The sequence below is a fragment of the Calliphora vicina genome, chromosome 2 (genome assembly GCF_958450345.1).
Source record: "Calliphora vicina chromosome 2, idCalVici1.1, whole genome shotgun sequence".
Taxonomy (NCBI): domain Eukaryota; kingdom Metazoa; phylum Arthropoda; class Insecta; order Diptera; family Calliphoridae; genus Calliphora; species Calliphora vicina.
Genome location: NC_088781.1, coordinates 93140285 through 93212373, shown reverse-complemented (window position 1 = coordinate 93212373; position 72089 = coordinate 93140285). Strand labels below are relative to the sequence as shown.

The following is a 72089-nucleotide window of genomic DNA, read 5'->3' as shown; positions in this document are numbered from 1 at the left end:
AATTGATTTTTTTCATATTTGTGTGTAAGTGTTTCTAAAACCTTAAAAATAAAAACCACAACAACTGACCGATAATAGCCACTGGAGGGGTGCAATATGAGGCCGACCGCTATTAATTTTCCACCCCCAAAATTCTGAGTTTTGTATCTTGCGGCTTTTTTAGTCAATCGTAGGTAGTTTTCAGCGCAAGTGATTTTCATTGTTAAAATATCAGGTGCCCCAGAAACAAATTTTTGGAATCAAGTGGAAATATTTTATGGCCCTTCTCCGAAGTACCAGTTTATTTATTATTTTATGACATTTGACTTTAAGAAGTGGGTGGAGAGGTAGAAGTTGACAGGTAGGTTATTTATATGGTGGTTTATTTTTATTATTATTTGTAACATTTGGTTAAACTAGGTACTTTAGTATGTAAGCCCTTCTTGACCCTAATAAAAGATTTTAGACTCATTCATTAAAACGTACTACCTATATGATCTTAAAAAACTATTTATTGTCATTCTGAAGACATACGGAAATCAGTTTTTTAGAAACAGCGTTAAAGTTAAGACGTGTGTTATTTACATAAATACTTACAAAATTCAAAATGTCTACGACTTCTAAAAAGGCTAAGGTTGAAAATGAAATTTATTCGTCTTTTTGTTTTAATCCCTTTAACAAAATGAAGCACAGATCATCAGATATGCGAAATATTTCCGACGGCTTATTAAAAAATTCCCTACGCTGTCAAAACGATTGAAAATTTGTGGATCATGCAGGAAAGAGCTCGGAAAGTTGAACGAATTACCGAATTTGAATAGCCTTGCGTTGAAGTTATTCCAGATGAAGACAAAAGTAATTCCGAGAATGAAGACAGAACTGTTGATGATGATGGTTATTCTAACTTTTCAAATTCAACGAATGAGTGTCGAAACCAATACCACAAGGATACAGTAGAAGTTCTTGAACAAATAAAAGAGAAATACAAAACGTCACAGAGTGAAGCTGAAAGAATTCAACTTCTCACGCTTGCTCCAAGAACATGGAGTTCTGCAAAAACAATGACTGAGTTTGGAACGTCTCAACGAAAAGCCAGAATTGCTAAACAATTGGTTGCTGAGCATGGGATTCTCACACTCCCAAACAAAAAGAAGGGAAAAACTTTGGAGTGCGATACTAAATCTCTAATAACTCAGTTTTATCAGCGAGATGATATGAGTCGCCTGATGCCAGGGATGAAAGACTGGATGTCTGTACGAATCGATGGCAAGAAAGTTCAAATGCAGAAGAGAATGGTTCTCTGTAACCTGAATGAATTATTCGCAACATTTCAATCTGAATACGAGGATGTCAAAATTGGATTCACAAAATTTACACAACTGAGGCCAAAACATTGCGTTTTGGCAGGAAGCAGCGGAACTCACACAGTATGTGTTTGTATTTACCATGAAAATGTTAAATTGATGTTGAAGGAAATCAACTTAAATTACTTAAAAGATGATTCATCAGAAGATTTAACCATTACCGCGATTGCCTTAAATTGACTATGTGCCCTAATGCTACAACTTCTTGCCACTTAGGTGAATGTTCGAATTGCCCGGAAACCACATCCATCAAAGAAAATTTAATCAACTCTTTTGATCGAGAATGTATTGAGGAGTTAAAATTTGAATCTTGGCTTCAGACTGAAAGATGCACACTGAAAACCATAATTTTAAATGTGGATGATTTTGTGGAAGAACTGTGTAGAGGATTGCTAAATTTGAGAACCCATGACTTTTTAGTCAAAGAGCAGTGGTCATTCTTCAAGGACTTGAAAACACATTTGAAGTCTGGTGAATTTATTATTTCATTTGATTTCGCAGAGAACTATAAATATGTTCTTCAGGATTCCATACAAGCATTCCACTTCAATAACGACCAAGCAACTATATTCACAGTAGTTATTTACTACATGAAAGAAGAAACCCTGGAACACAAAAGTATGGCAATCATATCCGACGATTTAAAACATGACACCGTTGCAGTTTATGAGTACCAGAAGATAATACTAAATTATCTAAAATCAAAATTTACAGTAGAAAAGGTATACTACGTTTCGGACGGAGCTCGTCAACATTTTAAAAACAAAAGTAGCTTCGCAAATCTTACAGCTCATGAAAAAGATTTTGGAATGCCAGCTGAGTGGCATTTTCATCCTACTGCTCATGGTAAAGGAGCATGTGATGGTATTGGAGCAAACCTCAAAAGAAATGCAGCGAAGTATAGCCTCCAGTGCTCTCATCAAGATCGCATCTTAGATGCGACTGCTTTATTCCATTGGGCAAAGAATTATTGTAAAGAAACTAAAATAGTTTTTAGTAGCAAAGAGGATCATGAGGAAACATTGAAAACACTAAAGAGCAGATTCGATGCTGCGGTAACAATCGATGGCACTGCTCAATACCATGCTTTCATACCGCTTGTCGATGGAAGACTCAAATTAAAAAAGTTTTCTGAATCTACTCAATGCGATTTCTTTCCAAAGCCAAAAAAGAAGCCAGCAGCGAAATCAGTAGCTGAATCTAATAACGCCAAGAAAGGATTGACAAAAAAAAAGCAGCTAATAAAGGTGACAAATAAGGAGGATAAAAGTATGGATATTTGAAAATTTAAAAACTTCATAAATTAAGTGTAAAAATAGTTATTATATAAATTGATCTATTGTGATTAAGATTAAATTTTACTAAATTATTCATCATTTTATTATTATTATTATTATTATTATATATTAAATTAATTATTATTACAAATAAACATCAAAATTAAATTATTCAACATTTCCATAGAAAAAAAGTGATTTTTATTCCTGAGGTTAACATATTATGGGTATTACAGTATCGAGGCTATGAAATTTTAGTTGGGTATGTTACATACCATCGGAAAGGCTAATGTGTCTAGTTTCTCTGCGTAAGTTTAATTTTTAAGGTTTACACACAAATATGAAAAAAATTAAAATAGTGCAAATTTAAAAACCTTTGTCTTGAGTTACAAAACATTTATTTTGATAGATATCCCACTCGCATCCCACTAAGCGACCAAAAAGGTTTTAAAGGAAAAGACCTAAGCTTTCTTTTGAGAAAAAAAAATTAATAAAAAAAGAGTCCATTTTGGAAAAAAAAGTCAAAAAGGTTTTTGATTTTTCAAAAAAAAGTAAAAAATTGTATGTCTTGAGTTACAAAACATTTTTTTTATAGATATCCCACTCGCATCCCACTAAGCGACAAAAAGGGTGTTAAAGGAAAACACATAAGCTTTCTTCTGAGCAAAAAAAAAATTAAAAAATGGGTCCATTTTTTTAAAAAAAGTCAACAAAGTTTTTGATTTTGCAAAAAAATTCAAAAAATTTAAATCTTGAGTTACAAAATATTTTTTTTGATAGATATCCCACTCGCATCCCACTAAGCGACCATATAGGTCGCTTAGGAAAAGACCTAAGCTTTCTTAAAAAAAATAAAAAAAAAAATAAAAAGGGCCCATTTTGAAAAAAAAAGTCAAAAATATTTTTGATTTAAAAAAAAAAATCAAAAATATTTTATTAAATTTTTTTAATTTTTTTTTTCGAAAGATTGCATAAATAGCTATCTAAACTATTTGGGACACATTTTGCTAAGAACAATAGGTAATAAGTTATATGGATAAAAAAAAACACCTGTTTGGCCAAAATGTCAAATTTTGACCTCCTATAACTCAGAGAGTTCTTGACCGATCTTGTTGAAAAATGGTGTCCGAATTACTATCCAATAGAACTAACATTGGTGCAAATTTCATCGCGATCGGAAGACATCGATTTCAACAGTTGGTTCACTTGATGTGAAATGCCCCATATATATTTAATAAATAGCGGTATTCACTGTTAAGTGCGAATGGTCTAGCATCATTGCAAATGCAAAATTTTACCATAATCCAATAACAAAATACACACAAAAACATTTACAATTTTGCATTTGCAATGATGCAATACCATTCGCACTTAATACTGAACTCCGCTAATATGAAAACTTTAAAATAATACAAAAAAAATGCATAATAAAATTAATATTCATGCCACTTTCATTGGTTTAAAGCAATGATGTTCATTTCATTGTGCTTTCGCGCTGAGTAACAACACACATATTCTTATTCTCTTTAAAAGAGCATAACAAATGTCTCATTTTTTTCAGAAATTCATTAAGCATTGTTGTTGGTTGGTTTTTGGGCGAAGCATAGCAAACAAACGCGTTTCAATTACAATTGAACACCAAACAAAAACAAATAAAAATTTCATAGAATTTCGGCCGTATAATGTATATTCCTTCATTTCCTTAAAATTTAAATTACATTCATTTAATAAATTGGATATATATGGCAAAAATTCTAAATCTAAACATTCTTTATTTTGTTCTTATTTTATATGTTTTACATTATGTTTGCTGGGTAGCTCTCTCGCCAATACATCTTCATTTTTATTTTTGAACATCACTGGTTTAAAGCACTCATTTGAGGTAATGTTGCAGATCAATGAAAAATCTATGAAAGTTCAGTGAATAAACTACTATATTTTAATGTTAGCCAGTTTCGCTAAATGCGAACCCATGCATGTTTCACCTAAAAAAGAACCAATTCACTATCAGTGGCACCCATGCATTTACTACATCTTTTTCATGTTTTTTTGCTGGGTAGCTCTGCTATTTTCAACTGTTTTGTGTTTTAAAATAAAAAAAATTAGTGCAAGTAAGTCAAAAAATTAATTGAAATAAAAATATGTATGTATAATTTAATTTTATGTATGTTTTTAGTTTCTAATGAAAATCGAAAGCGTAAAAGAGAAAACGAAGTGAAGAAATGGACAGAGGAAGATGTAAAGAGGTAAAGAGAGAAAGACAAGTAGAGGTAAGTTGTTTTTTTTTTTTTGGAATTATACATATCGATGATACCAAGTACTATACGATTCCATGGACATTATATAGCATATTCGAAGTGATATAATTTTTTTGTAAATATTAAATTCTAGAAACCAACAGTCCAGCTTTAGTATAAAAAATTATTGGATGAAACGAAAATTGAAGCAACTTGGAACACATTAAAGTGCAAAGTTCGCCATATTAAGGGCACTTTGCAAAAAGCCGAAGCTTGGAGCAAATCCACAGGCGCCGGAGTAGAAGATGGTGATGATGCAACTACTGTCAAAGGTAAACCCAATATCTGTCTAACTATGCGGTATTTAATTAATTGAATTTTTTTGTTAATTTGCAGATAAGGTACTTAAAATACATATGTCCACACTACGAACAGTTATCGGACATTTTTTCAGAAAGTAAGGACAATGAAGTTATTGTATTGGACACATCGACTGTTGCTGACCATTTTGTGATGAGACTGAATAAAACAAGAAGGTTTTCTATGTTGAACGTTTATTCGCCATCATCATTCAAAATTATTTTAATTTCTGGGTTATCTCTATTGTACAGCTTGAATTTTTTAATTTGTTTTGGCTTTCAACATCTTGGGGCACATGAAAGTTAGCTTAGCTGCTACAGGCGTAAGGTGTTCATTTAAATAAATCCTTATCACACTCAGGCTGTTTGTAATGATTTGATTATTTGTTGAATTTTGTACATTTTCATTTCCTTCTGAAACTATCGGCTGATCCTCACGTTAAGTTCATTAAGATAAAGATATCGTTTCTCATCGTCTCTCTTGTAGATACTATTGAACTTAACCAGAACTTGGTTTCTCCCTTGAATATAGGTGCACACATTAAAAATGTTTGCATATAACTTAATATAAAGTCTTGGATAAACCATTAACTACAATATCATCTCGGTTTAATTGCCTTCTCAGTGAGCTGTATCTTTTTCCTCTGTTAACCACTAAAACATACAATCACAGATCACAAGCTAATTATAATTAGCTTGTCCTTGTGTCTCCTAAATAAGGCCTGCCAGAAGGCCTGCTTACTACTTCTTTTCGCCGCTGGGTATTATTGTTTAACACATATGGATTAAACACATTCAAGACAGCAGGCTACCAACTTCAATCTGTCAAAAATAAAATGCACACGTTTATATGAAGACGATTATTTTGACGACAGCACAGCTACACGGCCACACGACTGCTCATGCCGATGTAGCCGAATTAGGCTAATTTCTATTTTTGTCAACTACAAAATAGAAATAGTGTTGCTAATATAATAAGAAAAATGTAAATCAAATTAGTGCTTAAAAAAATATATTTTTTTTTACTTAAGAGAAGTTTCTGATAACCATATTGAAATAAATTAATAACACTAGTTTACAAATCAAACATTTTTGTTTGCTCATGGAATGAAACTTATATTTTTGAGAAGAGCTAGGGATGCTAGTTAATTGACCATTTTTTGTTTCCCACCTATACATCAAAATTTTGAGATATATAGGTTTTTATTTTTCACCTGCCCTGAGTACTACTAATACATACTGTAGTGTACCGAATTGTAGTAAATAAGTATTTACATCGTTTTTGGGTACTCAACACTCTGGCGAAGCTACTAGATACTTTCAGAGTTGTATTCTTTTGACAAATTCCAAAAAAAATGAACGGGAAAAAAATAAATACTGTTTAAAAGTACATCTTTCCTGTAGATAAAGGTTAATAAATCGCTATTAAATACAAAAATCTAAAGTAAAAACTATTTTAAAATGTCTTCTAGGAATTGTAAAATAAACCCAGACCATTTTTGTGTTATTTGCGGAAAAATTATTCAGTCAAATCGAGGTTTTCCTATAACACAAACACTGCAAAACGCTTATTTACATTAAAAAATTTCGTAAAAGCTTTAAATAAGACAAAACCAGTATTTCAATATTTATGCAGCGTGTTCCCGAGTCTTTCTGAGGCTAAACTAAAAGAAGGGATATTTGCGGGCCCTCAAAGAAGAAAAAATTTGGTTGATACCAAATTTGAGTGCCTATTAACCGATGTTGAAAATGCAGCATGGAATTCTTTTAAACTTGTTGTTCAAGAATTTTTGGGGAATAAGAAAAGTCAAAATTACAAAGATATTGTTGCGAATTTATTACATAATTTCGAACTGATGGGTGTAAATATATCCCTCAAAAATCACTTTTTATATTCTCATGTGGATTTTTTCCCGGAAAACCTCGGAACATGAGTGACGAACATGGAGAGCGTTTCCATCAAGATTTGAAGTTTTTCGAGAGGAATTATCAAGGTTTTTGGGATCAGAATATGCTAGGAGACTACTGTTGAAGTGTTGAAGAGGGAGTCAAATGAAAATAATTATAAAAAGAGGACTAAACACTTCACTTTTAATTTTGTTGTCCTAATTTAATATACATTTTTATATGTTTCGTTTTTAATAAATATCTCAAAAGTTTGACGTCCTGGAATTTTTTTAATATTTTTTCCGAAGTTAGAAGACCTAAATACACAAATCCCCATATGTTTTAATTCATGAGCAAAAACCTTGTAAACTAGTGTAACAGTTACATAAGTAATTTTACTCAAAATAATTGTTTCAATCTTAATTACATTGGAATTTTGTACGGTTTTTTTATTAAAGTGACACCACTGAATTATAAATCAGCTGTTTACTATGTAGCTGTCGTCTTTAAAATAATTCAGTAGCTGCCACACGACTACAACTGTAACCAGCAGATTTTTGTTCGTGTAGTCGTGTAGCCTGTTGTCTTGAATATGTTTAATGCAATACATTTTAATTAAAATGAAAAAGCAAATCTTATTAAAAAATATATAGAGTAACTTCGGGTATTGTGGACTATGCGTCTAATGTGGACCAGTGTCTTTTTTCAGAAACTATTGAAGGTATGATAAAACTGATTTGTCGTACATTTTACAATTTGTTTGAAACGACAATTGCACATTTGCTTTCATGAGTTATTGATATGTTGACTTTTTATTCTTGTATTGAAATTAATGCGACAGCTCAACATTTTTTTCGGCTCAAGTAAGAAACAAAATTTGGTACAGTTACTTGGTAGAATTTAATGTTTGGTTGTTTTATATAGTTAAAGTGGACACGTAGTTTTGCATATATTTGGTAAGAATTTAAGCACATTTAGATTATTAGGTAAAAATAACTTTTTACCACTGTAACCCAAGTTCGTCTAATGTGGACCACTTAAATTACTTGATTATGTACTACTGGTCCATATTACCCGACAATAACTATGTACTTTGTAAGCAATCTATCTAAGCCAAGAACGCGACTTTTTAGTTTGTATTAATAAAAATATATTGAAATTAAATTTTTTAATCATTCATGATTAGCTGGTTCATGAATTTTATGTATTAAATACTAGTCCACATTACCCTCATATAGTGGTCCATATTACACTCCAATTTTTTTAATGCTGATTTTTGGGTTCCTTAAAATATTTTCACATAAATTTTTTATCCTTTAACGGAACAAATTTTCAACTGCAAAAACCATTAGAGAATACATTAGCTAATTTATTGCTTCACAACTCTTTTAATATCCATATATATTGTGGCCAAAATTTAGAAAAAACAAAACGGTAGTCCACATTACCCGAAGTTACTCTATTTAATTTGTTGGTGGCATGTCAGATGTGACATAATGTCCATGGACATTAAGACACACCATTAAGTGTAATTATGTCCATGGACATTATGTCATTTCGGTAGTGTCATAATGTCCAAGGACACTATTACTACGTTTATACGCACGGCTTATTCGCAAATAAAAATATTGCAATTAGAAAAAAATGCCGCATAAACAGTGAATTAATTTTTTATTTGTGAATAGCTAACTCACGAAAACAATTCCTGATTAACGACACTATTTGCAAATAAGATTTTAAGCATTGCCATATGTTTTAACGCTTTTAGTTTATTGAGACGTTTTATAAATATTTCATTGCGTTTTTGAATTAATTGGATTGCAAGACAGACAAGAATTTTTGATTCTATAATTTTTACATTTAAAAAAATAAAAAATGTATCAACAAAAGAGCAACCAAATAATTAAATTTTACCATCCGGCATCTCATAAAAACAAGAATTTTCTCTAACCAATGTGTCATATAAACAGTGAGTTAGTTAATTGCAAATAATTTTTATTTGCGAATAGGCTACGTATAAACGTTGTATATGTCACTTTGCTTATGGATATTATGACACTTTTAAAAGTGTCATAATGTCCAAATATTTTTTATATAAACTAATTTTTATAAAATTTTTGGAACAAATAAAGATTCCAGTAACAGTTTATATTTTCATATACAGTAGCGAGCATAAAAAATGCAACGCAATTTTTTATAATTATTTTATTTAAAATTTTAAAAATCAAGTTATTTTTCTTAGAGTTGCATTTTTTTGCTCGCACAATTTTACCACTGTTTTTACTAAAAATTTTATAATTATCCTTATAGTGCATTTACACTTGTAATTTTTAAACTAGTTTATGATCATAAGCTACTTTCATAAACTATACCGTTTACATCAGCATTTTAGGCAGTGGTTTATTTTTGACAAGTCATAAAACAGCTGACTTCAATATAAAAGAATTTAATAAAAATATGGACATATAAACATACCTTTCATTTTCGTTGTCCATATTATATAAAAAAAACACTTTTTAATAAATTTTTTAAATTTTTTCTTACAGTTTGGCTATTTTTTAAAAGAAAAGTGTTTTTATATTTTTGAGCAAATGTTAAATGTTAACACCGTTGCCGAATAATGTTGAAAAATAGAGTTGCATTAGCAAAAACTCGTCGTTTGTAACTAGTTTATCTCAAAAGCTAGTTACAAACCAGTTTTTGTTTTGTATGGATAAACAAGTTTCTCAAACTAGTTTATCACCATAAACAATGCACTATTACGTACAAAAATATTGGACAAAATGTCATACAATAATTGCCTATGATCAATATGAATATAAAACAAGTAAGAAAGTATAGTCGGTCAAGGCCGACCATATAATACCCTACACTAAGTAAAAGAGCAAACACATTTTTCTTTTAAAATTTAAATAATTTATATTTTTCAGTGATTTTCGGAAGTGGGGTTATATGGGAGCTATGACCAATTATGGACCGATCACCATGAAATTAGGTCGTGTGATTTGTGTCTATATAAAAGTTAACTATGTTGAATTTTGTGTGTATACCAACATTTTAAGCGATTTATGCACATTAAAATGATTTTTTGAAGAGGATCTATATGGGAGCTATGACTAATTATAGACCGATCGTAACAAAATTTAGTGACATGAATTTTATATATATAACCTTATTTGGAGCGAAATTTGTGTAGATACATATATAAGTTAAACATTTATGACCGATAAAGTCCATTTTCGAGAGGACATTTGTATGGGGGCTAGGTGAAAAAATGGACCGATTTCAGCCAGTTTCAATAGGCATGGTCCTTGGGCCGAAAAAATTATATGTACCAAATTTTATCGAAATATCTTCAAAATTGCGACCTGTACTCTGCGCACAAGGTTTTCATGGACAGCCAGCCAACCAGCCAGACGGACGGACGGACGGACATCGTTTAATCGACTCAGAAAGTGATTCTAAGTCGATCGGTATACTTTAAGGTGGGTGTTAGACCAATATTTTTGGGCATTACAAACATCTGCACAAACGCATTATACCCTCCCAACTATTGTGGTGTAGGGTATAAACAGCAGATGTGGACAATTGGATACCTTTTTGAGCAAAATCAGTGCTGTTGAAAAACACATTGCATAGCGTTGCATTTTTTATGCTCGCTACTGTATTAGAAAGCTTTATGTAGCGAAGCCGCCTGCCGCGTTCCATGGAGGATAAAGCCCCTAAGTGCGGCCACAGGCCGCCAATAAGAAAAACTTTTTTCTGCGAAATCAAATAGTTTCCCACCATGCTACTGAGTACAAAAAAAACTTGTCTGTGCAAATGAAGTTTTTCTGCGTGGCGGCCGCTCTTAGTTACTTTCTCCTCCATAGAACTCGGCAGGCGGCTTCGCTAAATAAAGCATTTCTTGTAAATAAATGATTAAAAAATATTTTTTTTGAGTGGAAGTTCTTAAATTTTTGATTGAACTTTCTTTTTTTTTGCCAAATTCATTCTTAATTTCATATTTATATTTTATATTATCCATTTTAACATCTTTAACACTTTCACTATTTTAAACTTTAAATTGTTGACGTCTGAACTCCACAAAATTCAGATAATAACTAAAGATCGTAGCTATCGTCTTATTACTACTTTAAATTTACAACGGTAAATTCGATAGAAGTTAAATTAAAACATACATAAATACTTAAATTATTTTTTAAATATCATGGACATTATGTCACTCAAAAAGTGTCATTATATTCAAAAATATGCCACTTTAAAACTCCGTCCTTCAAAAATATTGCACTTTTTCATACTAAAGAATTTGTATGAATTTTCTTAATGTGACTGAGTCAGAACCAATGATTTGTGTTGAATAAAATATTAAGAAAATTTATAAAAAATGTTTAGTATGAAAAAGTGCAATATTTTTGAAGGACGGAGTCATAGAGAATTATACATAGAGACGAGACACTCCGATTTGTCAAACAAAAATACAACAAATCATATGTCTGATACAACAACAAAATACATTGACTACCATGTATTTTGTTGTTGCCAGAGATAGGTTTTTGACAACAGACTTAGGTTTTTGACAATTACGTCTCGTCTCTATGTTACCCTATGGACGGAGTTTTAACACTAACCATACTAACAACATTTATACACGTAGACTCCTGACAAGGGTACCGGGGTACCCGTTGTATTTATTAGTCCGTTATTATTTAAATTACTGATTTCAATGGAAGAACTTGATGCTTTTATTGGAATTTTTCTGGTCATATGTATAAACAGTGTCAACGATGACCCTCCTTCAGTTCTTTACAGAAATTACAGTCAGAAATTTACAGCCACGCGTAATACGTTTCGTCTATATTTACTTGTCCGATAACAGGAATATTTTGATGCAGAATCTACGTTTAAATAATTGTACAGATTGAAATGTGACAGCAGACGAACAGTTATTTCCATTTAGAGGCAGAACCAGATTCAAACAATATATAATAATAAATAATACGAAATTAAAATATTTTGGTTGTGTAATACAGCCAACAGCTATCCTTTTACACAGGCAAGCCACCTGGTGGTTAGCGACAGGTAAATGTAGGAAAAAACATCGTTCTAGATCTGGTCGATTTCTACAAACAATCTGGAATACTATAACAACAGACAATATTTTACCTCGACTAAAAGTTAGAGGAATAAGTCTCGTCGGTACCTTCTACAAAACAAAGCCTATATTCCAAAAGAGCTACGGCCAAACCCAACGTACGATATTGGTAAACCCCAAGTATATGAAGTATGTTTTCTTTCTGTCAACAATGCATTATACTCGAGGGGAGCCAATTATTATTGGAAAAAAAGGCAGAGTGGATGTTATGGTCCAGATGGTGTCTAAATATACCACCAAATGCAAAACAAATAGATTTTTCCACCATGATTGACGTAGCTGCATTGGGTGCATTTTGTGTATATTCTAGCCGCAATACATGCACCAAAAAAACGAAGTTCTCGTCGAGGATTTTTGATATCATTAGGCATGGAGTTGGCAACTAAAAATATGAACAAAGCAGCCAATAATGATCAAATACGCTAACGTCCGGGAAGCTCTAAAGCTTTTGGCAAATGAAACCATTCCTAAAGATGTTTGATAGGATGCTGCTGTACCATTGGATACAAACAATTGATATAAAACTGTACGGTTGCCAATAAAGGCTCGCTGCTTCGTACTGATCCAAAATCTGATCGAAAAACACGCAAAATATGCGATGGCTGTAAACGACCAATGTGCAATACGCATAGTAAAACTATGGGTGAATTCCAAAATGTATGTATGCAATGTACCCGTGTTAGTACGGTTAGGGTTAAAGTGGCATATTATTGAATCTAATTGAGATATTGACTTGTATTTTTTTTTGTAAGACCAAAAATTAACTGATCTAAATAAAAAAATATAGCTCGGATAAATGTGGATCAAATTGTTCCTAATATTTGCAATCCTAATAAAATTTTGATATACATTATACATATGTAATAAAATCTTTATTTATTAGCGAAACTCAATGAAATTTTCAGCGTTTTTTAAGTTTCTTATTCTTAATAACAAGGTTAAAAAACTTGTCAAAATGTCAAAGGGAATCCCGCAATTCCTAAAAATTGGAGCGAAAATCCCAATAATGGTATTTTTTACAATTTTGCCTATAGGGTCCACATTTCCTTCGGGGCTGGGAAAATACTTTTGGGATAAATGGGAACACATCAGGGTTTCCAAAGCTGCTTTCCGTTTTCTGATCCCAGCTTTGGGATTTTAGAACATGTACTAGGAACATAACATAACTAGGAATTTATAAGAGATAAATAGCAAGTATGTTTTTTCAAGATCTAGCCGAGCGCTTTCCAAAAATATAAAATTCTTTGAAATCGGATGGGAAACAAAAAAATGGCACGTGTTTAAAAATTTTACATGTCAAAGGTATCCTACTTTGAGCCCCCATAGCGCCGCCCCTGGAGCATTTGTAGGGCCCATTTTAATAACTTAAACTTGGCTACGCCCAATTCAAATTTTATCCCGATCGGACCAGCCCACAGTGGTAGAAAACCCTAATTTAGTGGAACTAAATTCGTATCTTCTAAACGCTTGGCCAAATTAATTTCATTTATATGGAAATATTGCAGGCAAGGAGGTAAGCTAATAAAATAATGCAAAATGGGTACTGCTACTTCAGTAGAATGAGCGGGAGAGGCTGCTAAACTACACTACCTCGGATGAAATTCTATACTATTTTCAATTGTAAGAAATTATTTTAATATACATATCTTTCAAAAAATTTAAATTATATAAGTAATTTTATTTATAGCAAGTAACTATTTAAATCTATAGATTTTGGACATAGGTCGAAATATTCATATAAAATTAAACTTTTTTTAGTTTTATTAATAAGTTTATTTTTAAAAACGAATAACAATTATTAGTTATGAAATGATTTTATTTCATTATTATAAATAATTTAGTTATAATTAAACAATGAAATAAAGAGTAATTAAACTAACTAACACTTGTTAGAATTTTGTGAATTTTTATTATGAGATTTTTAAAATTTATTGCCTAACATCTTTCGATAACGGTTCCACTTTTTTATAGCTTGCAGATGAAACTAGAGATGCTAATGGGGACTGATTTTTGAAAATCCCGGGGTGCGGGATTGGGTAAAGAATCCCGAAATCCCGACCCGGGGTTTCGGGATTTTCGGTAAATCTAAAATCCCGAAAATTATAAGAAAGAAACGTACATAATTATGTCTTTACAATTGAAAGAAATTTTTTATTTAGCAATTAATTTTTATTAGACACCAAAAAACAATAATGATAGGTCTAAAATCAAATCCTATTTTGCGCATTTCGTCTTTTAACCAATGATATTTCAGTATTTTTTTATTGGATAAAAGGCGAAATACGCAAATGTTATATTTTTAATCTAAATAAATCACTACCATATTTAAAAGGACTCATAATTTTAAGGCAAATTTGGTATATGGGCATTTGTTTTTAGCAACTTGTAAGTAGTTAGAATTACAAAAATTTAATTTTTATATAATGTAATTACCAATAACACTTCTTATATACAATCTTAAAAAAATAAGGAACAAACGAAAAAAAAATATATAAATTCACCTCGCACTTTTTCGCAGCTAAATTTTTTACCATATGTGGTCTGTAATATGGCCTTGATATTGGTAAAAAAATTAGGACTGCATCTCACAGCATTTGTAACTGGCAACCTTCCGAAAATTCAAAAAGTAAAAAAATAAAATTCTATAAGAATATGGCCATTGGTTATCACAAATAGCGGAAAATATATTTTTATTTTTCTGATTTACCAAGCCTCATATTCCATCTACATAAAAAAAAGTAAAAATACAACTTAAAAAAAACCTTGTACTATCCAGCTTAATAAAAACTTTGAAACCAATTATTCATAAAAAAAATTTCTGAAATATTTTTTACATTTAAATAGTTGTCAATACCAAACCACTGAAGTTATTAATAAATGTTAAATATTTTTAAGTACAGCAACAACTATAGATTGAAACTAAATAACAATAAATCAAATATGCGAAAGTTTTTTTTTTTTTTTATTTTGCGCCACTAAATTGTTGATTTCTCCCACAGTGCAGCCGTTTAGAAATGCCAAATTTATTTCCAAAAAAATTTCGATTCTGCCCCACTGTGCAATGTCAAATTCTTTCATACGAAGAGCGGTTTCCGAAAATTCTTCCTTATTCTGGTCGATTCATACGTTTGTACCTAAAACTTCTGCTTTTTTCTCTCTTTTGCTCTCTTAGAGTTTAGGGTGCCAAAACTCAGAAACCTGGCAAAAACCAATATTTTTTATTGTAAATAATGTGTTTTGAAAGAAAGAACGTTTCTCTCGCACCCCATTACAAACACTGGCCTGAAAGTGGAATTATTTTAGTATTTAGCTTATTCACAAAAAGTAAAATGAATATTTTTGGAATAAAACAACCCTCCGTGGAACTGAATTTTGTTTAACATTAGTTGTGTTCGCGTACTTGATAATTTGTACAAATTACCACTGGAAGTTACGGGAATCCGTTCGTTTACTTCTAAAAACTTGTAACGAGAGAGCAAGAGAGTGTTAAAAGTGACAGTTCGTAGATAGAGAACATGATATTTTTTACTGGACATTTTTTGTCCAATAAAAAATATCAACATAAAAATATGTTTAAAACATATGGTTGCAAATGTAAACAAAACAAAAATTAACACATTTTAAAAGTCTTGCAAAGAAAAGAAGTAAAATAACGCAAAACAAACGTTTTAAATTGATTTATAATAAAATACAACTTATTTTTACAAATTCCTGTTCGCGTACTTTTTTGGATATTTTTTAGATTGAGAGTAAATGTATTTTTACGCTCTAAATTAAAGTTACTGGATAATTTTATTTGGTTTTCTTTAAGTTTTAATTAACATCTTTACTTAAATAAAAACTTGTAACGAGAGAGCAAGAGAGTGTTAAAAGTGACAGTTCGTAGATAGAGAACATGATGTTTCTGTCCAGTAAAAACATCAACATAAAAAATATGTTTAAAACATATTGCTGCAAATGTAAACAAAACAAAAAAGTTGAAAATAACACAAAACAAACGTTTTAAATTGATTTATAACAAAATACAACTTATTTTTACAAATTGTTGTTCGCGTACTTTTTGGATATTTTTTTAGATTGAGAGTAAATGTATTTTTACGCTCTAAATCCGCGATCGGCAGACATATACTACTACATTTTGCACTTGTATAAGTGTAAGAGCGAAAAAACAAGAAATGGGAAATTGTTGTACTCTCATCTTCACTACAAGACAGGCATGGAAAACTGAACATGTTAACTAACCTATTTGTCTAGCAATTATTGTGTATTAAAAAATAATAATTTACTAGAAACTTCTAAAAACCCATTTAAGCATCTAAAGATGAGAGAAAAAACATTTAAAATAGTTTATAATTCTAAAAACTACTTAATATGTAGTGTAGATGCTAAAAAAGGTACAACAATAATATGAATTATCCATCTCTGCTTTAACATTTATTCATAAACATTCATGTGCTAAACCAAGAAACGAGCGACAACACAACCTTCTTCAATGACAACTCATAAGAGACTGAATTGTGTTTTCTATGCGTGTGAGTAGTCTGTGTAAATTTGGAAACGCCCACAATGCACTGTGCATAGGAGTTGCCGATCCCGGCTCTAAATTAAAGTTACTGGATAATTTTTACTAGAAAGTACGCGAACACACTTAATATCAGGAAATATAAAATGTGGCTCCGTTAGGACTATCTTCATAAAAATCTAGAAAATATAATAATTCCATACAAAAAATAAGTAAGGGAGGTTTATAACCAGAAAGTTGTGAAAAAGTAAAATCCCCTTACTACAAAATAGTGAGTTATATGGAGATATATTAAAAACGGAAAGTGCCACATCACTCCACTCACAGGCCGAAAATCCGTTACGATCTTTCTCAAAGAGAGTACTTTAAGTATGAAAAATTTCAACTTCCTATGTCATCAGATGGCTTCAGAAAGAGAATAGGACATATATACATAGTAACATCCGGACATACTAAGTAATTATTTATGTATATAGATGTATTTTCGATTATTTTCGTAATTATAGTTATATTGGTTACGGTATTTTATAGGTAAAGGTAGTTGAGCTAAAAGGGTGTGTTAGGGTAACGATAGCCAATCTTGCCCAAAAAGAATTGTCCCGCTTTTAGAAACATCAGAACTGGTTACCCTATTGTAACGCATCTTCAAAGCTTTGCTGGAAAATTAAAACGTGATAAATACACATGTACATATGTATGTATATTTAAATACGAAAACCTGTAAATATAATTAGTTTCTTATTAATTATTTTAATTGCTTAATGTAAGCCCAATTAACTCAATGACTTCGACCTACTAAGTTTGTATGTACTTACTATCTAACTAAATAACTTAATTATAGGTACTAAATACATACTACGAACTGTCTGTTTATTATCTACTGCACTGGTAGATAATCCATCAATTCATCCATTCACGTACATATAAATAAAGGTAAAATAATATAATTTGTCGATCATAAAAATCACAACTTGTGTTCGTTCGTACATATTCAATGGAATGGAAGAGATTGTTTGTTGTTAATTTGTTCTTTACATTTTAAAATTAGTTGGAATTGCAGGTGTTATTCATTCCCACAATTATGTATGTATGTATACATTAATGAAATTTAAAATAAAAAAATAATACAAAATTGTTTTGTTAATTTTGTATTATTTAAACAAACAGAAAAAAACTACCGATACGTCACAAACAGCTTCGTATTTATTATTATGATGACGATTACAAGAGAATGGCAATGTGCCTCCACGGCACAACGATTGCTACCGGTTTGGCGACGGACAGCAGAACAGATATTTATAAAAGCAATGGTTGTTGTTTTGTTGGATACAGTGCAATCATCAAACGATAACTGGTAACACCATCATCAACAATAACTATAACATCATCGTATTTATCGTCGGAAGGAAGCTCGAAATATAAGTACATACTCGTAGTGTTTGTCACTCATTAATTTGAGCAATTCATCAATCAAGTTATAACATTAAAATAACGAACTTATTTATTTATCATTATTGCTGCATTTAGTTGAAACAAATTTGCAATTGCTAAATTTAATTAAAATGCTCGCCAGCGAGAGTATTCTTCGTAGCCATCATCATCGTCATCATCTAAATCAACAACAGCAGCCACATACGAAACATTACAATGATTCTATATATAAGCAACAAGCAGTGCACGATGCTGTCGATTCTAATGAATTGGCACGAAATACCGCCGTAAATGCATTTAATTTACCACATCCTATAGTACCTTCACCCACTAATGTAACCGCTCTTGACAATGACACTTTGAATGCAAAGTGCAAAAATAGTGGCGCGTTGTCAACAGAAGAGAACAGAGGCACATCTGTAAAGCAACTTGATAAGTTACAAGATAAATCTGATAAAATGAACTCAAACTCGACAAACAGTCTAATCGTCAGTCATCCAAATGCCGAATGTGAAAATTTTATACGCACGTGTGTTGCCGAAATAATAAAATCGGCCGTCTTCGAGGGCACTAATCGTTGCAACAAAGTTGTGCAGTGGCATTCTCCCGAAGAACTCAGAGATCTATTTGATTTCAAGTTGAAAAATGAGGCCGAATCAAAAGAAAACTTGTTCGATTTACTGAAGAAAACAATTGATTTCTCAGTAAAAACTGGTCATCCATATTTTATAAATCAATTATATTCTGGACTCGATCCTTATGCTCTTGTTGGGCAGTGGTTGACCGATGCCTTAAATCCCAGTGTCTATACGTACGAGGTGGCTCCAGTATTTACGCTCATGGAGGAAGAGGTTTTGTCTGAAATGCGACGTATAGTTGGCTTTCCCAATACCGGGTACGGAGATGGCATATTCTGTCCTGGAGGTTCAATTGCAAACGGTTATGCAATTAGTTGTGCTCGTTATTACAAATCACCCAATTCAAAGGTAAATAAAAAATAAATACATTTTACATATGTATGTATGTAGATTAGAGTTCGTTTGTGAACAGGTCACTTCATTTGTTTTTCGGGTATCATAATTTTTCTGAAGGTTTTTGCGTAAATAAAAATAATGGCGTCCTTTTTCTGGTGGTTCAACGCACCTAAAGACGCGGATTTTGAGAACATTTTTCTGTAGAGCATAAACGGTTGAATATATTGCATATCTGGTTTCACCAATGGATTCTGCATCAAAAATTAATACAATTGATGTTTTTTGAATCCTTATAAATAGTTCCACAAACATACAAATGCAAATCTCATAAAAAAAATAAAAAAGTGAAAAAGTGGAGTGAAAATTTTCCAAAAAAAAGGACGACATTATTTTTATTTACGTAAACACCATCAGAAAAATGATGATACCCACAAATCAATTTTTTTAAATTAACTCTAATGTAGATACATACATACTATTTACATGCATAAATATGTATGTACATTAGGGATATAAATATTGACATATTAAAAAATATGAAAAACCACGGTATTATTTTTTCGCGGTTGTTAAAACAGTTTACGCGCCAAACGCAATAACGTTCTTCATTAAATAGTTTTAATTATTTTTAAATAGAATATATTTTTTTAATAATAACTGCTGACATACTTCAAAAGATAAATTTTAATTAAGGGAAGTATCCATCAGATTTGCATAAAAAAATATGAAATTATTTTAGAAATTGGTGTTGGTGCGTGATGTTTTTGATTCCAAATGACCTAAAAAAATATTTCGCCAAAATTAGTATATCCCTAATGTACTTACATTAGAGTGTCCCATAGAATTAAATTTTTTGAAATGTTGAAACGGTACCCGCTGAAAACTTTCGTAATGACCTAAAATACCACCAAACTAAATTTTAGCTTGTTCTAAGAAGGGCAACCCGAGCCGACTTTCGATTTAGTTTTGAGGTGCATTTACAATGCATTTTTTTTGAGTTTTTTTTTAAATTTTGCTATTAAGTAATTACTTTTGCAATTTAATTTAAAATAATCGAAATGTGTACGTAATTGTCGTTCTAATGAGATATAAAAGAAAAACATTGGTTTAAAAATGTTAAAGTTATTAAAAAATCGCCAGGCCATTAACGTGTCTCAGGCCACTAGAACAAGAAATGTAGGAACAAAATTAAAGTTTTTTGAGAAATATTAAAACAAAAGTTTATTCTTACTTAAAACATATACATTAGGGTGGCCCTTAATAAACGAAAGTTGGATTTTGGCCATTCTCACCCTCCAGTTTGGTGAACATTAGCAAAAAAATCATCCTGAAAAAATTTTAGGTAAATCGGTTGGGGTTAAGACGTGCCGCAAGCCCTCTGAAGTTTTGAGATGCATTTACAAGGGGAAAAAATGCATTTTTTTCAGTTTTTGTAAAAATTTTGCCATTAAAAAATTACTTTTGTAATTTAATTTAAAAGAATCGAAATGTGTACGTAATTGTCGTTCTAATGAGACATAAAAAACAGAAATCGGTCAAAAAATGTTAATGTTATTAAAAATTCGCCAGGCCATTAACGTGTCTCAGGCCACTAGAACATGAAATGTAGGAGCAAAATTAACATATTTTGAGAAATATTAAAATAAAAGCTCATTTTTACTTAAAATATGTCCATATTTACTTATATATGAGTTTTTGTCTTCGTAGGATACCGTTAACCTATTCTTAGGTATGAACAAAAAAATTTAATTTTTTTAACGGCAGTTTCAAAACTCCATTTTCAAATTTTTAAAAATTTTGTTAAACAAATTTCAGAATTTTTTGATCATCTCATTGGGATTTATTAAGAGTATAATAGGGAATAAAAATGTGAAAAAATTATGAAAATATCTCTTATAGTTTTTCCGTACCTGCGATTTAAATTTTGAAATTTTCGAGAAAAACCAATTATTTGGCAATTTTTAGGCCAATGAGCTCTATTTCCTTACTCTTATGAATTTTAAGTAAAACCTATTCAGAATATTATAGTCCAGATAATTCAAAATATACTCTGAAACTTCTACTAAAATCGGAAGACGTTAACCCTTAAATCGTGAAGGTCAAAGGTAAAATTTTTCAATATTTGGAATTTCTCTTGGAAAGATTTCGAAATGATCGAAATGTTGTATATTTTTGGGCCGATTTTGATGAAATTTAACAAAAATATAACATAAACTCTAGGGTTTATAATAACAGCACAAGAATGGAAATTAACGCTTAATGGCACTTGGGGTTAAAATGACACCAAACTTTTAAAATCATAATTTTTTATGGTTTTAGAAGTTTGGGGTCATTTTAACACCAAGTGCTATATAGGGTTAATTTTAATTTTTCTGCTGCTTTTGTAAATACTAGGCTTTGTGTTATATTTTTGTTAAATTTCATCAAAATCGGCCCAAAAATATACAACATTTCGAACATTTCAAAATCTTTCCAAGAGAAATTCCAAATATTGAAAAATTTGACCTTTGACCTAAAAATTGCCAAATAATTGGTTTTTCTCGAAAATTTCAAAATTTAATAAATCCCAATGAGATGATCAAAAAATTCTGAAATTTGTTTAACAAAATTTTTAAAAATTTGAAAATGGAGTTTTGAAACTGCCGTTAAAAAAATTAATTTTTTTTGTTCATACCTAAGAATAGGTTAAAGGTATCCTACGAAGACAAAAACTCATATACAAGTAAATATGGACATATTTTAAGTAAAAATGAGCTTTTATTTTAATATTTCTCAAAATATGTTAATTTTGTTCCAACATTTCTTGTTCTAGTGGCCTGAGACACGTTAATGGCCTGGCGAATTTTTAATAACTTTAAAATTTTTTAACCGATTTCTGTTTTTTATGTCTCATTAGAACGACGATTACGTACACATTTCGATTCTTTTAAATTGAATTACAAAAGTAATTTTTTAATGGCAAAATTTTTACAAAAACTGAAAAAAATGAATTTTTTCCCCTTGTAAATGCATCTCAAAACTTCAGAGGGCTTGCGGCACGTCTTAACCCCAACCGATTTACCTAAAATTTTTTCAGGATGATTTTTTTACTAATGTTCACCAAACTGGGGGGTGAGAATGGCCAAAATCCAACTTTCGTTTATTAAGGGCCACCCTAATATACATATTTACTTGTATATGAGTTTTTATCTTCATAGGATACAGTTAACCTTTCGAAGGTATCTGCCATATAAATTTTGCGATTTTCGAGAAAAACAAATTTTTTAATTAATTTTAAGTAAAATCTGTTCAGAATATTATAGTCCAGGTAATTTTAAATATAGTCTGAAAGTTTTTCTAAAATCGGAAAACGTTAACCCTTAAATCGTGATTTTTTCAATATTTGGAATTTCTAATGGAAAGGTAGCGAAATATTATATATTTTTGGGCCGATTTTGATGAAACTTAAGAAAAATATAAAATGAAGTCTAGTATTTACAATAACAGTACAAAACTGGAAATTAACCTTAAGATTGTTATTACTAGAAAACATCAGTGGTAAATCTGACATTGCTAGAATCGGAACAAATTTGTTCATACATTTTGTTCCAAAACTCTTTATCGGTTGATCATATTGAGTTTATTTTTGAACACATAAGTAATTATAACCAATAACTATTTGTGCCAAATTTTATTTTTATTTTCAAACGTCTAACAGATGACATGTTGTTCAAAATTTGATGAATATTACTGATCAAAAGAGAATATTAAGGGACATATCCTTCCCCCTAGACCCTATCCTGTCTGTAATAAACATAAGGACGTAAATTCTATATCGTCTTCGAATTTTATAAGCACCCAGAATTTCGATGTACCTGCAAACGGAATTAAAAAAATTACGTATTGAAAGAAATATTATTGAAAAATAGTTTACATTCCGTTTTAAATCGTATATGTATATATGAAGGCACGTTAAGTAAGAACATGATAAACGATTTTTTCAATCTACTAATAATGGTAGATTGAACAATTTTCATTAAATACTGAAAAATAACGATAATAAACAATCCTTTAAAGGATTCTACAAATTATCTACACTTTTTTAAATTTGGTATCCATGAATGATTTTTTTTTTAATTTTAACAAGCCAAATTTTTGGCCAAAAAAGAGGGTAAAATTTCTTATAACTTTAAATAATATTGATAAATAAAAATTAAATTTACTATGATTTTGTATTGGAACTTTGAATTCTCTGGGATTAAAAAGGATGATAATATTTTGTGGATCCAGCTGTTATATTTCGATAGATTATCACCTAACCAGGTTGTTTTTGATTCACATCGACCTTTTAGTTAAATCTTATTTCTACTTAAAAATTATGTCTACATACATCATATTATGTATATATAAGAGTAACGTCATCATCGCACAGCCCAAACTGCTAATGATGAAATTCGGGAACATCATATAGATCCACTAAGGGATTTTTGGAAATTTGATCGAATGCTATGGGCATAAAACGGGTATAACCTGTACATCTATATCTCCAAAATAAATAAACCTAGAAATAAAATTGTAAATGCGTCCGCCATAAAAAAAGAGCCGACAGGCATCTGGTACTTTTTGGAAATTCGATATTTTAGGAGGCCAAAATGGGTAAAAATAGTATCTCTAGAATAATCTGTTAACAATATATCTCCTTTTTTTGAAATTCGAATTTTAAAGGGGGTAAAATTTTATAATTGTTTGGTACTTTTTTATTAATATTTATTTTTTCAATAAATTTTAATTTTTGCTGATAACACTGTGCTAGTTGAAAAAACTTCCAAGCGGGGCGAACGGCGGGTTAACCTAATTCGGGTACGGTGAATCCAGTGGTGCTAACCGTTTTTTAGGTTAGCTCTTGTTTTCGAAATTCCGCAATAAAATTACCTTTAAGAAAAACTAAAACTTTTTTATATGCGCAGTCGCTTTTGAAATATAATTTTTTTTGGCAAAAAAAAATATTTTTTAGGAAAATTTTTAAAAAACTAAAATTTCGAAATTTATATATTTTTTTCCCAAAAAAAAAATTATATTTCTAAAACGCTGCGCAGATTAAAAAAGTTTCAGTCTTACTTAAAGGTAATTTTATTGCGGAATTTCGTTTTTTTGGTTTAAGTTTAATCAATAAGCTAAACAGTTTTTGAGTTACGCGAATATGTATATGCTATGCAACCTCATCCATTCTCGAAAACAAGACCTAACATAAAAAAAACAGTTAACACCACTGGATTCAGCGTACCCGAATTAGGTTAACCCGCCGGGTGCCCTGCTTGACAGATAAAAAAGTGTCAAATTCGTTTATTATTTCTACACGATGGAAAAAATGGATCAAAAAACACATATTTTGGTATTTTTTTAAATTAATGTTTGCTATTCTATTTCAAGTACTTTTATTTTAATTTTTCAATAAACTTGCTTTGCCTCCACTGAGATTACTTGAGAATACATACTTAAAATTTAGGACGTCAGATTATCTGAGACTTAAAAACCAGCCACTTAATAGTATATAAATATATACAGTTGTATACATCTCTGCGTAAAGTAAGAATATACAACGAAGGTTTATTTGTAATTCGTGGACACTTCACCAAAAAATGAGTTAGATATAAGTTTTCCATTCCATGTGAAAATATTGGAATATCAATCCAAATCCTAAAAAGTCAAAATATTCTTAATTCTTATGCATACAAAAAATATTTGTCCATCTGAGTGTATGTACGACTGTTAGTTAAAATTAATTTTCCTAAGCCTATGAAGCATAAGGTAAGGTTTCCAGGCAGCCGTGAAGTGAAGAAAAGAAGAGCAGCTCACGTGGTTCCAAAGCTATAGGTCCCTTTGTGTTACCTGAAAGTAGAAAGACAGAAAAAGAGGGACAGATAGAAGTGAAAAGAAAGAAGGGGAAGATTGAAAAAGTTAATAGGAAGATGTTCGAAGAAAGAGGGAGAGGAGATATATTGCGTACCGAAGAAATGGCGGTTATTAGGTCACTCTAAAGAGGTCCCTATGCCAAAAGTGCAGTGTCCGGTTATGATCGCCACTACACCACTCAATTGTCAGCGTGTCAAGCCAAGAAGATATGTTGTTCGTCCACGATTCAGTCGGGGCCATATCATTCTGGTAATAGTACATGTGGGTTCACAACCCCATCTTGTCTGAGTGAGCTCATAGTAGAAGTTACTAATTTGTAGCTCACATTTGGATAACGGAATCCCACATAGGAAATCTATGTCTCCGTCAGGTAGCATGGCGCCTTTTTTCGCCAAATCATCAGCAACGCAGTTTCCCGTGGTATCTCCGTGTCCCCGTACCCTCTTGAGTACGACTGTTGAATGTCTCGCCATCCTGTTTAAGGATGCCCGGCATTCTTGGACTAAGTTAGATGTCTTGCATACACCTGTTAGAGACTTTATTGCGGCCTGACTGTCAGAATATCCCTGCCTTATATCTTGTTATAACTGAGCCAGTTAGCCGCTCTTTGGCTGATATTTCAGCTGATATTTCAGCCTGAATAATGCTACATTCATTTGAAAATCTAAAAGACAACCTAATGTCGAATTCCTGAATGTACATACCTGCGCCAACCCGATCTCCCTTCATAGAACCATCTATATAGACTGAGAGACCCGTTGTGTCATATAAAGGTCCGTCCATTGCTTCCATATTATGCGGAATTGAGAAACCGAAATTCCTCGACATGAAGGGCCTAGAAATGCAGTAATCTATATTATCCGGAAGAGTCGGAATACTGCCTATTATACTGGCGTGACCGTAGGGAGCATGTTTCCACGCCCCAATCGCGTTAAGCCTGAATGCAGAGGTAAATGCCATTTTCATTGCCATTATATCCACGGGGATCCAATGACCGTATCACATAGCCAGTTGACAAACTGGGGTCTAATACTCCACTGCGTACCTATTGCCTTCTTACAGTCGTACATAACCGTCAAGGCTTTTGACGTCCTTGAAAGGGTATTGGGTTTCCATAGTTTGCTATCCAGAATAACTCCTAAGTATTTCCCATTGTCCGATAGTGTTAGTTCAACACCATTTAATCGGTGAAGCGAAAAATGAGGAATCTTGTACTTCCTTGTGAACAGTACAAGTTCGGTTTTGCTTCGGTTAACACTCAATCCACTGTCCGTACTCCGCCGACTTAGTACACTGAGTGCATGTTCCAGGCGTTGTGATATCGTGCCCAAATGGATCCCAGAGACTGCCACTGCGACGTCATCTGCGTAGGCGACAGTTTTATAACCATGGGATCCAATTTCCTGAGCAGACAATTTATGGCCAGGTTCCACAGAAGTGGTGATAAGACGCCTCCTTGAAGCGTACCCCTGGTGGCCATTCTCGTGATCATTGCCGTTACCTTTTAGGAACGAATGATCCTGTATCGTAGAAGGTTGGTGATTAACCTTACAGCTGATTGGTCCAGACCAAGATCCTGTAGAGCTGAAACTATAGTTGCAGATTCTACATTTTTGAAGGCTCCTTCTATATCTAGAAAGGCCACCAATGAGAAGTTACCGTATTCAAGGGATTTCTCAATATATCCCACTAAGCAGTGAAGTGCTGTCTCAACAGATTTCATGTAGGCGTGTTGAGTAAGAGATAATGATCCTTGTTTCAAAGACACTCGTATGTGGATGTCGATGATTCTTTCAAGGGTTTTCAGCAAGAATGATGATAGACTTATTGGTCTGAAACAGGGATGTTAAAGGTGGTACAATTGTACTTTTTTTGGTACATTTTGACCTTCTAAAGTACCGTGGTACTACCGCATCTCATTTGGTACAATTTAAAATATTTTATATAAACAACTTTTACAAAAACCACAAGCAACTTGTAAAAATAATATCAATATTGATATTGCTAAAGAAATTAACGAAAATTACAAACAATTTTATATAAAATTTGAGAACTACTTAATAACGAAGTGTTAATTGGTTCCATAAATTTACACCTGGAAATGTTATTTCAAGTAGTATTGTACTACTAGTAAAAATGTTCCCGAATGGGAATTGCAAATTTTGTTTCAATCAATAACACAGGTCAACAGTAAAAAAGGCGTGAACAACCACTATATAGATTTGATGCACCATTGCTACCTAAGTACACAAATGGTAAAATTTTTCAATTCTATGGAGACATTTTTTTTTTTAAATTTTTAAGTAAAATTACAAAATGTTGTTAGATGTTTCCTCACATAATTAATGATAACTCAAAAACGGTTAGTCCGATATTATTAAATTAAAGTTAGAAAAGAGATTGAGATTTACATAACCTTTAATCCGTTTATATATTGCGTTTATCGGCTCAGTAGTTTCGGAGTTATAATAACAAATTGAAGCAAACAATATATTTTTTACATGAAAATATCAAATTTTTTGGTTTTAAAAACCCATGAAAAATCGAAACTTTGAGTGGAAATTTTACATTTGTTTTGTTATTATTTTCACGTAAAAATATATTTTTGTTTCAATTTGGTATTATAACTCCGAAAGTACTGAGCCGATTGAAACGCAATATATTCATATGTATGTTAAAATTTGTACATAGCATGGGGAAAATTATTTCAAAATTCAATCAATCGAAAGAAGAACATTAACTGCTCAATTTTATGTATATCAAACAAAAAACTAAAATTTTACGAATATGGGCGAATTCACTTAATTGTGAATAAATTCGAAAATAATGGTTTTTATGATATATTTCTCATGTTGTTTCTATTATACGTGGCTTTGTGATAAAGCATTAAACCTGAACAATTTCTGCCGTTTCGATTTTTCATGAGTTTTTGAATACAAAAATATTAGCTATTTTCACGTAAAAAATATATTTTTGATTCAATTTGTTATTATAAATCCGAAACTAATGAGCCGATTAAACGGAATATAGGTTATGTATATTTAAATTTTTTTAAGTTTATTTTAATAATATCGGAGTAACCGTTTTTGAGAAAAGTATAAAAAAGCACAATTTTACTTAAACATTTTTTTTAAAAAAATCATCTACATAGAATTTAAAATTTGGACCATATTTGTACTACTGGACCACAATACATCAAAATTTTGTAGTGGTTTAAAAAGCCTCTAAATTTTTTTTCCGATTTTGTTGCCTTGTGTAATCAATTTAGAGCTTCAGCTGAAGTCAGTAAAAAATTAAAACATTTGTAGTTTTTGGTCGGTAGTAGCTAATCTAATCAATGTTAAGTTTTGTTTTTTGTGTACAATTGAATTTTTATGTACTTTTTTGATGTTTTAATAAACTAAAATAGTACAATTTTTTTGGAGGGTGGTACAAAATTGAAAACTTCTTTTGCTTTGATGTGTACCGCTTTCCCTCCTTTCGGAATGAATGTCACAGTGCATTCCGTCTACCGTTTTGGTATGTAAGACCATATAAGACAGGCATGATAGATAGTTATCAGCCAAGGAGTGACTAGATCTATATTATTTTGTAGATCAGCTGGTATTATGCCATCTGGGCCCGGAGACTTATAAGAGTCAAAGCTCCGTATGGTCCATTTTATCATATGTTCGAAAATTATAATTGACAGAGTTGTCCGATTGTTCGGTTGGGATGCATTAGCCATATCTGATGGCAAGTTCCCTGGAAAATGAGTGTCCATGAGTACTTCCATTGTCTCACGTACATCAGTAGTCCACCTACCATCCTGTTTCTGAATATAACCCTGAACAGTTGGTGTTTTCGACAGGATCTTCCGCAGACGATTGGTGTCAGAGAAACTTTCGACTCCGCTGCAAAAATTCCTCCAGGACTTACGTTTTGCGCTTATGACCTGATTCTTGAATTTATTCAACATAGACTTGTACATTGACCAGTTGCCTGATATTTTCGCCTCGTTGAATAGTTTACGAAAACTACGTCTAGTGGTATGAGAAAAAAAGGGAAATAAATCTGTAACTTCTAAACCCTTAATCCAATTTAAACGAAATTTCACATGCGCAAAGAAGAAGTGTTGTCGTATGTAACTTTGGACTCAGTCATGACTTTTAAACAATTCTTTATTTATTTGATATATACATCTGTTGTTAATCCTATGGAGAAAATCGGGAAATATTTGGAACCGCGGTCACCAAAAAACTGGAGTAGGGTGGGTAAAAATATTGAAAATTTAATTTTCAAATGCGAATATCTCCTAAGCTATAAAAGAGAATTGATAGTTACGATAGCTACGTTTTTTGAAATCGGAACACAAATGAAGAAATTGGATCATTTTTAATATTGAACATACCCGAGGTGTCCCACTTTAGGGACCCCTGGTCCCGCTCGTGACGGGGTCATGAGGTCCAAATTCAAAACACTTCCTCTTTGCGCATGTGAAATTTCATTCAAATTGGACTAAGGGTTTAGAAGTTACAGATTTATTTCCATCTTTTTTTTTCTCATACCACTGTGTAGCATGAATATTGTCCTGTTTTAAGTGAGAGTTGTTATAGAAAAAAGAGAAGAGAATTTAATAATTTGAAGTCACTTACTGCCTCAAGTCGAATTTATAGAAAGTGACGACAGAACTACAGCAAATACAACATGAACAGAAACAACAGGTACTTTGTTAAAAGATAAATGAACTGTCAAAGTTGCCTGTTGTTGTTTTTGCTTTAATAATTATAAGCAGTTTTCTTTTAAAATTTATATGGGAGCGAAAAAAAAATTTGATGGTGCGAGTTCGGCTTATATTAAACTTATTTGTGTTGAATTTGGTTTATATATCTATACAACTAATATATTTATGAGAGTTTAACTATATTCAGATAGGGCAGTTGTATGGGAGCTAGGAGAAATAATGGAGCGATTCTTCGTCTTAGAGATAATACAAAAGTTTGCGCCAAATTTTGTCGAATTATCTTCTATTATTGCGACCTGGGGCCTATTTCACTAAGCTACAAGTTCACAATTACAAGTGTTTTTGCCGGTAAAATTGTGAACTTGTGAATAATTATTTTTCATCAAAATACAATTACAAGTGAATTTTACAAGTCACAAGACTACAAGTCATACTTCTACAAGTGGTTTTGTTTCACTAAACTAAATTTGCACTTGTAAACTTGTAGAATTGTATAAAAAAGCTTAGGGTCGACGGAGTCCCTCAGACAATTTTTTACAAGTTACAAATGAATTATAAATTGAAATAAAATTTGATTTTTAACTATTTTTTAATAAAAATTAGTTAAAATAAACACAAAATTCAAAAATTTTAATATTAATTAATATTAACTCGTGTTTTTTTTAAGTCAAAATTTGTTTGCTAAATACGATATATGAGTGGACCATTTATCGAAATAATGGGGCCTTTCTATATTAAAGTAACGATTTATTTATTTTTGAATAGGTTTCATATATACAGAAGTTATGCCACCTAATTTTAAGGCGATTGATGTAGGGTATCATATGGTCGGACTTCAACGACTATACTTTCTTACTTGTTTTTTTTTTTGCATTTGGGAATAGCCACTTTGGAAATTTAAACATATATAGACAATTCTAAATTAGTACCCAAAATTGCAAAAGTATTTATTTTGATCAGTCCCCGTACATTTTCCGATAGATAGGGTATAAACAAGTAAGAGAGCTATATTCGGCTGTGCCGAATCTTATATACCCTTCAGCAAATTATACTTCAAAATACAAATTTTAAATATTTTTAAGTAAACAAAATTTGTTGTTTTTTTTAATTTTTTGGAAAAAAATATTTTTCGATTTTTTTTTTAAAAAATATAAAATTATTAAAAAATTTTTGGTTTTTTATTTATTTTTTTTTGTGAAAAAAAAAATCGGGTTAAAAATATTTAAAATATATTATTTTAGTTTAGTGAAATAGGCCGGTCAGACGGAAATTTTGAAATGGATGGACGATCAAACGGAAATTTTTGAACATTACAAATATCTACTCTAACCCAATATACCCTCCCCACTATAGTAGATTTATTTATGGTTGAAATCCCAAGCCTTGTGCAAAATATTATAGATATTATTTTTTTATATAGAAATAGGATTCACATATACATAAATCATATCACTTAATTGTTTAGCGGTTGGTCCGTAATGTATCACAGATCCCATATACATATCTCAGATCTATATATATACAAAAAAATAATTTCAGAAATAATGGCATAAACCGCTACTTAAAATCGCTATATCTGATTACGTCAACCTCGAAAATAAATTAAAATTTCTAAAGAAAACTCTTTTTTTTCATGTACTCGTTATAGGGTATTATATGGTCGGTCTTGGCGTTATTACTTGTTTAATTCATAGGTACAATTATGAACCACGCTCGTGCATATATAAAATTCAGCACGGACGTTGTTATATCAAATTATAACTTGTTAAATTATAAATTTCAGAAAAATGGACTATTTGGAGCAAAACGACAGATCATATTCACATCAGAAGATTCGCATTATTCCGTTGAAAAATTGGCAATGTTTATGGGTATGGGCAGTGAAAATGTGTGTAAAATAAAAACGAATAAAGTTGGAAAGGTAGACATTAAAGATTTAGAGATTAAAATACAAAAATGTGTTAGTGAAGGTTGTGAGCCAATGATGATATCGGCTACCTCTGGTACTACGGTTCTCGGAGCATTTGATGATTTGAATAGTATAGCTGATTTGTGCAATCAATACGGAATGTGGATGCATGTAGATGCTGCTTGGGGTGGTGGTGCATTAATGAGTCCAAAATACCGTCATCTTCTAAGAGGCATCGAAAGGTAAGCCATTTGTTACATGTAAGTTTTTTGGTTTTTTTGACGTTTAGTTTTTTTTATCTCTTTCAGAGCCGATTCGGTTACATGGAACCCTCATAAAATGTTAACAGCGTCTCAACAGTGCTCAACATTCTTGACACGACATAAAGATATTCTTAGCCAATGTCACTCAGCGAATGCAACATATCTTTTTCAAAAGGATAAATTTTATGATACATCTTATGATACTGGTGACAAACATATTCAATGTGGTCGAAGAGCTGACGTTTTCAAATTCTGGTTCATGTGGAAGGCAAAGGGTACAAAAGGACTCGAAGAACATGTGAATCAGTTGTTCAAAATGTCAGAGTTCTTAACTAATCAGATACGTGAAAGATCTGGTTTCGAGCTTGTCTTGGAGAAGCCTGAATGTACAAATATTAGTTTTTGGTATGTGCCTCCCAGTTTAAGAATTATGGAAAGAAATGACAAATTCAATAATGAATTGCATAAAGTTGCCCCAAAAATAAAAGAAGCCATGATTAAGAAGGGATCTATGATGGTAACATATCAGCCTTTACACAATTTGCCAAATTTTTTCAGAATAGTTTTGCAGAATTCTTGTCTAACTGAATCTGATATGAAATACTTTTTAGATGAAATTGAAACTCTAGGAAATCAATTGTAACTTACAAATATTACGATTTCATATATTCTTTAATTACTATTGCCAAATAAAATGCAAAATAACTATCGAACGTTTGATTGATAGTGATAAATTACTACCACTAAAAACCTTGTCTTAATTCAGATATTATGTTTTAACTTTAAATGCGAGTCCATATGATTTGTTGTATTTTTGTTCGACAATTCGGAGTGTCTCGTCTCTATGTATAATTCTCTATGTGCGAGTCATTAAGTTTGCCTCTCTCTCTCTAAAACGTTGTTACGTTCTTTTGCATTTTAGCTGACGATGTATATTACAAGTAATTAATATATACATATAGATAAATAGTATATGTATCCAAGTACACAAATATAGGTACAATAAAATTACATATGTATGTTTATTTAAAAATAAAATTATTACATATTTAAGTAAATCTTTCTTCTAGAGCAATTTTAATAAATTAAGTTAACTAAATTGGCCAAGAAGAATTTTCTAGAACGAATGAGTCCTAAATTCCTAGAGTAGCAAAAATTTTTTTGGATTTTTAAATCATTAGCGTTCGATTTCGAATAAGTTTAAAATCTAAGTGCTGAAAGTTTGAGCCAATTTGGACAATGCTAATGTCGAATATTCAGAATTGTAAGAAATTCACACACTTATTTATTTATTGATTTTAATAAACAAACAAGATTCACACACACAATTGTTGTATCTTATTAATGTACATTTTTTGTATTTTGTCCTTGATATTATGTTCACCTTAATACCCGATTTGTGGCCAAATCCTATCATGTTTAGCATATTCGATGCTTCAGTACATAAAAAGAATAAGATTAGATGATTTTGTGCCCTTGCCAGAAGTTCATAGTAAGAAAGTAAATACCTCGCTACTTAATCGTTTCATCACTCCAAATTTCTGATTCGATGTTTTTCAAATAGAGAAATGACTCAAATTTATTTCTCGGATACATATGTAGATATTACAATTTAATGATAAAAGCGTCGAAGCGATGAAATCAGCTCAGAAATTTCTTAAGGCAAAATATTCTTGCGGGTTGGTTTTTTTCATAATTACTATAATAAAGAGATTGAAAGTAATGATAAATAAGAATGAAATCTCTATTTGAATGCGTCAAAAGTCAGGCCAAAGAAGAAATACGATTGAAAACAATTCACACACACTAAAATGGTGCTAGCCAAGAAATTATAAAATGACATTGGAATAAATGTATCACATGACTCTGTTTCAAATCCTTATTAACTATGTATATGTGTATGTTCATCTCGGATGGCTCTCCATTAGTGTTTATAAAAAACCGACTTTTTTAAAAAACCGGTTTGTCGGCTAACCGACATCGAAAAAACCGGTTAACCGTCATATATGTGTAGAAAACATAAAATGTCCTATAAAGCTTTAAAATTTGTAGTTTTTAGTTGTTGTTGTAGCAGCTTCAACAATTTTACAATATTTAATCTGGGGGTTCTGCAAGATCAAGTCCAAGGAATTGTGCTACTTCTGCTGGATGGGTCCATAAATCTACTGGACGTAGTGAAGTAGGGCTGGCTGGACAGTTGAAAATGTGGAGGGTATCATAGGGACCCTGACCAAATGCTGGGCATAAGTTGAGGACGGCACGGTCTATGCGGGACCAGAAGGCATTAAGCCTGTTGCACCATCCTGATCTTAGTTGTGCCAGAACGACTCTTGTTTTACGCGGTAGAACTTTTTCGGCATCTGCTATCGGTGTTGGTCCAAGTACGACATTCATACGGTATCCTGCTACCGTGGAATTGATGGCGTCTCTATGAATGTCGTTCAAAACTGTCAAATACGAGCTGCGATCAAATGGATCCTGCACATACTTCTGTATGCTCTCCTCGGATTTTTTAAGGTTTTTTTAAGTCTCCCTCGGGGGAGACTTCAACTGTGTGATGTCGAAGTTTGGATGAATCTTCCGGTGACATCCCAGAAGGAACTGTTGCGTCAGCATGACGTTATGTTCCTTGACCGGTAGAACCTTAGTTTCCTCGTGAAGGTGGTGTTCGTAGGTAATTTGGAGGCAGCCTGTGACGGTCCTTAAGGCTGCATTTTTACAGCTTTGAATATTTCTCCACTGAGTATCACTTAACGAAGGCGACCACACTGGAGCAGCATAGTTAACCACTGACCGCCCAATGGTCTTGTAGGTTGCTAGCAATGTTTCTTTGTCCATACCCCAAGTGCTGCCGGTTAGTGTCTTGAGGACCTTGTTCCCATTTCGCAGTTTATGAGTGATTGCAGTGGCGTGTGCTGAGGAGGTAAAAAGGCTATCAAAAGTGACCCCCAAGATTTTCGAGTGGTTCACTGTCGGAATTTGTACGCCGTCTACCATGATGCCTAAGTTGAGTTTTACCTCCTTCGTTCAGGTGGTGAAGAGTGTTGCCGATGACTTCGTTGGTGATAGCTGCAGGTTACGTGCAGTGAAGAAATTGTGGATTTCGTTGAGATAACCATTTACCAAACCGCAAAGCTCATCAACGTTGTGACCTGTCGCAAAGATTTAGTTTAGAGAGGTAGAAGTTAAACGGGAGTGGCGACAGGACCCTGCCCTGATGGACTTCTTGTTTAACTCTTGTTTAACGACTGTCTGTCACTCAGATAATTCACTATCCATCACTTCGTGTTGTTGGGCTGGAGGATGTCCTGGAAGAGTGTGGCGTGACTGACAGTGTCGAATGCTTTCGACAGGTCAAATGCCATTAGGATAGTCGGTTCACAAGGCCTCTGCTGATTTAAGCCCTGTGAGATCTGAGTGACTATGCCGGATAATGCTGTGGTGGTGCTGTGCATATTACGGAATCCATGCTGGTGACGAGCTGCTGGTAGTTGACGGGTCAGCTGGGGGAGGAGAAGAGCTTCGAGTGTCTTCGCTACAGGTGACAGGAGGGAAATCGGCCTGTAAGATTGTACCTCACTCGCGATTTTCCCAGGTTTTAGCAATGGGATCACTCGACCCATTTTCCAGACATCGGGTATAGTTAAGCTCCTCACTGACAGGTTAAAAACCATTGTCAGGTACTCGACTCCCCGCTCGCCTAGGTGTTTTAGCATCAGAATGGATATCCCATCAGGTCAAATTGCCTTTGAAGGCTTAGCTGCGTTGATGGCTTCTGCAACTTCAGTTGGCGTGTAAAGTTGTGGTGTGTCCGAGACTGGAAGATAGTGCAGTTGGCGGAAAATACTTCTTTTCGCCTTGTCTCTCTCGTAGTGCTCAATGAATTGTCTCCAAAAAGCGAGCGCGCACCGTTTAGGGTCGGATATGGTGTTGTTTGCAAACTTATTCGCGACCCTATCATCCTTCTTTGTCGGGTTGGAGAGAGACCAGAACTTAGGTTGCAGTTCTTCAAATGATCCAACCATTTGTTTCGCTTGTCCTGATTTACCCACCTGCTGATATCGCGGTTCAGCTGGGCGATCCTAGGGTCGTCAGGATTGGTACTTCGGATGACATCACGCTCATCTGCGAGTCTCGCTGCTTCTGCTGCGAAGTGCGGTCGTACGGATATTCTACCAGCAGGTTTCGCGAAACTTCCTCTATGCTTTGTGTACGTTGGAGGGAATCGGTAGACCATTGAAGATGCGATAGGTAAATTCTCTGAAGCCGTGCCAGTCTGCTTTCTTTTGGTTGATGTAAGTTCGGCGTTCAGAGACGATGAAATCTTTAGGTCTGTCCAGACAAACGATTATGGGTAAATGGTCTGAACCTAGAGAAATAACTGCACGCCAGGGTGTTTAGTAAATCAGACCAGGACTCGTTATAGTTATATCTGGCGAACTAGCGCAATTACCCATAATCCGTGTGGGGGCATCATCATTTAGTGTGCAGAAGGTGGATTCGTCAATCTGTTCCGCCAGCAACGCTCCTCTCTGGTCTTCCCCAAGATTTGAGTGCCAGAGCTGGTGATGAGCGTTGAAGTCCTCTAGAACCAAACGTGTATCACCATCTAGTAAGGTCCTAATGTCGGGATGGTAGCCTATTGGACAACTGGCTACTGGCGGAATGTAGACATTATAGAGCTCCAACTCCGTATCTCCCGATCTGACCGCAATACCGTAAGATGATGCCGAAGACGCCGATGAACTACGTCGTTGGCAGCATGGGCCAACGTAATTCTCCGACCACTCCCTTTCATGGGTAAGTCCGGAACCATTCCTGAGGTGATACCAGCCCAAACAAGAGTTGCACCTTAATTGTGTTGACATGTGGTGCAGTCGATTCTGGCAAACCGTGCAGAACCATGGTCCGGGATTTTTTTCAACTCCGGCACGGACCAGTAAAATACGGAGCAGCAATGCCGGAAGGTGCAGCTCCGAAATTAAAAATTGTATAGTTTTTGTTGTTGCTGGGTTGACAGCCCTTGGCCGAGTGAACTCGGGTCATTCCGGTGCGTAGAACCGGCTGTCGCACTGTAGTTCCAAATCAAAATCTATGTGGACAAAATTATGATAATCGGTATCTTCAGAATTGGAAAAACTAAGTTTTTTCGGAAGCTGACAATCTGCTCTCCTCCAATACAAATAGGTTTTTCAATTGGACATTTCGTTTTCTCGATAGAAGCGCCAGAAGTTCAACAGATTTTTAATCATATTTTCGTAATTTTTTTTTTTAATATTTGACTGCTTTACTAAATTAGATATGTATATCTCAATTGTTTTACCATATAGAAATTCATACTTGAAAACATATATGAACATTGATATAGGCTTTCATTATGTTGGGGGTGAGTGGGGAAAAATAAACAAAATATTTTAATTGCGTTTAAAGAAAAGTTCAAATAATAATTATTTATTTGGCGTTTTAATAAAAAACGTACCTTCGGGTTTGGGGGTTGTTCGAGATAATGTCTTATTTTCGTTTTATTTCATTACATTGTAATATTTGATAATTCACAATAACTGAAGAGTTGTAATATACACTTAAAAACTAAAAATTCATGTTTCTTAAAACTAGGGTGACCAGCGTAGACATCCCGCCCTACTGCTTGCTGTGTTCTTGTTGTTGCTGCTGTCGGCTTCCTTGTTTTTATGGAAATGCAGTATGGTGTGGTGTTCCTCCAAGCATTCCATGCATCTATCCCTACTGGGACAGTTTTCGAGAAAATGTGAGTGGGCTAGGGAGTTTATGCAGTACTTATACCTTTTCACCACACTCAGTCGACGGTAGGGATTCATGCTTCGGAATCTTGGACATTTTCTAAGGGGGTGATCCTTTTTACAAAGGCGACATTTGGAGCCGGTAGCAGCAATGACTTCATCCACGGTTTGGTTTTCGGCGCGTTCAACAGTTAGTCTACGGGGGGCTTCAGACATCTATATACAAGAATAGAAGAACAAATAAAAAGAAACGAATTAGTTATGCTCAGGATTGGCCTCGTTAAAACACCGCTGGCGGTTCGAACGTCAGCCACTCGTACTTTCGAATCAGAGCCCAGGTAAACTCTTACAATTCGACCAAGCTTCCATTCATTGGGGGGCAAATTGTCTTGCCGTATGAAAAAAAGTCATTAATTTCAAAATCCTTTTGGGGATACTTCCACTTGTTGCGCTTGTGGAGTTCAACCAAATATTCGTTTTTCCAACGAAGAGCAAAGTAATGATGCAAAATTTTAAATTTTCGCCATCTGTTAGCATATGTCAAAGATTCTTGTGACAAATCTGGTTCTGGGGGAGAAAGTATTGGATTACCAACTAGAAAATGACCAGGAGTCAAAGGGTTAATGTCCGATAGACTATCCGTCATTGGACTAAGTGGGCGTGAGTTCAAACATAACTATATCATTGCTAACATTGTCGAAAATTCTTCAAATGTGAAACGTTTATCATTAGAAATCTTTTTTAGGTGAGTTTTAAAACTCTTTACACCAACCTCCCATAGTCCACCCATATGTGGAGCTCCAGGGGGTATAAAATGCCATTCGGCTAATTGGAAGGCGTTTCTATATATAAGTTGGTGTTTCTAGTTAATTAAAAAGTGATTTCAATCCTTTTTCAAAATGTTGGCTGCACCAACGAAAGCAGTTCCATTATCAGAGTAAATGTGAGAAGGACAACCGCGTCGGGAGAAGAAACGAGTAAATGCAGTCAAGAAACAGTCAGTGGATATGTCATTTGTGGCCTCAAGATGGATGGCTTTCGTGGCAAAACAAACAAATACCAAAACATATCCTTTTGTTATGCGACAGCCGCGGCCAATATACGATTTTATTTCAAAAGGACCTGCAAAATCAAGTCCTGTATGTGTAACATTAAAGAATTTTCTCCTAGAATTGAATTTCTAAGTAGAGACGGGTAAATCGACCATTATAGGGCAATAATTTCGGAAAACGTTAATCATAAGTCAAAGTGGGAGACTGTGAAAGTCTACCGTTAACACGCATAAAACCATTAGAGTCAATAAAGGGGTTAAAAACAAGTAGTGAACTCTTACGCGATAAATTAGATCCAGATTTTAAACAGGAATATTCGGGGAAATGAGCTTCTTGACACACAATAATCAGACGACTCTTACCAAAAGTAACTTCAATTTGACTTATGGGGTCCGATAAATGCTTACGAGATTGCCTATGTCTTGGGTGAACAGAGTGAAAAAAACGAAAAACATATGTCAAAAATCTCTTCAGATATCATTGTTTGGGCAGTATTTACATTTATCAAATGGGTTTCTAATTGAGTGGATATTTTAAAATTGGTTCTAGGCCATTCAGTACGGGGGCGTCTTAACCAAACAGGGCCTTTCCACCAAATATCAGATATAGCAAGTTATCTAGCCGATATACCACGACTGGCTACATCGGCGGGGTTATCATGAGAGTCTACGTGATTCCAATTATCAGTACCAATTTTGTCCGGCCAGTGGCACGGGGGTTTTTGAAGCCAGGACAATACGATAGTCGAATCAGTCTAATAGAAAGCTTCCGACATGGTAAGATTCAGCTCTGTGCGGAGTGAATGCACCATTTTTGCCAACAGAGTTGCACCGCAGAGCTCTAAACGGGGTAAAGTTTGTACTTTAATTGGCGCAACTTTTGTTTTTGCAGCAAGCTAATTTGTGATAAAATCACCTGACGGGTTTTGGACTCGAATGTATAGAGTGGCAGCATATGCTTTCTCTGAAGCATCACAAAATGCGTGAAGCTGAACTTCACACTGAGGGTTAAAATTAACCGTTAATCCGTTCGATGTTTGGGTAATCATCGACAAATGCGCGCCATCTATGTAACGTCATGGGTTTCAAATATTCGTCCCAATCCGTACTGTCTTTCCAAATTTGTTGCTTAATAATTTTAGCAACAATTACTATCGGCGCTAACCAGCCAACGGGGTCAAATAGCTTGGCTATTTGAGACAAGACAGCACGTTTTGTGACGATAGAACAATCGGGCGTCGGAATTGGCTTGAAGTAAAATGCATCAATGCTCGCTCCATTTTCGAAGTGAAAATCCAGCAGAATTTAACACATCAATTCATCACGATTGCGAATTGCTTCTTCGATATTATGTGAACCAGCAAGAACATCGTCCACATACATTTGCGTACTCAATATATTAGAAGCATTGGGGTATTGAGATTCACAATTATTAGCTAATTGATGTAGAGTTCTGATTGCTAAATATGGGGCACAGTTAACACCAAAAGTAACTGTGGTTAATTTAAAATCTTGAACTTCATCATTCGGGTCTCGACGGAATAAAATTCTCTGAAAGGACCCTTGATCTGGTCTAATCAATATTTGCCTGTACATTTTTTTCGATGTCGGCATTGAAAACAAATTGAAATAGACGCCAACGAAGGACTAAAATTGTCAAATCGGACTCCAAAGTTGGACCAGGATGCAAAATGTCATTCAGACTAACTCTATTAGAAGAGGGGCTTGATGCTTTATAGACCACACGAAGTTTAGTGGTTGCACTATCAGGCTTAAAAACAGCGTGATGAGGCATGTAATACATCGTGTTCGGGGTATACGACAGATCCGCATCAACTTTGACCATATGACCCAGAGTAAAATACTCGTTCAAAACCTGATCATATTGTGTATTAATTTCGGGTGTTCTTAGCAATCTAGCTTCGTTTCTAAAAAACTGAGAAAGAGCTGCTTTTCGAGACAGACCAAGTTGTAAATTACTAGGGAATTCAGGCCTAAAAGGCAATGACACTACGTATTGGCCTTTATCATTCCTATAGGTGGTTTGGCGATACAAATTTTCGCAAAAAGTGTCATCGTTAGACAGTTTTTTCGTCCTGGGTACTTCCTCAATTTCCCAAAATCTGGCAATTCTCTCATTTAAATCCAAATGATTAAAAAATGAGACAACAGAGTTCATTGGATGCGGGTGAGGGACTTTTCCGGTAAGTATCCAGCCGAAAACTGTCTTTTGATCTATCAATTGACCTTTAGGATGTTTTTTGCATAATTTGGATATACATCACCACCTAATAACAAGTCCATATGTGAGCATTTCAAATTTGTCATTGGAATTTCGGGTAAATTAAAATCGACAAAATTGGACAGCGGCAGGAGCTGAGAAAGTTGGAAGTGACAATTTCCTCTGAAGCTTTTTCGAAATAAACGTGGCTTGAGAAGCAGGGTCAATCAAAGCTCTAGCACCGCACCGTATATCATTATACAAAATATCTACTACTGTTGTTCCCAGCAAAATTGTCGAATAAGGAGTGGACTGTAATTGAGTAGCAAAGTTTTGAAGTGAACGAGCAGCTGAAGATGTCGATGGTCCTTCATTGATATTAACCACATTTGTGGATGAATTTGGGGTAAATTTGTAGGGGGATTAGAATTCACGGGATTACTTTCCGAAACTTGCCTATTCTGAGCAGAAGCTTCGGAACGATGAAGTAACGAATGGTGTTTCTGTTTACAAATGTAACAAACATCAGAGCTTTGACATCTCCTAAATTCATGAGATGTTGCTAAACAATTAGTACAACACTTATGCCTCTTAACTGTTGACATACGTTCACTAACTGACATTCTAAGAAATACTGAACATAAACGTAGCGGGTGATTGTCCGTACAAAGTAGACATTTTCTAGGGGGTATATTCGGGGTGACAGTGGTGCCACTCTTGACGATGAGTATTCAGGGAGTTAACAGAATGTTCACTTTGTGGGACAGCTTTAATAAAACTTTCAAAATCTACCAAACGATTTTGATTTTTCAACAAATTGTTTAAGGTTACCATTTGCTATTCCTTAATATCGGGTTTAATTGGAAGCTTTACAAAAAAGTTCAAACAATAGGGTTAAATTTTCCAAAAAATTGCAAAATAATTGATATATAGTAAATCAATTTATTGATAAAAGCGGGTTAAAAAATAGGGTCACAATATCAGAAAACAAATCCAAATTTTTTTTCAAAATATTCTAATTTCAACTTTTTGAAATTATTCATGTATGTACATACCTGTACATGTACATGCAATAAAAATAGGGTTTATTATTCAATTAAAAAGGGGGTAGGTAATTATAATAACTTATAATTTGCAATCCAATATGGAGAACCAAGAGACTTCGGGTTGTTCTGCAAATAAGTCTTAATTAAAATATTTTGTTTGCACGGGTTAATCCGGTTCGAAGGACCAAAATGTTGGGGATGAGTGGAGAAAAATAAACAAAATATTTTAATTGCGTTTAAAGAAAACAAAAGGGGTATTAGTTCAAATAATAATTATTTATTTGGCGGTTTAATAAAAAACGTACCTTCGGGTTTGGGGGTTGTTCGAGATAATGGCCCATAATAATAGTCAAAAATAAAGTACATTTTAAGAGAATTAAACTCGACTTTACTTAAGAGTGGACTTTAGGTCTATCATAGACAAGTTAAAGTATACTTCTGACGCTGAAGTCGACTCTAAATATAAAACTAGCTATAGTTGTTTTTAACTCGTTTAACAACAGCATCAGCTGTTCTTCGCCGAGTGAAAAAGTTCGTCACAAAGTAAAAAATGTTTAAGTTACAAGATATTGGTAGAGATTTTGCAATTATTGAACAGTTATCAATAAAATTAGTACCAAAATATCGTAATTATGATATTAATCTTATCTTTTCCATTTTTCCACAACAAACAACATTCTTTCTTTAGATGTCCCGGTAAACAATAAAAGTGTTTACGTTTTTTTGTACGTACAATAAAAATAAATTCTTATTACACATTTTCTGACTTCAAAAATTATATTCGTAGTTTTTTTGACCAATGAAAAATGAGGACTGCGGGAGCCATTAAATAGACTAGCTAACAGTCGGACATGGGGGGGTTCGGTCCTCATCTAACAAACACAGTGTCATTCTATTACTGAAGTAGGACCAGGATGACCATAAATACTATAATGCCCTTTTATGGTCAAATGAGAACAATTAAATCTTTCTGAAACCTATTTTAGTTACTGTATCCGTTTTGAAGAGCTTCGTCAAGGTGTCATTGACGAGCTTGGTCTCTATACCCTTCCTCTATCAATGTCTTACTGACCCTAATTTTTTTTAAGACCCCAAACACAAACCCCTAATACCCTACCAACCCTTTTAGAAAAGAATAGATATTGTGTTTATTCCACTTTTATATCAATTCATTGATTTATTGAAATAGTTTGTTATTAAAAAACAAATTTGACAATTATTAGATACAATTCAATACTTCACAAATTCTTTCTAGTGAATTTTAAATTTAATAAAGAAATCGAAAAAAAAATCCGTAATTATTGTAACAATAATTAATAAAAAATTGTAAACTACTAACAGAATTAAACAAAATTTTAGATAAACCAAAAAAAATTATTAAAAATATAACAAATTAAAAAAATTATAATAAAATTAGGAAAAATAATACTCAAAAAAAAACAAAATAAAAAAAAAATAGGAAAAATAATAAATTCGGAAAATTAATGAAATTACAAAATTTATAACTAAATAATAAAAATTATGAAAATAAACTAAATTAAAACCAATTTAGGAAAATCAAAAAAAATAACAAAATATATGATAAAAAAAATATAACAAATTAGGAAAATGAATAAAAAAATAAACACAATAAGGATATTTGAATCGAAATAGTAATAAAAAAATATAACAAATTAGAAAAATAAAAAAAATTTACAAATTTAGAAATTTAACAAAATAAAAAAAAAATTTAGAAAAATTAATAATCAAAAAAAAAAATAAAAAATTAGGAAAAATAATAATAAAAAAAAATTAAACAAAATTAGAAAAATAAAAAAAATATATCAAATTTAGAAATTTAACAAAATAAAAAAAATTTAGTAAAATTAATAATCAAAAAAAATATATTTCAAAATCAAAATAAATAAATTAGGAAAAATAATAATAAAAAAATGTATAGAAAATTTAGGAAAAATAAAAAAAAATTCTAACAGTCAAAAAAAATTAAGCAAGGAATAACTCACCAAATTCTGCTGTATCGAAGTTCGCGAAGGCCTCCGGATCTTGATGAACTATTTTTTTTGGTTAAGCTGAAATTTTTCTTGCAATAGACTTAGGAAATTATTATTTCTCACACGAACATCTAAGCTTATATATTTTATTTTTCCAATTTTTTTTTAACATTTAGGTATTTTAGGTAGAATTTAAAAATTATGGAATTTCGATTTGTAATTAAACTTAGGATAAGTATAAAAAAATTTAACTGTTAGAAGATGTTTTGATGATTGAAATTTTTATGGTTAAGTCTATTTTGTGGGCTATAACATCTTGTTGTTGTTACGATTCCTTTTGTTGGATGATTACACGTGAATATTTTACGGGATGATTGAAATTTTTACTAATTTGTATGGTTAAGTCTATTTTAGTGGGCTATTTCATCTTGTGGTTGTTACGATGTCTTTTGTCGAATGGTTAAAGGTGGTAAAGTTCCATGGGAACAATTCAAAATAAGGTTATGTTATTCCACGTGGTCGTTTTAACTCGTGGTTCTTTTCACATGAACAATTATTTTTTTTTTAAATAAATTTTTGGGTTAGACCACTTGAACACTTTAATTAATTTATATTCAAAATCGACACTAGATGTAAAATTTAATTAATTTGTCCCTTATTTTATCGACACAAATTCAACTTCTTTAATTTTTATTTTACACTTTAACGCTGGCGATTTCCTTTAAAAAAACCTTTGCTTATTTTTTTTTGACTATCTCGTCCAACAGTTAAATCTAGAATGATCTCGACAACGCCCTTTTGCTTGTTAACAAGCTTTTTTTCTTTCAGAATCGACAAGGAAAAGCAAACGAAATTTTCCCGTTAGGATCTACTACAATAATATAAAACTATGTCAAAGGAAAGAACGTAAAAGCAAATTCAAAGATTGAAAGCATTGCCAGATTGAAATTTTATTTTCGATATAAACAGTGTTGTTAAAATATACACATAAAACAATTTTCCTTTCCTTTTAATTCATAAAGACACATATTCAAAAATAGTATATTTTTGACAAAAAGGAATGATTACTAAATAATTAGTATGTTATTTTTTTTTGTTAGTATGTTAAATTTTCATACAGAAAGGTAAAATTGAACTTTATCAAAAACCGTTCATCTGAGCGAAACTTCTCCGGTAAACTTCTTGACCAATTCTAAAACTTACAGGCTTTGAACGAAGATTATATTGTTTTCGACTAATTTCGTAGGCATCTTTGATGTGTTTACGTATATCTGCTCGAATAAGTTGAAGATTGTCATCAGGGGATAGATGGTAAGAAGGTTCGTCGAGTAATTTTATGTTTTTCAGCAGGGTATAAGAGCTAGAATGAGTAATCATGTCAAAGCCGAAGATCGCATGGTAGGGGGAACATTGAATGGTTTGGTGGTAGGAATTCCTTAAGGCACAACTAATTTCCGATAAATTTACATCCCATATGCGATGATCATGTTTTAAATACGCTCGTATTCCCGCTATGATAGATCTGTTTACTCTTTCGGAAGCATTGTTTTGTGGAGAATAAATGAATGAAATATTTGTTTCTGCAAAAGATCAATAATAAGGTTGGACGTAAATTTATTCAAAGTAAATAGCCAGTGAAATTTGGACATGTGGTCAAGGATTATTAACAATCCAATATTGCCTGATTTGCTCCTTGGATATGGTCCAAGCAGATCAATATAAAGCCGGTGAAATGGCCGTAAGGACAAAGCCGTTTGCCCATTTCAGGTTTGAGGTTGACATTTGGCGCTTTCGTTGTCTTACAGATTCCCTAACATATTCATTTCCTTACATATTCCCTAATGTCTTTTACCAAACCTAGCCAATAGAAATTTGTCTTAATTAAATTTATTGTTTTAACCATACCACCGTGTGAATTTATCGGATCATCATGGGCTCTTTTAATAACATCAATTCTCAATTTGTCAGGGACCCATAGCTTTCAACTATAATTTTCCTGGTCTTTTTGACCGGTATAATGTTTCATGCGTATATAGACATACTTATCGAGTACTTTGATATCGGGATATTTACTTTGTTCGGATGTTATCTTCTCCTTTAGGTTTTTGTATTCCTGATCCATAAAATGTGGTGAATCATGGTGAATTGTCTGGTCCAATAAGATTGATTTCAGACAATTCACCATTGAAACATCGGGACAATGCGTCTGGAACTACATGATCTTTGCCTTTGCGATGACTTATATTAAATTTAAATGCTTGAAGTTTAAATACCCATCGAGCTAGTCTTTCTTTTAAATCGGATTTTCGCAGGAGCCAGACAAGACTCGAATGGTCGGTGACTACTTCGAATTCCTGTAATTCCAAATAACAGCGAAAGCGATTTATGGCTTCTACCGCGGATAAGCACTCTCTCTCAGTCACGCTGTAGTTTCTTTGGGCGCTGTTCAGCTTTTTGCTCATGAACGCAACTGGTCTTTCATTGCCCTCTTCGTCGAGTTGTACCAATACCGCTCCGATGCCATAATCGCTTGCATCACAGTGTAAGAAGAATTTTTTTGTAAAATCGGGATTAATCAAAACTGGGGCTGTAGTTAGCAGTTTTTTTATTGTTTTAAAGGCTTCATTGGCCTCTGATGTCCAACAAAACTTATTTTTCTTAGAAAGAGTCTCAGTTATAGGGAACACAATACTGGAAAAGTTTTCCACAAATCTCCGGTACCAACCCGCAAGACCCAGAAATTAACGAACTTGACGAATGGTTTTTGGTACTGGCCAGTTTACGATGGCACTAATCTTCTCCGGATCAGTTGAAATACCACCATTGTCAATAACATAGCCCAAGTATTGTACTCGTGTAACACAAAATTTACTCTTTGAAATGTTTAAGGTCAAGTTTGCGTGTCGAAATACTTCTGCAACACGAACTAAAACCGATATATGCGATGAAAAATCCTCTGACACGATTATCAAATCGTCCAAATAGCCAAAAATGCAATTACGTAAGTCCGGTGGAATTATTTCGTCGATTAAAGGGGCGACCCGGGATAGTAAAAGCTGTTAACGGTTTTGCAGAATCGGCTAAGCCGATTTGCCAGTAGGCATCTTTCAAATCTAACTTGGATATTATATTGGCCCTTGGGAGCCGTGAAAAATACCCTCAATAGACGGAAGTGGGTAGACGTCTTTTTTCGTGACGAAATTTAATACCAATCGCATGGGCGAACTCCAAGGGGATTGAGAAGGCTCAATTACCCCTAAGGACAACATCCGATCGACTTCTGCGGACATCAATTTCTCCACAGCAGGAGAAACTGGATAGAACCTTTGCTTTACTGGCTTGGATTCCCCAACATCGATATGATGCTTAATTAGGCTTGTTCTCCCTAACCCTTGCTGTTCGTAGTTTGGAATTAATGCTATTATCGAGTTTAATTGTTGGCGTTGTCCAGGAGTTAATGGAAATTCAAATTCTTCTGATGGTATTTCAGAAATGTTATGATCAACGGACTTGACCTCGGACAAATTATCTTTATTAGCGGATGATGGACAATGACCTAACCATGTTTTATCTAATATGTCTACCGATTCAACAATATTCGGAATCAAATGGAAAGAATTCCAAAAGTCAATACCTAATATTAGACGTTGTGTGATTGATGGAATTATAAAAAGATTAATTAAACGTTTCTGAGTCTTGAATTCAATTTCTACCGATAACCATCCGATAACAGTTTGTGAACGTCCATCAGCTGTCTTAACTTGCGACCGGCATTTATTAAATGTTTTAAAATTGGAAAAATTTGTTTGTGCTAATTCTCCTCCTAGACAAGAAATATTCGCCCCAGTGTCAAGGAGGACATATTCGATAAAGTCTAAAAATGACACCTTGGCATAGAATCGATTATCACTGCCATTTGGAATAATAGCAGATACTAAAAACTTTTTACCCCGCCTACGTAATTTATAAAAATGACGCATTCTTAGAGTAGATCTTTTGGGTTTGGACTTGGAATTAATCTTAATTTCATCGATGTTATTAAATATTTCATTTCTTTTTGCCATATAGTTTTGCCATCGAACATGATATGGTACATTAGGAAAAATTATTTTGGATATATCTAGTTCTATCAAGTTATTTCGACTTAAAATCGTAATTTTATTTGGGTTTTCTAAATTATCAAATCGAGTAGTTTTGTCTTCAGTAGGTAAATTAGGATTATAAATAGGATAATCCGCAATATCTAGTTTTTTAAATTCATTGGGTAGGTTTTTGTAATATTAATTTTCTTAACCGAACATTTCGGGCATTGTGGTTTATATGTTTCCTTTGCCCCACAACCATAACAAAATATCGTACGGGGCTTAAGGCAATCCATCCAAAAGTGGTCGGGTTCACCGCAATTCCAACAGCGAATTATCTTTTCGGTTGCAGCTATTGCATTTATTCCATCGCTTGCGGAGACTACCAAATCACAAGATTCTTCAAACTCTAATTCTGCTATTTGACGTCTGGGCACTGGATAGGTTGGGGTGCGATGTGTTAAATTTTTTCTTACATGGTCTTCATTCAAAAATGTTTCCCTCATCTGTACTAGTTTCCTAAGATGAGGTATTGAATGTACTGGTACGTAGAGAATATCCTGCCTGATTTCTGGTCTGAGGTTTCTTGTTAAAATTTCGATAAGTTCCATTTCAGAAATTGGAGATGGTAATCGGTCCATAATAGATGAAATTCCATCAAAATATGCGTCGAAAGATTCGCCAACTTTCTGTTTTCTGCTTCTGATTTCCTCCTTTATATCATAAGTTGACTTAAAATCGCGGTATTGGCATTTTAATGCTTCACAGAATTCTTCCCAGTTAACGTTGTTCACCTGTTTTCTATATCGCCAGTACCAATCTTTAGCCTTTCCGTTCAAAAGAACATTCAAATTCTTTACTATAGGAGTGAAATCTCCATTGAAATTGTCATTTGTCAAGGAATAAATTCTACAAACTACAATAAATTCTAAGACAAACTATCAAACTTAATGTTCCAGCTCTGAATTATGGCTGTCAACTTGTCGGGATTAAAATTAGATACATTAGAATTGGTAGGAACTGAAGTATACGAACGATCAGAAAAGTTATTACGATAATTATTAATATTTTCACCAACATTGTTGGTCGAACGTGAACGGTGATTGGACGCTACGTTTAAGTTGGTACGATTAGAATGGTTACTGTTATTTCCTAAACCGATAGGATTTAATTGTGGCTGAGGATTTGGGACAAGGTTGAAATTTGTTAAAAGTCTGGCCATAGTTGTCTCGATCATTTGATTTATCTGATTGTAATCTACATTGATTCTAGAATCTTGTTCATTTGAGGGGATTTGTGGGGTAATTTGGGTAGGAGAATGGTCTCTAACCGAAAGTGTGGGTTATGCAGCAGACACTTCTACGTCATCCACTTCATTACCGTGTCCGACTAAAGGACGTTGACTATCATGGAAGAGTGTTCTATTTTGGCTACGAGTATTATATGGCATCGTTACCGTTCCTCGGCCTCGACCTCTAATGCTTTGTTTAGCTTGAGTATCTTGTTTACTGGGAAAATTTACTCTTTTTAAATCGGCAAGATCACAGGGGTGTCTACAATTGGGACACTCTGCCGTATTGGATAAATAATTCTCGATACAGGATCGATGGAAGGAATGGTTACACTTACTAATGATAAGGCAATCCTCATTCTCTAACATAATTGTGGCACAAACAATACAAACGTTATCACCAGCAGATGAGGACGTTGAAGCAGATGCTTCGTTTGATGGTGTTTTTGGCAGGGACATTGTTATTTTAATATTCCCTAAATACAGAAAATGCTAGTTTGTTTAACCAAAAAAAGTACAATGAACTTACGAGGAATCTATTACACAAAAAAAATAAGTGTAGATATTTAACCTAAATTCCAACAACATATGATGCAACGCAAAATTTTGAAATATATAAATCCGTGTGAACCGAGTGGGGTCTCAGACAAAAAAAATATGCTACAAAATAGTTGTTATAATGTCAACATTCAAAAGGTTTAAAACTACAACAATACAAAATATATATGTGTATACGAATTGGCTTTGATTTCTTTTCTAAAGGTTGGTAGACATTATTAAAAGGTTTTTATATATGTAGATTCAGATAACAAAAAAAACTAAAATAAGTAAGGTACCAATAACTGGTTTATTGAGATCTATGTATAAATTAATTATATGTTATTAGCCGACAAATTATTTTCATTCAATAGATATTCCTCTACTGTATCTAAAAAATGAATTTGGATAGAAAATCGCCTGTTCGCAAATGTTCCATTTTCCTAATTTTTTTTTTCAGATAAGAAAACAATTTTGTATACTATAACATAACCTTTCCACATACTTGGACCTGTCTTCTTTAGAAACTTCATACCTCATTATACTTGATTTTGTAAAAAGGACAAACAACTATCTCATAGGTCGTCTTACTCGGCTGCAACTCAAATAAACGAAATTTCCATACAAGAGTTATATGTTATTTCCAAAACAATGTAACATGGGATATACTTTTTCTAAAATGCATCTAAATGAAATCTAATAAACTGAAGAAATGATTGGGAAACGAAAGCATACCATGGGTTAGTTTACTTCCGAGCCCCACGTTGGGCGCCATTTTATTTACTGTTATGAACACGTACAATAAAAATAAATTCTTATTACACATTTTCTGACTTCAAAAATTATATTTGTAGTTTTTTTGACGAATGAAAAATGAGGACTGCGGGAGCCATTAAATAGACTAGCTAACAGTCGGGCATGGGGGTGTTCGGTCCTCATCTAACAAACACAGTGTCAACAGTTAGTTGTTATAGACTCCCTATTTTTTTGTATTAAAGGTAAAATTCTATTACTGAAGTAGGACCAGGATGACCATAAATACTATAATGTGCGTTTATGGTCAAATGAGAACAATTAAATCTTTCTGAAACCTATTTTAGTTACTGTATCCGTTTTGAAGAGCTTCGTCAAGGTGTCATTGACGAGCTTGGTCTCTATACCCTTCCTCTACCAATGTCTTACTGACCCTAATTTTTTTTAAGACCCCAAACACAAACCCCTAATACCCTACCAATCCTTTTAGAAAAGAATAGAAATTGTGTTTATTCCACTTTTATATCAATTCATTGATTTATTGAAATAGTTTGTTATTAAAAAACAAATTTGACAATTATTAGATACAATTCAATACTTCACAAATTCTTTCTAGTGAATTTTAAATTTAATAAAGAAATCGAAAAAAAAAATCCGTAATTATTGTAACAATAACACTAGTTTACAAATCAAATATTTTTGTTTGCTCATGGAATGAAACTTATATTTTTGAGAAGAGCTAGGGACTCCAGTTAATTAACAATGTTTTGTTTCCCACCTATACGTCAAAATTTTGAGATATATGGGTTTTTATTTTTCACTTGCCCTGAGAACTACTAATGCATACTGTACTGTACCGAATTTTGGTAATTAAGTATTTACATCGTTTTTGGGTACTCAACACTCTGGAGAAGCTACTAGATACTTTCAGAGTTGTATTTTTTTGACAAATCCCGACAAAAATTAACGGGAAAAAAATAAATACTGTTTAGAAGTACATTTTTCCTGTAGATAAACGTTAATAAATCGCTATTAAGTACAAAACTCTAAAGTAAAAACTATTTAAAAAGGTCTTATAGAAAGTGTAAAATAAACCCAGACAATTTTTGTTTTATTTGCGGAAAAATTATTCAGTCAAATTAAAAAATTTCGTAAAAGCTTTAGATCCATGGTAAGCGTTCATATTGTTCAGGTTACGATGATTTTCGTCAAACAACCCGAATGTGAACAAAAGAGCGTAATAGAGCGTAAAAATACACACAATTCATTCAGTTTCTTGATGTTGTTGTGGATATTTTATTTTTTACCCAAAAGAGCACACAAATTAAATGCCTCTTTTTGCCTACCAATGCTTTAGATAAGACAAGACTAGAATTTCAATATTTATGCAGCGTGTTCCCGAGTCTTTCTTAGGGTAAATTAATAGAAGGGTCCTCAAATAAGAAAAATGTTGGGTGATACCAAATTTGAGTGTTTATTAACCGATGTTGAAAAAGCAGCATGGAATTCTTTTAAACTTGTTGTTCAAGAATTTTTGGGGAATAAGAAAAGTCAAAATTACAGAGATATTGTTGCGAATTTATTACATAACTTTGAACTGATGGGTGAAATATGTCCCTCAAAATTCACTTTTTACATTCTCATTTCATTTTTTTCCCGGAAAACCTCGGACACATGAGTGACGAACATGGATAGCGTTTCATCAAGATTTGAAGTTTTTCGATGGGAATTATCAAAGTTTTTGGAATCATAATATGCTAGGAGACTACTGTTGGAGTGTCATATGGGAGACAAATGAAAATAATTATAAAAAGAGGACTAAAACACTTCACTTTTAATATTTTTGTCCTAATTTACTGTACATTTTTATATGTTTCGTTTTTAATAAATATCTCAAAAGTTTGACGTCCAGGATTTTTTTAAATATTTTTTCCGAAGTTAGAAGAACTAAATACATAAATCCCTATATGTTTCAATTCATGAGCAAAAACCTTGTAAACTAGTGTAATTAATAAAAAATTGTAAACTACTAACAGAATTAAACAAAATTTTAGATAAACAAAAAAAATTATTAAAAATATAACAAATTAAAAAAATTATAATAAAATTAGGAAAAATAATACTCAAAAAAAACAAAATAAAAAAAAATAGGAAAAATAATAAATTCGGAAAATTAATGAAATTACAAAATTTATAACTAAATAATAAAAATTGAAGCAGTTTATTATTTATATTTTCTTTATTTATTTATTTTACACATGAAGTATACCATTTAATATCATTTATTTTAAATTGTTAACTTTTAACGTTTATTTTCAAAACTAACTGATTTTTATCAAATACGACTCTTTAAATTACTTTTACACATTTTAATACAACACTGTTCACATGATCACTACATTTTGAATTTAACGCTTAATTTTTGAATTTAACTACCTTTCTAAGATACAACTCTATGATTTATTGAATGTTACATTTTTATACAACCATGTTAATGTATTATAGTCATGCTTTTGTATTACAACTACGTATTGGAAATAGTATAAAAGCAGCGCAGTTGCATTAATAAATTCACTTGACTTTATGCCTTTGATGAATGAACTTCTTTGTCTAGTTTTAGTTTACCGGACGGGTTGGAAATGATTTGAAGTGTTTAAAGAAAAGTAGTTACAGTGAAAATAGTGCGATTGTGTTTTTTTAAAACGCCGGCTTTATGAGCAAATATAATCTTCGGTATAAGATTATTTCATTGGCGCCCAACTCAGTGGCTACGAAAGAGACCACGAAAAAAAATATTGAACCAGACTCCGAAGTTGACGTTAAAAACGCAACGGCTACAGAGGAAGAATTTAAAGTAAACGTGTTGTGTGCGGAAAAAACCTTTTCTACCTTTTATGATGAGCAATTTCAACAGATCTTGGCTGCGATGGGTGGTAATGTGAGAAATGGCTCCTTTACTCAATGTACCGCTCGTTTTAAAGGACAACGGGATCCGGCAGCGGTAGAAGAATTTTTGTCTGCCATTTCTGTATATAAAGATATTGAGAAAATTTCCGATATTGATGCCTTTCGAGGAATGCCTTTACTATTGGAGGATTATGCTGCGTCATGGTGGATTGGCGTAAAAGACAACGTTCTTACGTTTGAGCAGGCGATGTCCCTCATTCGATCTACGTTCACCCCTCCTGTTCCTGACTGGCGCATTTTTTCCAATTTTTTCGAGACGAAGCAACAAAATAATGAGCCTACAGATGTATTTATTTTTAAAAAGCGACTACTATTATCCCAGCTGAAAGTGCCGCCTACTAAGACGATTCAAATAAACATGCTATATGGCCTTCTTAACATTAATATACGAGAACGTGTTCGCCTTGAGAATGTCAATACATTCGAGCAATTGATTTCTGCCAGCCGTGAAGCAGAGATGTTTTTTCTGGAAGCCAAACCGGTGCCAACAGCTGACTCTGAATTGAAAAAAGATGCCCCTAATGTAAATCGTTGCAGTTTTTGCCGAATTAAGGGTCATACGGTAGAGACATGCTTTAAGAAGAAGAAACGAGATGAGCGACAGAATAATCCACAAGCAACACAACAAAATCAAAATTTATTAATCCCACGACAACCACAACAATCAGATTTAATACGAAAGCCAACATTTTCCTGCTATGGATGTGGAGCACCTGGTGTGTACAGATCAAATTGTACTAAATGAAGTGCAAGCGGTAAGGACAGTCCCCAATATTTGGCCTTTAATTCAATATTGTCTACTGTTATTGGACATCCATTGCCAACGACCCAGGTGGAATTTTTTGGCCTTAGAGGTGAGGCTATTTTTGATAGTGGCGCTAAAACCAGTGTTGCTAGTTTGGAGCTAAAAAAAATACTGACAGCCAACAAATGCGTTTTCCAAGATGTTCGTGCGGAAATTACACTAGCAGATGGCTCAGTCTCTACAGGTAAGGTCATGTCTACCATTTGCAATATCATCATTGGAAACAGACTGCGAAAAATAAGATTGATCTACCTACCAAATGCCACGGAGAACAGAACACTTCTTGGTGCCGACTTCATGGAACAGGCGGACATAGTTCTCAACATGGCCCAGAAGTATTGGTATTTTGAGGACCAACCCAGACAAAAGTTCTCCTTTGCCACTTTGTTGGAGACAAACATTTGTTCGCTGCAAATCAGAGATGGGACCTCCCCATGCACGAAAGCCGTAAAGGAGATGTCCCCTTTTATAAGATTTGTTGAAGGTAGGAATGTATTATCACCTATAAAAGGAACTCCAAAATCAACTGTGACAATGGGTAATGTGACACCTTTGCCCAAAACACCCTCATTTGTAAACCAATATGATTTGCCTTGTTCAATCGGGAAAGTATTAGATGATAAATTATTGGCTGAAAGTCTGAATTCCCATCAACAATTGCCTGATCAATTTTTATCTTCTATGCGGATATCTGGTAACGAATACTCTCCAAGGTACATCCAATCTATATTTAAGAAAACTATGGTAACTATTGAAGAGCAAGGTTCTCCCAAAGTACCACCAACAAAAACTCGCAAAATTCAACATATTGAGGACACAGATGACTATTTTACACCCTTATTTTCAATGGACTTTAAAATTTTAAAGGAGTCTGATGGTGTTGGTCTTACCCCTAACCAGCGAAGTGAGTTGGACCAAATCCTGGTATTACATCAAACAATATTTGAGAATTCTACTGGTGCTACACCTTATGCTATCCATTGTAGTCATACCGAGGAAGATGATCCCATAGCAATTCCTCCTTATCGGTTATCATCAGCTATGAAGACTGCTTTGAAGGATGAAATTACCAAAATGCTTGATTCTGGAGTAATTGTTGAGTGTCAATCTCCATGGGCTGCTCCTGTAGTTATTGTCCCCAAGAAGACTGGTGGAATTCGTGTATGCATTGATTACCGTGAACTGAATTCAATAACTAAACCTGATCGTTATCCTTTGCCAAGAGTAGATGATATCCTGCATGAGGCCAAAGCTACAAGCTACATGTCAACAATAGATTTAAAAAGCGGTTACTGGCAAATTGGAGTTCACCCTTTGGATCAGGATAAAACAGCTTTCGTATCTCCCTTTGGTATGTATAAATTCACACGTATGCCATTCGGTTTACGGAATGCTCCTGCCACGTTCCAAAGGTTAATTGATCGCTTGAAAACATCTCTGGGGGATACAATTCTGTTGGCATACTTGGATGACATAATTTCTTGTTCCCCCAGTTTTGAAGAACACATCCGAGATCTACAGAATATATTTCAGCGACTGCAAGAATTTGGTCTTAAAGTCAATCTGGCAAAATGTCGATTTGCCTGCAACGAAGTAAAATACCTGGGCCATGTCCTTACACCACAAGGAATTATGACAGATCCTGAAAAAGTAGCGGCGTTGCAAAATCGAAAAAGACCGAGAAACGTTAAAGAAGTCTTATCATTTCTACAAGCGTGTTCATGGTACCGCCGTTTTATACCATCATTTGCCGACGTATCCAAGCCGTTATCAGCCCTGTCAAAGAAGAATGCTAAGTGGTGTTGGGGTCCGGAACAACAAAAATCATTTGAATATTTGAAGACACTATTAACATCAGCTCCAATCTTAAAACAAGCTGCCGATGGTGAGCCATTTATTTTAAAAACTGATGCCAGCGGTTATGCTTTAGGAGCAGTTTTGCTCCAGGGGGAGAGCCAAGATGAACATCCCATTGAGTACGCAAGCAGACTCTTATCAGATGCAGAACGCAACTATTCCACAATTGAACGTGAGGCGCTTGCAATAGTTTAGGCCGTGAATAAATACCGTGGCTATATTGAAGGAACTCCAGTTAAACTTATCACTGACCATCAGCCTTTAAAATGGTTGATGAAGATCAAAACTCCAACTGGACGACTAGGCCGCTGGGCTCTGCAACTACAACCATTTGATATTCAAATTGAATATAAACCAGGAAATACAAATGTGGTTGCCGATACACTGTCTAGACCACCATGCGAAGATGACCATGATGTTACAAGTCCTTGCGAAATTTGCTCATTCTCCATCGAGATGCCAAGGAAAAATGCTAGTGCAATTAGAGAAAGCCAACTTAAAACAATTATTGAAAATCTTGAAAATAATACAGACGATCTTGCCTATTGGTCAAAAAGAGGTTACATTATGAATAATGGCGTCTTATATTGCTACAATGATGAAGATGCTGAAGATGCTCAACTTGTGATACCCAGTGAAGAGAGACAAGACATCCTTAAGTACTACCACAATGATGAAACTGCCGGTCACTATGGTATAGAGAGGACAACATCTAAAATCACCTCGAGATACTATTGGCCTGGAATTCGAAAGAACATCGAAAAACATGTTAGGGAATGTATAGAATGCCAAAGATACAAAGCCACAAATCTAAAGCCTGCAGGACTATATCAAACAGTATCATCCAATCAAAGATTCGAAGTGATTGCCATCGATCTCTTTGGTCCATTGCCCGTTACCCAAAAGGGATATCAATGGATATATATAATAGAAGACATAGCCAGCAGATGGGTTGAACTTTTCCCCTTGGAGATCGCTTCAGCTGAAGTCTGTGCCAAAAAAATAATAGACGAAGTTTTCCTACGCTACGGAATGCCCAGAAAAATCATCAGTGACAACGGTGTTCAATTTATTTCGGCTGTTATTCAGAAAGTGGTTTATTGTCTGAATATTGACCACATACTTACTCCTGTATATCACCCTGAGGCTAATCCAGTCGAGCGTAAAAATCGAGATATGAAGGCTCAACTTGCCATTTTGGTTGGAAACGATCATCAATCCTGGGACGAGAAATTGCCTAGTATTCGGTTTGCGATGAACACAACATTATGCCAAAGCACAAAGTACACACCTGCATATTTGACATTTGGTCGTCAACTACGAACATTAGATGATGTTCAACATGATTTAAGATCGGTAATTCAATCTGAAAATTTTTTGTCTGAGATTACGCCATATCTGCAAAACCTGGTGAATGTTTTCAAGGACGTTAAAGAAAATGTTCATAAACAACAAGACCATAACAAACAAAATAGCAACAATCATAGACATAACCAGCCGCCATTGGAAATTGGTTCAAGAGTTTTGGTAACCACACACGTTTTAAGCAACACCAGCAAGGGCGTTACTTCCAAATTTGTTCCAAAGCGAGATGGACCATATGTCATTATAGAGAAGAAGGGCACTACCTCTTACGTAATAGCCCATGAAGATGACGTGAATATGCCACTAGGAACCTATCATGCTTCTGCCCTAACACCTGTAGTAGGGTCAACAGATCCAGCCATACAACCAGTACGTAGAATGCGAACTAGAGGCCGGCCAAGAAATTGAAGATTTGATGCATTATCGGGACGATTACCGCATCAAAGGGGGAGACTGCAGCAGTTCATTATTTATATTTTCTTTATTTATTTATTTATTTATTTATTTATTTTACACATGAAGTATACCATTTAATATCATTTATTTTAAATTATTAACTTTTAACGTTTATTTTCAAAACTAACTGATTTTTATCAAATACGACTCTTTAATTTACTTTTACACATTTTAATACAACACTGTTCACATGATCACTACATTTTGAATTTAACGCTTAATTTTTGAATTTAACTACCTTTCTAAGATACAACTCTATGATTTATTGAATGTTACATTTTTATACAACCATGTTAATGTATTATAGTCATGCTTTTGTATTACAACTACGTATTGGAAATAGTATAAAAGCAGCGCAAGTTGCATTAATAAATTCACTTGACTTTATGCCTTTGCTCAATGAACTTCTTTGTCTAGTTTTAATTTACCGGACGGGTTGGAAATGATTTGAAGTGTTTAAAGAAAAGTAGTTACAGTGAAAATAGTGCGATTGTGTTTTTTTAAAACGCCGGCTTTATGAGCAAATATAATCTTCGGTATAAGATTATTTCAAAATTATGAAAATAAACAAAATTAAAACCAATTTAGGAAAATCAAAAAAAAAATAACAAAATATATAATAAAAAAAATATAACAAAATAGGAAAATGAATAAAAAAAATAAACTATAACACAATAAGGATATTTGAATCGAAATAGTAATAAAAAAATATAACAAATTAGAAAAATAAAAAAAATATAACAAATTTAGAAATTTAACAAAACAAAAAAAAATTTAGAAAAATGAATAATCAAAAAAATTAGGAAAAATAATAATAAAAAAAATATAGAAATTTAACAAAATAAAAAAAAATTTAGTAAAATTAATAATCAAAAAAAATATAAAAAATTAGGAAAAATAATAATAAAAAAATGTATAGAAAATTTAGGAAAAATAAAAAAAATTATAATAGTCAAAAAAAAATTAAGCAAGGAATAACTCACCAAATTCTGCTGTATCGAAGTTCGCGAAGGCCTCCGGATCTTGATGAACTATTTTTTTTGGTTAAGCTGAAAATTTTCTTGCAATAGACTTAGGAAATTATTATTTCTCACACGGACATCTAAGCTTATATATATTTTTTTCCAATTTATCATTATTTTTTTTAACATTTAGGTATTTTAGGTTGAATTTAAAAATTATGGAATTTCGATTTGTAATTAAACTTAGGAAACATATATGGGGCATTTCACGTCAAGTGAACCAACTTTTGAAATCGATGTCTTCCGATCGCGATGAAATATTTTTGATTTTTTTTTTTTAAATCAAAAATATTTTTGACTTTTTTTTTCAAAATGGTCCCTTTTTATTTTTTTTTTATTTTTTTAAAGAAAGCTTAGGTCTTTTCCTAAGCGACCTATATGGTCGCTTAGTGGGATGTGAGTGGGATATCTATCAAAAAAATATTTTGTAACTCAAGATTTAAAATTTTTGAATTTTTTTGCACAATCAAAAACTTTGTTGACTTTTTTTTAAAAAAATGGACCCATTTTTTATTTTTTTGCTCAGAAGAAAGCTTATATGTTTCCTTTAGCACCCTTTTTGTCGCTTAGTGGGATGCGAGTGGGATATCTATAAAAAATGTTTTGTAACTCAAGACATACAATTTTTTACTTTTTTTTGAAAAATCAAAAACCTTTTTGACTTTTTTTCCAAAATGGACTCTTTTTTTATCTCAAAAGAAAGCTTAGGTCTTTTCCTTTAAAACATTTTTGGTCGCTTAGTGGGATGCGAGTGGGATATCTATCAAAATAAATGTTTTGTAACTCAAGACAAATGTTTTTAAATTTGCACTATTTTAATTTTTTTCATATTTGTGTGTAAACCTTAAAAATTAAACTTACGCAGAGAAACTAGACACATTAGCCTTTCCGATGGTATGTAACATACCCAACTAAAATTTCATAGCCTCGATACTGTAATACCCATAATATGTTAACCTCAGGAATAAAAATCACTTTTTTTCTATGGAAATGTTGAATAATTTAATTTTGTTATTTATTTGTAATAATAATTAATTTAATATATAATAATAATAAAAAGATGAATAATTTAGTAAAATTTAATCTTAATCACAATAGATCAATTTATATAATAACTATTTTTACACTTAATTTATGAAGTTTTTAAATTTTCAAATATCCATACTTTTATCCTCCTTATTTGTCACCTTTATTAGCTGCTTTTTTTTTGTCAATCCTTTCTTGGCGTTATTAGATTCTGATTTCGCTGCTGGCTTCTTTTTTGGCTTTGGAAAGAAATCGCATTGAGTAGATGCAGAAAACTTTTTTAATTTGAGTCTTCCATCGACAAGCGGTATGAAAGCATGGTATTGAGCAGTGCCATCGATTGTTACCGCAGCATCGAATCTGCTCTTTAGTGTTTTCAATGTTTCCTCATGATCCTCTTTGCTACTAAAAACTATTTTAGTTTCTTTACAATAATTCTTTGCCCAATGGAATAAAGCAGTCGTATCTAAGATGCGATCTTGATGAGAGCACTGGAGGCTATACTTCGCTGCATTTCTTTTGAGGTTTGCTCCAATACCATCACATGCTCCTTTACCATGAGCAGTAGGATGAAAATGCCACTCAGCTGGCATTCCAAAATCTTTTTCATGAGCTGTAAGATTTGCGAAGCTACTTTTGTTTTTAAAATGTTGACGAGCTCCGTCCGAAACGTAGTATACCTTTTCTACTGTAAATTTTGATTTTAGATAATTTAGTATTATCTTCTGGTACTCATAAACTGCAACGGTGTCATGTTTTAAATCGTCGGATATGATTGCCATACTTTTGTGTTCCAGGTTTTCTTCTTTCATGTAGTAAATAACTACTGTGAATATAGTTGCTTGGTCGTTATTGAAGTGGAATGCTTGTATGGAATCCTGAAGAACATATTTATAGTTCTCTGCGAAATCAAATAATGAATTCACCAGACTTCAAATGTGTTTTCAAGTCCTTGAAGAATGACCACTGCTCTTTGACTAAAAAGTCATGGGTTCTCAAATTTAGCAATCCTCTACACAGTTCTTCCACAAAATCATCCAAATTTAAAATTATGGTTTTCAGTGTGCATCTTTCAGTCTGAAGCCAAGATTCAAATTTTAACTCCTCAATACATTCTCGATCAAAAGAGTTGATTAAATTTTCTTTGATGGATGTGGTTTCCGGGCAATTCGAACATTCACCTAAGTGGCAAGAAGTTGTAGCATTAGGGCACATAGTCAATTTAAGGCAATCGCGGTAATGGTGTAAATCTTCTGATGAATCATCTTTTAAGTAATTTAAGTTGATTTCCTTCAACATCAATTTAACATTTTCATGGTAAATACAAACACATACTGTGTGAGTTCCGCTGCTTCCTGCCAAAACGCAATGTTTTGGCCTCAGTTGTGTAAATTTTGTGAATCCAATTTTGACATCCTCGTATTCAGATTGAAATGTTGCGAATAATTCATTCAGGTTACAGAGAACCATTCTCTTCTGCATTTGAACATTCTTGCCATCGATTCGTACAGACATCCAGTCATTCATCCCTGGCATCAGGCGACTCATATCATCTCGCTGATAAAACTGAGTTATTAGAGATTTAGTATCGCACTCCAAAGTTTTTCCCTTCTTTTTGTTTGGGAGTGTGAGAATCCCATGCTCAGCAACCAATTGTTTAGCAATTCTTGCTTTTCGTTGAGACGTTCCAAACTCAGTCATTGTTTTTGCAGAACTCCATGTTCTTGGAGCAAGCGTGAGAAGTTGAATTCTTTCAGCTTCACTCTGTGACGTTTTGTATTTCTCTTTTATTTGTTCAAGAACTTCTACTGCATCCTTATGGTATTGGTTTCGACACTCATTCGTTGAATTTGAAAAGTTAGAATAACCATCATCATCAACAGTTCTGTCTTCATTCTCGGAATTACTTTTGTCTTCATCTGGAATAACTTCAACGCAAGGCTCATTACTATTCAAATTCGGTAATTCGTTCAACTTTCCGAGCTCTTTCCTGCATGATCCACAAATTTTCAATCGTTTTGACAGCGTAGGGAATTTTTTAATAAGCCGTCGGAAATATTTCGCATATCTGATGATCTGTGCTTCATTTTGTTAAAGGGATTAAAACAAAAAGACGAATAAATTTCATTTTCAACCTTAGCCTTTTTAGAAGTCGTAGACATTTTGAATTTTGTAAGTATTTATGTAAATAACACACGTCTTAACTTTAACGCTGTTTCTAAAAAACTGATTTCCGTATGTCTTCAGAATGACAATAAATAGTTTTTTAAGATCATATAGGTAGTACATATAAATGAATGAGTCTAAAATCTTTTATTAGGGTCAAGAAGGGCTTACATACTAAAGTACCTAGTTTAACCAAATGTTACAAATAATAATACAAATAAACCACCATATAAATAACCTACCTGTCAACTTCTACCTCTCCACCCACTTCTTAAAGTCAAATGTCATAAAATAATAAATAATCTGGTACTTCGGAGAAGGGCCATAAAATATTTCCACTTGATTCCAAACATTTGTTTCTGGGGCACCTGATATTTTAACAATGAAAATCACGTGCGCTGAAAACTACCTCTAGGATTGACTAAAAAAGCCGCAAGATACAAAACTCAGACAAATTTTGGGGGTGGAAAATTAATAGCGGTCGGCCTCATATTGCACCCCTCCAGTGGCTATTATCGGTCAGTTGTTGTGGTTTTTATTTTTAAGGTTTTAGAAACACTTACACACAAATATGAAAAAAATCAATTTAAAAACATTTGTCTTGAGTTACAAAACATTTATTTTGATAGATATCCCATTCGCATCCCACTAAGCGACCAAAAAGGTTTTAAAGGAAAAGACCTAAGCTTTCTTTTGAGAAAAAAAAATTAATAAAAAAAGAGTCCATTTTGGAAAAAAAAAAAAAGTCAAAAAGGTTTTTGATTTTTCAAAAAAAAGTAAAAAATTGTATGTCTTGAGTTACAAAACATTTTTTTTATAGATATCCCACTCGCATCCCACTAAGCGACAAAAAGGGTGTTAAAGGAAAACACATAAGCTTTCTTCTGAGCAAAAAAAAAATTAAAAAATGGGTCCATTTTTTTAAAAAAAGTCAACAAAGTTTTTGATTTTGCAAAAAAATTCAAAAATTTTAAATCTTGAGTTACAAAATATTTTTTTGATAGATATCCCACTCGCATCCCACTAAGCGACCATATAGGTCGCTTAGGAAAAGACCTAAGCTTTCTTAAAAAAAATAAAAAGGGCCCATTTTGAAAAAAAAGTCAAAAATATTTTTGATTTAAAAAAAAAAATCAAAAATATTTTATTAAATTTTTTTAATTTTTTTTTCGAAAGATTGCATAAATAGATATCTAAACTATTTGGGACACATTTTGCTAAGAACAATAGGTAATAAGTTATATGGATAAAAAAAACACCTGTTTGGCCAAAATGTCAAATTTCCTCCTATAACTCAGAGAGTTCTTGACCGATCTTCTTGAAAAATGGTGTCCGAATTACTATCCAATAGAACTAACATTGGTGCAAATTTCATCGCGATCGGAAGACATCGATTTCAAAACTTGGTTCACTTGACGTGAAATGCCCCATATAGATAAGTATAAAAAAATTTAGCTGTTAGAGGATGTTTTGATGATTGAAATTTTTATGGTTAAGTCTATTTTGTGGGCTATAACATCTTGTTGTTGTTACGATTCCTTTTGTTGGATGATTACACGTGAATATTTTACGGGATGATTGAAATTTTTACTAATTTGTATGGTTAAGTCTGTTTTAGTGGGCTATTTCATCTTGTGGTTGTTACGATGTCTTTTGTCGAATGGTTAAAGGTGGTAAAGTTCCATGGGAACAATTCAAAATATGGTTATGTTATTCCACGTGGTCGTTTTAACTCGTGGTTCTTTTCACATGAACAATTATTTTTTTTTTAAATAAATTTTTGGGTTAGACCACTTGAACACTTTAATTAATTTATATTCAAAATCGACACTAGATGTAAAATTTAATTAATTTGTCCCTTATTTTATCGACACAAATTCAACTTCTTTAATTTTTATTTTACACTTTAACGTTGGCGATTTCCTTTTTGACTATCTCGTCCAACAGTTAAATCTAGAATGATCTTGACAACGCCCTTTTGCTTGTTAACAAGCTTTTTTTCTTTCAGAATCGACAAGGAAAAGCAAACGAAATTTTCCCGTTAGGATCTACTACAATAATATAAAACTATGTCAAAGGAAAGAACGTAAAGTATTGTTACGAAATTGTACTTGAATTCAAATATAACGATTTTAACGGCTGATTTAAAAGTAGCATAACGCTTTCAAATAACAGTGCTGTAGAACTGTAATATGTCTGTGGGCAATATTAAATAAAAGCTTTCAGTTGATTTGATCGTAAGTTGGCAACGCTGTATTCGATTTCGAATATTCAGTTAAAGAACATTGTAGAAAGTACACCACAGATGGCGTATGTATTATAAACCTCTGAACAGTTAAAGAGCTTTCTAGATGGTAATGCAGTGTTATAAATAGTAGCAGAGGTTGCAGTCGTGAGTGAATTGATCAGAGACGCTTTTCGAATAAACATCATCTGAGTGCCTTAAAGTGTGTTGTGTTTTTCAAGTAAATTCGTGTACATTATAAATTGTGTCTGTAATTCTGAGAATTTATAAACCTGTATAAAAAACATTGAGTGGCTATTTAGTTCTGTGGTTGTTGTACATTTTAAATAAATAAAGAGTTGTTACAATTTTTAAACTACTAAACGGCTTTTATTTGCAATCAAAAGTATCCGGTTTATTTAAAGGAAATAAACCAGCGTTTTGAAAAGGTTAAAACGTAACTGTTTGGGTGAAGCTTCCCAAGCTCAACGATTCCAAAAAGATTGTGAACACCAAGTATAAACGAGGTATATTTTATAAAATGAGACAATTTATTGGTTTATACAATGTATGTTTTAATTCCTATAAATAAACATATTAGATTTAGCAAAATAACAAAATGTTTTAATATATAAATACACACTTTTTTAGTTTGGAAACCGAGCTAACTTCTTAAAAGACCGATGTTTGGCTAACAATTAAACTTTTACTTTTACAAAAAATATGGCTACAACTCCAGATAATATTAATCTTATTTAGCGCGTGGAAATTATAATATGTTCTTATGTATTTTTTACGTGTATATAAACATTTAACAAATTTAACGAAATTAAGAAATACGGATAATGAGTTTAAACATAATTCACAATAGTGATTAGGCAGTGGCGGTAACACTCCCTCCCAGTATGGCGAGGACTTCCCGACGCCTTACTCCATTGGTTTCGCCACGTCTAATACCGCTAGCTTAACTGCTGGTCTTTCTAATACACCACTAGTTGTCATCACCCTTGCTTTTCTGACTTGGCCGTCTTGAGCTTTAAAAACTTCTATAATTTTTCCTCGAGGCCATACGTTTCTTGGGTTCATAGGGTCAACCACAACCACTAGGTCACCAACTTCTAACGGCTTCGCTTTCTCATACCACTTTGTTCGACACGTCAACACTGGCAAATATTCTGCCACCCACCTTTTCCAAAACATATCAGCAAATTGTTGAGCAGATAACCACGACTGCTTAAGTACGACTCCTGTGTCGTCGTAAGTTGCTAAAGGTTTCAATCCGTTTGAATTTCCTAACAAGAAATGATTTGGCGTAAGGGCCTCCATATTCACATCAACCGGAACATATGTAAGTGGGCGAGAATTGATAATATTCTCTATTTCTGACATCATGCTTCTCAAAATCTCTTCACTTGGACACCTTTCTGTTGACATGTTATATAAAACGCTTTTGACAGATCGAACGATACGCTCCCAGGCGCCCCCCATATGAGGCGCTGAGGGAGGATTAAAGTTCCACTTTGATGTTGTTGTTGTAAAACTGCGAATTAACTCATTTCTGTTAACGTCTTGTAAAGCCTCCCTTAGCTCCCGATCGGCGCTAACAAAATTCGTGCCATTATCACTGAAGTATTCTCGTGGAGTTCCCCTTCTGGCACAAAAATTTCTAATGGCCATAATACATGAACTTGTATTCAAAGTATTAACGATTTCGATATGCACAGCTCTTATGGTTAAACATGTAAATAGTGCACCATATCTTTTCTCTTTGTGTCGATTAACTGTTACAAGCATTGGTCCAAAATAATCGATGCCTGTGAAGGTGAAAAGGGCTACGTAGGCAGATAATCTTTTTGGCCCTCTTTTAACAGTACAATTTTGGCACAACGTAACTCTTCTAGGCTAAGCTCTTTACTAAATTAATTTTTTTTGGTTTTATGTTTTATAATCATTTGTTAATTCTGTTTTAGTGGGCTATTTCATCTTGTGGTTGTTACGATGTCTTTTGTCGAATGGTTAAAGGTGGTAAAGTTCCATGGGAACAATTCAAAATATGGTTATGTTATTCCACGTGGTCGTTTTAACTCGTGGTTCTTTTCACATGAACAATTATTTTTTTTTTAAATAAATTTTTGGGTTAGACCACTTGAACACTTTAATTAATTTATATTCAAAATCGACACTAGATGTAAAATTTAATTAATTTGTCCCTTATTTTATCGACACAAATTCAACTTCTTTAATTTTTATTTTACACTTTAACGTTGGCGATTTCCTTTTTGACTATCTCGTCCAACAGTTAAATCTAGAATGATCTTGACAACGCCCTTTTGCTTGTTAACAAGCTTTTTTTCTTTCAGAATCGACAAGGAAAAGCAAACGAAATTTTCCCGTTAGGATCTACTACAATAATATAAAACTATGTCAAAGGAAAGAACGTAAAGTATTGTTACGAAATTGTACTTGAATTCAAATATAACGATTTTAACGGCTGATTTAAAAGTAGCATAACGCTTTCAAATAACAGTGCTGTAGAACTGTAATATGTCTGTGGGCAATATTAAATAAAAGCTTTCAGTTGATTTGATCGTAAGTTGGCAACGCTGTATTCGATTTCGAATATTCAGTTAAAGAACATTGTAGAAAGTACACCACAGATGGCGTATGTATTATAAACCTCTGAACAGTTAAAGAGCTTTCTAGATGGTAATGCAGTGTTATAAATAGTAGCAGAGGTTGCAGTCGTGAGTGAATTGATCAGAGACGCTTTTCGAATAAACATCATCTGAGTGCCTTAAAGTGTGTTGTGTTTTTCAAGTAAATTCGTGTACATTATAAATTGTGTCTGTAATTCTGAGAATTTATAAACCTGTATAAAAAACATTGAGTGGCTATTTAGTTCTGTGGTTGTTGTACATTTTAAATAAATAAAGAGTTGTTACAATTTTTAAACTACTAAACGGCTTTTATTTGCAATCAAAAGTATCCGGTTTATTTAAAGGAAATAAACCAGCGTTTTGAAAAGGTTAAAACGTAACTGTTTGGGTGAAGCTTCCCAAGCTCAACGATTCCAAAAAGATTGTGAACACCAAGTATAAACGAGGTATATTTTATAAAATGAGACAATTTATTGGTTTATACAATGTATGTTTTAATTCCTATAAATAAACATATTAGATTTAGCAAAATAACAAAATGTTTTAATATATAAATTCACACTTTTTTAGTTTGGAAACCGAGCTAACTTCTTAAAAGACCGATGTTTGGCTAACAATTAAACTTTTACTTTTACAAAAAATATGGCTACAACTCCAGATAATATTAATCTTATTTAGCGCGTGGAAATTATAATATGTTCTTATGTATTTTTTACGTGTATATAAACATTTAACAAATTTAACGAAATTAAGAAATACGGATAATGAGTTTAAACATAATTCACAATAGTGATTAGGCAGTGGCGGTAACACTCCCTCCCAGTATGGCGAGGACTTCCCGACGCCTTACTCCATTGGTTTCGCCACGTCTAATACCGCTAGCTTAACTGCTGGTCTTTCTAATACACCACTAGTTGTCATCACCCTTGCTTTTCTGACTTGGCCGTCTTGAGCTTTAAAAACTTCTATAATTTTTCCTCGAGGCCATACGTTTCTTGGGTTCATAGGGTCAACCACAACCACTAGGTCACCAACTTCTAACGGCTTCGCTTTCTCATACCACTTTGTTCGACACGTCAACACTGGCAAATATTCTGCCACCCACCTTTTCCAAAACATATCAGCAAATTGTTGAGCAGATAACCACGACTGCTTAAGTACGACTCCTGTGTCGTCGTAAGTTGCTAAAGGTTTCAATCCGTTTGAATTTCCTAACAAGAAATGATTTGGCGTAAGGGCCTCCATATTCACATCAACCGGAACATATGTAAGTGGGCGAGAATTGATAATATTCTCTATTTCTGACATCATGCTTCTCAAAATCTCTTCACTTGGACACCTTTCTGTTGACATGTTATATAAAACGCTTTTGACAGATCGAACGATACGCTCCCAGGCGCCCCCCATATGAGGCGCTGAGGGAGGATTAAAGTTCCACTTTGATGTTGTTGTTGTAAAACTGCGAATTAACTCATTTCTGTTAACGTCTTGTAAAGCCTCCCTTAGCTCCCGATCGGCGCTAACAAAATTCGTGCCATTATCACTGAAGTATTCTCGTGGAGTTCCCCTTCTGGCACAAAAATTTCTAATGGCCATAATACATGAACTTGTATTCAAAGTATTAACGATTTCGATATGCACAGCTCTTATGGTTAAACATGTAAATAGTGCACCATATCTTTTCTCTTTGTGTCGATTAACTGTTACAAGCATTGGTCCAAAATAATCGATGCCTGTGAAGGTGAAAAGGGCTACGTAGGCAGATAATCTTTTTGGCCCTCTTTTAACAGTACAATTTTGGCACAACGTAACTCTTCTAGGCTAAGCTCTTTACTAAATTAATTTTTTTTGGTTTTATGTTTTATAATCATACAAAATTTGATTACATACCCAATAGCTCTTAGCAGTCTGTTCCATCGGGAAAAACGTTCAACGTCAACAAATTTTGGTGAAATATGCATCATATGATTTGTGTGTCTAATTTCTAGATCGGTAGATTCTAAAACAGTTTTATCAACGGGCCACATGTTTTCCGGTGACTTTAGGAAATCTGGACCACATATCCATCTGCTTGACTCGGATAAATTGGGTATGTTTGTCCACTTTGTTGCATCATCAGCGACATTAAGCTTTCCAGAAATCCAACGCCATTCTCCTATTTCCGATAAGTCCAATATTTCGCTGACACGAACAGCTACAAATTGATGATACTTTTTATGATCTGAACGAAGCCAGCATAAAACAGTTTTCGAGTCTGACCAAAATATTTTTTTATTTATTCGAATGTCCTGATTTTCTATTAAACTTTTTGCAAAGCGTGCCCCAATTAGTGCTGCCATTAATTCCAATCTTGGTATTGAAACCACCTTCAATGGAGCGACACGAGTTTTTGATCCGATTAGCGAAACAACTATGTTATTATTAGATGATATTCTAAGATAAGAAACTGCAGCGTATCCATTCTCACTCGCATCTACAAAAATGTGCAGGTCTACTTGTGCATTATTATAATCAGGTAGACATTGCAAATAACATCTAGGTATCTTTAAGTCCTTTATTTTTGGTAAAAGCGATAACCATTTGTTTAGCTTTTCTGCTTGTGGAGCCAATATTTGGTCATCCCATCCAAGGCCACTTCTCCATATTTCTTGCAAAGTTATCTTTAGGAACATTAAAAAATTACCTATTAATCCCAAAGGATCATACACACTCATCAGGATTTTCAAAACTTTTCGTTTTGTGGGCTCTCTATGGCCAAGAAATATATCGCTGTTTAATATTGAAGGAGAAATTTTAAATGTTATTAAATCTTCTGACGGATTCCAGAAGATACCCAACACTTTTTCTACTTCTTTATCTGCAATATTAAGACACTTATATTCGGATGTATCAGCATTTAGATTTTTCAATACGTTAGAACTATTCGAACACCAATTTCTAAGGTTAAATCCTGCCAGTTTGTGAATATAATGCACATCTTCTGATAATTTAATTGCTTCTTCAACAGTATCTGTGGATATTAGAAAATCATCAACGTAATGATTATTTTTTATAGCATTGGTTGCTTTAGGAAATTTTGTTTCATATTTACCAGCATTCAAATTCTTAACGTATTGAGATATGCAAGGAGCACAAGATGCCCCAAATATTAAAACATTCATTACGTAGACTTCAGGATCTTTTAAAACATTACACCCACGCCACAGAAATCTTTGAGCATTACGATCCTCCTCCTGTATGTAAATTCGATGGAACATTCGATTGCGTAGAACTGTTTTAACAAATTATTTAATTTATTATCACTGCAATTACAAATTTGAATACATGAAAATTGGTTTTGATTTTTCTTGCCATTGATGTTTCCACATACAATCCAACCCAATCGAGAACAAATTGCGATGGGATCTCCATATTTTCCCTCTTTAATACGATTCGAAGTACAAATATTAATATTGTCTAATCCAATTAAAACAACAGGAACGGCGTCTTTATAACTCTCAATAGGTAGACCTTTCAAATGCGAAAATTGTTTACTTAGATTTTTGTAATTTATGCTCTGAGATGGTAATGATAAGTGTTTGACAGTACGAACCTTTACATAATGTATCTTGTTGTTCGGTCCAGATATATTAATTGACAGCTTTTGGGATGACTTTTCGTTTATTTCCATATTATTTGTCCACTTCAAACATAGTGGTTCTGATTCGCCGCTTAAGTTTAATTTATCAATAATTTCTTCATCAATTAAACTAACAGATGAACCTTCATCTATAAAAGCGAATGTTTCTAACGACTTATTGTTTTTGCCACATATTTTTATCGGTATAATTTTAAATAATATTTTACTTAATAAACAACTGTGAACATTTACGTTTTGTATTTCATTACTATTGTTTTTATTTGCATTTGACGTTTCTACCTCTTTTCTACGATTGTCTTCCACATTTTGAATGGAATGTAAGAGCGTATTATGTTTAATTTTACAATTTTCAACACCACAAATAACATTGCTTTTGCAAACACCATAATGTTTTCGCAAACACAATTTACAGAGATCGCATCTTCTTACAATATTCCACTTCTCATTTCTATCAGCAGCCAAAAATGTGTTACACTCAGAGACATTCCTACAGCTGTTACCACATACAATACAAGTTCGTTGGTTTTGTTCTTAGTGTGTGTGAATGTATGCATTTTTTTTATTTCTTTGAGTGGAGTAATCTGTTACAGAAGTAACAGTGCTGTTACTCTCTAAATTTACGCTGTTAGCAGAAACGCCGACGTCATAAAGCCAATTGGCAAATTCTGACAGATTTGTTTTCTTATTTTCTTTCATCAATTTTATTTTGTACGTACCCCAGTTAAGTTGCAAATTAGGTGACAATTTATTTACTAATTCTTGTATAAGCGAAGAATTATTTAACTCATCATACATTCCACAGGCCTCTATTGTGACTTTTAAACCCTGAACTTCGACACCAAAAGAAGTAATTGTTTCTAATTTATTGGCGTTAATTGATGGAATTAATTTTATTTTTTAAAGAATTTAATATTTTCTCTGGCTGGCCAAATAAAAGCTTAATTGTTGAAACAGCTGCTGGGACGCAATTCGGATGTATAAGGATATGTTGCACTGACTTTAATGCGTCACCTCGAAGAGCCTTTTGAAGTCTGATCAGATTTTCAGCATCTGTCAATCCGCACACAGATGTGGACCATTCGTACGTCGAATTAAAAAGGGGCCACTCCTCCGGATTGCCGGTGAATATAGGAAGCTCTTTTGGGACTGTTTGCCGGGAAATAATTTGCTGCTGTGTTAAATGATTTCTAGAGCTGCTGGG

At 33.2% G+C, this 72089-nt stretch overlaps 2 protein-coding genes and 1 long non-coding RNA gene across 3 annotated transcripts in view; 2 read left to right on the top strand and 1 right to left on the bottom strand.

The window, feature by feature from the left end:
* The first annotated feature begins 17950 nt into the window (after positions 1–17950).
* black (glutamate decarboxylase-like protein black) lies at positions 17951–33030 on the top strand. The gene is made up of 3 exons (XM_065499614.1): positions 17951–19197; positions 31584–31951; positions 32018–33030. Exons 1-3 carry the CDS (start codon positions 18343–18345, stop codon positions 32613–32615), a joined length of 1821 nt encoding a protein of 606 aa, XP_065355686.1. The 5' UTR covers positions 17951–18342; the 3' UTR covers positions 32616–33030.
* A 16434-nt stretch (positions 33031–49464) lies between these two features.
* Positions 49465–49872, bottom strand: LOC135950708 (uncharacterized). Its single transcript, XM_065500238.1, has one exon. It carries the CDS (start codon positions 49870–49872, stop codon positions 49465–49467), a length of 408 nt encoding a protein of 135 aa, XP_065356310.1.
* Positions 49873–71412: 21540 nt separating this feature from the next.
* The window catches only part of LOC135951398 (uncharacterized), an 829-nt gene continuing 152 nt past the window's right edge, over positions 71413–72089 (top strand). The window contains exons 1-2 of the long non-coding RNA XR_010575972.1: positions 71413–71735; positions 71792–72089. The exon at positions 71792–72089 is cut by the window's right edge and continues 152 nt beyond it. This is a non-coding gene — a long non-coding RNA (uncharacterized LOC135951398). The remainder of the gene's footprint in view (positions 71736–71791) is intronic.

Excerpts from the sequence above, each read along its gene's own strand:
- black (XM_065499614.1), top strand. The coding sequence starts at position 18,343 with ATGCTCGCCAGCGAGAGTATTCTTCGTAGCCATCATCATCGTCATCAT. Across the intron at positions 19,198-31,583 it reads ACAAATCACCCAATTCAAAG|AAAAATGGACTATTTGGAGC; the intron begins GTAAATAAAAAA and ends TATAAATTTCAG. Across the intron at positions 31,952-32,017 it reads CTTCTAAGAGGCATCGAAAG|AGCCGATTCGGTTACATGGA; the intron begins GTAAGCCATTTG and ends TATCTCTTTCAG.
- LOC135950708 (XM_065500238.1), bottom strand. The coding sequence starts at position 49,872 with ATGTCCCTGCCAAAAACACCATCAAACGAAGCATCTGCTTCAACGTCC.